General features: G+C 31.4%; 1 protein-coding gene across 2 annotated transcripts; it reads left to right on the top strand.

The window, feature by feature from the left end:
* The first annotated feature begins 19,900 nt into the window (after positions 1 to 19,900).
* Positions 19,901 to 52,383, top strand: LOC134716184 (uncharacterized). Of its 2 annotated transcripts, none has more exons than XM_063579014.1 (5): positions 19,901 to 20,232; positions 34,368 to 34,419; positions 43,258 to 43,528; positions 46,706 to 46,812; positions 49,762 to 52,383. In XM_063579014.1, exons 1-5 carry the CDS (start codon positions 20,213 to 20,215, stop codon positions 50,176 to 50,178), a joined length of 867 nt encoding a protein of 288 aa, XP_063435084.1. In that variant the 5' UTR covers positions 19,901 to 20,212; the 3' UTR covers positions 50,179 to 52,383. The 2 variants fall into 2 exon arrangements, with proteins under 2 accessions (XP_063435084.1, XP_063435083.1); XM_063579013.1 differs by lacking the exon at positions 19,901 to 20,232 and adding an exon at positions 28,577 to 29,218.
* The last annotated feature ends 19,706 nt before the right edge of the window (positions 52,384 to 72,089 follow it).

Here is a 72,089-nt window from a genome sequence, read left to right as displayed (position 1 = left end):
TATCAGACTTACTCTAACCGTTCCACAAAGTGTCGAACTATAATGAGGTACTTTATCCTTGTTTGAATAAAACGTTACTTCCTGGACCATGAGGGACTGCCATGACAAGCTTAAAGTATGACAATTTTGACTTGTTTTTAAAGTAATCCCAATTCACATACGGTGATATTCTTTTGTCAGTCAGATGGGTTAGACATAATCCTTCATACATGTAATTTTAATCTTATCCATATTAAAAGAACAGACAAGAGCTGATTTAAAATGGGGAGTTTGACGTCTGCATAGATCACTTAACTGCATTAAAATTAATGTGACACAAATTGAAAAAACAATTGGTTGGACCCCCGCTGAGTATCATAACTATATTCAGTTAAAAGTTATGTGTTGGTTTTGTTCATCTATGATATCCGTTGTTTGCTTTCTTTTTATATACTTGTTTTCTTTAATCTAATAATGGAATAAGGATTAGGGAAAAGTTACAAAATACTTTCATCCTTGAGAAATACTGATATCGTTAAAATATATCCTAGACTCATCCAAATAATCCAAAATATTTCAACCTTGTTTATCAATATGATTTTATTTATTTGAACTTAACGTTGAAAGTTTTATGTAAATACTGTTTATCCTTTAATTTTATTTCAATTACTTCTACTTACAATGTCTGTTTGGGTTGCCCACGTTATAATTTTCAACTATGATGATAATCAACTTTCACACAAGGTTTAGCGACCTTTAACCCCTCCATTTCTTAGGAAATTCGTGTCTGATTAGGAAAATAATATTTGTTACACATTCAGGTGGGTTAGTTGATATATTCGGAATTAGTTTTGTCAGTTTTTATAGATTTCCTTATGTTTAAACTACCTTGGAGTTCTGTGCTTTTGTAAAGGCTGGACATTTTACAATACTTGTTATCCATTTGTTTGATGTGTTTGTGCTTTTGATTTTGACAATTGATTAGGGACTTTCCATTTTGTAGTTTACTCGGATTTCAGTATTTTTTTTATTTTACTTTGTTAAAATATAAATATTCGACTTCTCATTTTAGTCTCTCTTGTGTCTGCTATAGAGATTACATGTTATGTTGCTCAACAGTGTTTGTATCTCGTCTCCTAATCTTAACTTTTGTTTCGTCAGGGTACTAAGATAGATCAATATATTTATACGATATCTATACAATAATATTATGTTTTAACTTATCTAAATTCGTTGTAGGCAGTTTTCTTTGCAAAACAATAAAAATAAAGTTAAATAGCGATAATACCAAAATCTAAAAGCTACTTAACAAATGAATGATAGTCATTTTTAAATTCAAGTGTATCCAATTGGTTGTAAATTTTGTTTTAAAAAAGAACCCCCTTCTCTTTGGAAAGCTTCTGAATATCGTCTCATGATACTGTAAGATATATGACAGTTGGTATTCATTCGTTTGATGTGTTTTATCATTTGATTTTGCCATTTGATCACCCTAGGGACTTTCCGTTTTTTCATTTTCGTCGTAGTTCAGTATTTTTGGGATATTACTTTTTCCTTTCTGATCAGCAGACACTGTAATATAAATTCTTCTTTTTATCACGTTGAATTAAATTCGATTGGTTTTTATAATCCATCGTACGTCTTCCAGTACTTAATTAAACGAGGTCAATGAAAGATAAACGTTATTCTGCACCCCGTGTGGCAATTCAGAGAAAATAAAATAGGCATAATTACTTTTATTGTAATTGTATACTATAATTTATTTCTATAACACAGAAACTCTTTCAGGGTAGTATCCAGGCAGAACTGTAAAACAGACCTCCACCTTGATTGCAGTTATAATATATTTACCAACATTACAATCAAATATTACCAAGTTTTACTATAACATATGACTCTTTGTAGGTATTTATCTTGGAGAAATCCATTAATCCTTGTTTCATTTAAAAAATGATTCAGATGTATTAAAAAAACTTTGAATGAAAGTAAAACTTACTAGAATAGAAAAGAGGTAAAATTGTAGACTACTATTTTGAGATTTATGTAAGTAAATGATTAAATCAACTTTATGCGTCACTTCGGAATATCATATTTTCATACACATCAAAGATACTATTTTACTATCATGTTAATTATAAAATGAAGTCAGATAAATGCGTGCATATACATTTGTTTGATGGTGTTTTTATCAAACTGCTTTCGTTCTCATTTTCGCAAAATTATTAATTAGAAATGCTACTGATATAGTCAAGCAATCATTTAAAAACTAACATGAAAACAGGTAAAGACTTTAGGGAGTTTGTATTTGCCGACCTGGTGCATTTTCCTATATCTACACACAAAATATATGGTTTCTGATGATTATGCATGCGTTTACTTGTACATGTTATACCAAAAGAACAGAATCTGAGAATGCCTGCAAGGATTGGTAGTTTAGTACCTATATGCCTATACACCAAAATGTAGAGGCTATAAGGAGTCTGCATTGCTCAACTGATAGAAATGATATATGAATAATTCAATACTAGTGTAAAAAGATATATTATCTTCAAAAAAAAGACAGACCTAATTAGTAATGGACTTCTACTAATAGTTCATATATTCATTCCGATGGCTCTGACACTGACAACTAGAGTGACCAGCGCTAACATCTCTGCATGTGCTCAATTCAAGACAAATCAGTTAGTTCATTTAATTATATTTGAATGATCATTTAATTAAGGTTTACAGAAAAAAAAACGTGATTTAAACGATACTTGTATAGAATCAAAGTTATTTAAGTTAGTCTGTTGGTGGCCCCGGTTAAGTTGTCCTAACCTGTAAAACTACAAAAATACAATGCAAACAAATTAACCGATTAAACTTTAATGGTCTAAGGTCTGTCCAATTGATTTAAAGTGATAAAAGTCAACATCTTAAACTGTTAAACTCAAATAAAATTCCTTGTAATAAGGTGCTTCTTCAGATATTTTGTCAGCTACTGAATATTTATGCCCCTTTAACATTTTGAGACACATTGTTGAGAAGTGGAGTTCAGTAACACAGGGAATGTTTAACACATATGATATTTCAGAAGAAAGAAAACAAATATAAAGCTGTCTGAGTACAAAATTTGACATTTTATTGTTTTTTTCTTATAGGAATTACTATTTGTTGTACACTTTGCCTTGTCGTAAAATAGAAATAATAAAGCACTCTTTCGGACCGAACTAAAAAGATTAAAAATCATCCCTTTTTTTTTATTTAGTCAGCATATACCGGTCAGCATATAGCTATAAAAAATAAAAACAACACGCTATAAATTTTATGCCTCTGAAACGCTATTCTGGATGCACCCGAAGTTCATCAGGAGCGCTTAAAAGACAAGGATGTATAAGCACAGAAAACGTTGATAAGCTATAAGACATAAAAACAACCTTAAAAATAGCTTGAGGGATAGTTTCTGTATAATTTCAATTTTATAAACGGGCAATTTCTGAAACAATGTTAGAAATAATTTCAGTACTGAAGTATTAAGCTATTAATAGTTATCAAAGGTACCAGGATTTAGCCTCTTTAACATATCAAAGCAACGAATGAAAAACCACAAAAGATATTAGCAATACGGTTTTCGGAAAATTCCTGGAATGTAAGTTCACATGAACGAATGGGTAATGTTAACTGTTGACCTCTAACCTTCTCATCAGTCACAGTACCTCCACGAAGTTCAACATTTATTTATCAGTCAAATAAAACCCCCGCATCTTTACAACTGATAATTTGTGAACAATTGTTTTAAGGATGAGAAATCCAGGGGGTAGACTTTGTCATTATAGTGTTTGTAAATATCAGCTTCGTGTCGGCCTTCGTGCTGTTTGGTAGAGGACGACACGTAGGCTCACATCTGCAGAGGAAGTTTTAAGTCGTTAAGAAGGCATCGTTTGGTACAAAAAGGTAGTCGCAACTTTTACATTAAAAGTTCAATTTTTAATGAAATAATTGATTTTATTTAAATTTTGTTTATTTAACTTACAGTTATAGTTATACAAGTACATGCTCAATTACTCGAAAACAACGTGACTTATATATATTTGTTAATTTCTATGTCATTTTATCTTTTGTGGAGAGTTTTGTCAATCGCAATCATACCACATCTTCTTTTATATATTTAAATGCTGATTAAGATTTAATTTGGATATGTTGGCCATATTAATTTTAAATGCTAATGCTGATTTTTACGAAACAGGTTGTATCGACAGTGTCATTAACGTTATTTAAATCAGTATTAAATTAGGTGATTTGAGGGGTGGCATCACTATGATATTTAACAAACCGTTCTTCCTTCTTCATAGCCTGTGTATAACTGGCATAGCAACAACACGTATCTATTATAGCTGACTGGCGTCTGTTCATTGTTAAAAGCCGTACCTATAGTTGATACCATCCACGCAATGTGGACTATGAATGACAGTAGTCTAATTTGAAATCATATCCCTTCTTATATTATATTACTTTGAAAAAACAAATAAAATAGGACCAAACCAAACCAAATAATGTTTAATAAGTTCAAATGCACTTACATTTACAATTAACGATTTTGTAGTTTCTGAACTTTGTACAATTAAAAACTTTTGATAATCAATTATCAGTAAAATATTTTATTGACAATTAATTAATGTCATCTGAAATAAGAATAGTCGTCCATGTTTTATTTGGTCGTCTGCTCGAAGGAGACACTTGTATATCTTTTTGTGATAACTTGTATCTGATTTATTTATATAAATTAAAAATAAATTGGATTATCTTTGTTATGTAAAGATATTAAATCAAGACACCTACTGATCCGAGATGTTTATTCAGTATTTACTGGTGTACTTGACTTTCGTTTTGTACACTTTCCAACTTTTCATTTTGGCTCCAAGATTGACTGAGTGAAGATCTATGACTCTTACCTCACGCATGGATGGTACAATATGTCTGGTAGGTATTTGCTACCGGAAAAGTGCTTGTTGAACATAGCAATACAAAAGTTTCAGTATGACATTTGAGCATGAATAGAAGAGCTACGGAGAGAGAGAGAGGAGGAAAACGGAAAGTAGAGAAATTTGAAATGAAACATGCAAGTTTCATTCAGAAAAACTTGAATCGGAAATACCAAACGATGAGTTGTCGCGTGGTACAGCTAACTAGTTGAGTGATGAATGCCATTAAAATGTCAAAAAACAATGCATTGGTATGTTATTTCATTACGTGTTTCATAGCATTTTCCTGATTCAAACAGTGTAGGTCAAAGAACAAATAAACCCCCGTGTTGTAAAGATAAAAGGGATATTTCTCAATATGAAAATGAACGAACAAAACTGTATCAATAACAAAAACTAAATCATGTAAATATAAGAATATATTCTTGTAGAATAGATGTGGTTGTAAGGACTAATACTAGTATACATGTATATAACAGATCACAAGTGTCATTCTCTGATACTTTTTTTAAGTCACACCTGAAAAAAGAATGCTGACATGAAAAGTTTAAACGGCATTCAAATATTGCATTTGCTTACCCTTCCGGATCACTCCCAGTTTGTGGTTGGGTTCGTGTTGTTTGGTCTATAGTTTTCTGTGTTGTGTCTTGTGTACTATTATTTTTCTGTTTGTCTCTGTCTTTTCTTAGCCATGCCGTTGATGGAATATCTTGTTATGATACCTCTATCCACCCGTCAGAGAGTTCGAATGTCGTAAATGTAGTTTCCTATAGGTCACATTACGGACTTCAACGAGGAGCAAAACCAATACCGTACAGAAACAACCTCGACATAGCAAAAATCAGGAAACAATTCAAAAAAGGAAACTCACGTCCTGATTTATAACCAAAAAAATACGATAAACACAAATTCTATTTAAATTCAGTGAATTATATTATTAATAATATGGGATAATGATCAACCAAATTTGATTTTGCCTTGTCCCATGGTATATTGAAAATCCCATGTTTTTCAAAATCAAATTAGAAAATATATGTAATTATTAACAACAGAAAAGCAATGAAATTATTGAATCCCATGTAATTCCGCACATTTTGGTTATAAACACGACACTGTAGCTCTGTCCGGCGGCGGATTTGCAAATGAGTGTTTTGCAAATTGTGTCCAGTGTTTTATTCTTACTTATAATACTATGACCTCTAGGCAGACCGACGTTTGTTGCACATTTAAATATCTTCTCTAAATAGTGTTGGAAATTTAATGAATTTTTATTTCTAACCAACTGAAACACTATGTTTCTACAAATACAAAATACCAAGGGTTTTGAGATTATCGAAGCTGATAAATGACTGCTTCATTGCTTGTTATTAAGAAAATCATTAACTACATTAAAACAATCAGACCAATTTTATTCCAGTTATGAGTACCATATCTGATTGTTCAATGTGCCAGTTTTCTAAGGTGACAGCTACTCGAGTGCGACGATTTAAGTACCGCTAACCTTATCTGATCCAGTCTTCCGAAGTTGTTATCTCACTAGATCAGACCCAATAACAGCAGGCTGAACGTTCACCAACCTATCAAAGCTAATCGTAATATAAGAGAAAATTTCTATAAATCCGTTTTGCTAGTGCTTGTTTGATATCAATATTTGTTCTCTAATCAATAGTAATTTGATTAAATTCCCATCAAACAGCAATGCTGTAATTAATACACCTGACTATAAAATACCCGTTGAAGACCGTACTCTTACATGTTGGCTTCATGACGGTGACAAGGCCAAGACGTTTTACAAAATCATCACAACTACTTATAGTTATCATGACTTCAACAAAGAATTATGTCTTGATTTATATTGACACATAATGACAAATGAATTCAGGTAAGTCTTTTTACTTATCAAATTAAAAGTTTAAAAAAGACTTTCAAGTGAATAATTAAGTACTAATTGATGATAACGTGTGATTTCTGATACTGTTTTATATTGAAAGGCTATTGAAATCTCTAATCTTTGATCTAATTCAATTAAACTAGATCTTGAAAGTTAACTCTACAAAGTTTTTGAAGTTTGAAATATTTTAATAATTAAAATGCAATAAGTTAAGTATTAATTGAAGACCACCACTAAGCTGAATTTACTGCTGGTGTTGATTGCAGGTGAATGTTAACCATTATTTTTTTATATGAAAATAAATATAATCCTTTAAAAATCTAGCAATTGGAAAATTTAGTCTGTTCAAACTCAGTAACTGATATGCAGCTCGTGGCTGATTTGGCTACACTATCAGATGCTAATTAGTACAGTTCACATTTATTCTAGTTTTTCCGATTTATGATTCTTTATGTCTCTTAAAAATTAAAGATGAAACATTATTTGTAATCAGTTTCTTAAATGTTTAATGTATTTCATTTAAACAAGGCTTCGAGAAACGTCTGCATGTTTTACTATATGAAAATAGAGGGCATGTGAAATGATAGCTCATGAGATAATTATGCACCAAAGCCTAAATGACGTAAAGGTAATATCTATAAGTCACCATTTGGACTGCAAAAATTAGCAAAACATACACCGTACAGTCAGCTATAAAAGGCCGTACATAACAAAATGTTAAATCCTTTCAAACGACAGAACAAACTTTCTGATTAATGCTAAAACAATGAACTAAAAACAAATTTGCCTGTAGTCTGTTCGATGGTTGTCGTTAATTCATGTCTGTCATATTTGTTTTTCGTAAACTGTTTTGTTATAGATTTGGTCGTTAGTTTTCTCAATTGAATTGTTTCATATTATTTATGCAGGGGACTTTTATATATCCGTCTATACAGTATGAGTTTTTCACATTATCGACGTCCGTACGGTTGCCTATAATTGCTAACAACCACTTCATTTTAACTTTGGTAGATAGTTGTCCCATTGGCAATAATATATCAAGTCTCTTCATTTTCATATGGCAGACAGCAATCAACGTGTACGATACCCACTGAATTACATGCATGATATTGGCGCTTGAGTCTATGCTTACAGTGCTGTTTTAATCGATCAGAAGCACTAGAGTTTATGTCGAAAGTTTTGTAATATACTGGACATGTACACCTTTGTCTGTACCGGTAGTGTGATGTTATAGAACTAGGGTCTATACTGGCCATGTTGCTATTGATTTCCCAGCTTGAGTTAAAGAGTCCTGAATAATGACCGTTGTGTACGACTAACATTTCACAGAACCAACATCACTGTTTGGTTTATCAAAAGCCTTTTATATATTTATATTGGGTTTCTCGTTAAAAACTTAAAATAAAGACAAGCAGCTTGCATTAAATTTATAATAGTGATTCAGATAAATATGTGATACTTTGATGTTTTATGTTGCCTTTGTTAAAAGGTTTATATTATTAAATGTAGAAATAAATAAATGTCGATCTTCATTGAGCAGTTTTGCAAGAAAAGTCATTTTACTCACATATTTTAGTTTCAACATTAAGGGTTTCATTAAAAAAAGTTTTTTTTTTTTTAAATGGAAGTCAGAGAATTGGCCATTAAAATGGTAATTTAAGACTAGACAACAAATGAATAACTTTGTTTTCGTGCGAAAAAACTTCATTTATCACATGTTTGTCTGCATTTATTTCCTTTTTGTGTTCATAATCTAGGGTTGAGGTTTTTTTTTAAAGTAAAATTCTAAAAGGAGTAGGTAAGGTAAGGGCCTGTTTTGGCCTCAGCTTTCAAGTTCATCTGACGAAATATTTATTTATTTAAATGTTTATTTCAATTGATTCAATTATATTTGTGAAAGATTTTAACTGATTTACTCATTAAAAACGCTCCGATTCAAGCTTAAATATGAAAAATCTAATATGCCAAAAACTGTCACCTATCATATGTTTTTTGGCAAAAATTAAAGTGGCCGCACCCGTGTTCATCCTCGACCTTTATATATGTTACGTTTTATCATAAAACACAACTTACATTTCAATATCAAGAATGAACACGAATGCGGCAACTTCGTTTGAGAAGGAAACCGTCTAAAATTTAACGAAAATGCTGAAATTATGAAGATTTAAGAAACTTAGCATGGCTTAATGATGCAAGTACCCGATAAATGTGCATTGTAATGCCAAAATAAGCCCATATGTATGTAGCAGAGACATTATACCTTCCATAAAATAACTAAAAGTTTACAATTTTGTAAAACTGCTATAAATTTTGGCCAAAAATAGGTCTTACTGAATCTACTTCTTTGTCGTGAATGATTGTCAAAATGTTGATTCGTTTTAAATCAAAACTTTAAAATGTATATGATGTAGAAATTTTAACTCCAAAGAAAATGGAGATTGTGCGTTTCTTAGATTGTTTAGTATTAAAAAAATATCTGAAATAAGCCAGTCGACAATTTGTACTGCTATATATACTAATTTCTAAATTTACAATAAAAACAAAGTAATCTATCAATTGTTTTTAAAAAATTACCAACTCATGAACCTTATATGTCTTTTCTATTTCAATCATACTAGAATACATCTGCTTACTTTTATATCTATAAAAGTCGGTCAGTTTACCGGGTTAATGGGTATGTAGTTTGACATTCTAATAAAGTCTCGGAAGGAAGTGAAATTGCAAATGTTTTAAGTAAGATAATCCCCTAAAACGCATTTATCAGAAGAATAAAATGACTTCGGTGCAAGAAAATTTCAAAGTTATCAGAATTTTTCGACAAAATTAAAAACTTCTCAATTTGGATTCTCGTTTTTTTCAAAACAAACTGTGACCTATATAATTATTTTGTAATTTTTTATCACTTATGCCCAGTAAAATTTCTTGAAAGGACATAGCATGTATCGAAGAATAGAACGGCTACAAGTCGGAGAAAAAAGTTGTTGAAATAAAAAATGCTCTTCTTTTCTATCGAGTTTACTAAATCAAGGTACCATGACACATATCCCAGGCGTATACGCTTTTTTTTTTATTTAAAGTATAGAACAGCGTGTAAAATAATGTAATCTACTTGAACAATCCCCATTCGGTTTTTTTGTGAAAAAGGAAAAAATACGAAAAAAGTTAAATTGCAACGTCGGTCATGCATTCATGTTGCTGTTATGTAGTACAAAATTTGATGTGTTTTAATTTTTTTTGCTTGTAAAGCCTTCAAAACACCTGACACACATATAAGTCAGTACTGGCTCCCTTTTTTATCATTTCATCAAATTGATTTTTTTTTATTGTATAACAATGTATGTCTTTTTAAGATATATATAAACAGTTCTAGATGTATTATTAGTATTACAGAATATGTATTCGTATCTGATTCTTGGAATTCTATCTCCAGTGGTATTTACATCTTATATGCTTGTATCTTTCCCTTGGCACTTGACCTGTTCTCTGCAGGTACAGTGACTAAACAAAAATCATTGACATAAATACTGATAAAAATAGCAAAGTAAGCTCGTATTTTGTAAAACAAATGCAAAATATATTACTAGATAATAAACAAAGTCACTGGGATTCCATTCATAATACGTCAAATATATTTTATTAACATTTTCTTGTACTGTAAATCAAGTTATATTACAAATTTGAAATATTTGACTATCTTCAATGATAAAGGTCTAACAAAAATTAATGAATACAAAGGAGCGGTTATATGTAGTGATATCATTTATATATGTTTACCACCCGAGAATTTATTACTGGAACAATGCGTAGCATGTTAATTCCGACGAAGAAAAATCACCGACTCCGATGATATAACCTTGTGCTCTCTCATGGGCTTAAATACAGAAGGGTAAATGAAAAGAAAAGGGAAAGGGCAAATCCAATGAAAAGCAGATAGTTTAAACATATTCATTTATAATTGATTGGGAAACAAGTTATTGCAACTTATAGTAAGCCCTTTCCACTTTGCGGGTGCGAGTGCTGCCTCGTTGCGGCATTAGCCTGCCAATTTTCGAAAGCTTCAAGGATGTCTTTTACGCACAAGAGATATTGCTCTCGCTTAGCCGGGGTCAGCCATTTATCGTTCCCTTCCGACGGACTATCAACATTTCTCGATACCATACTCGCAAATGGTGTTAATAGAGAGCTAAAAGTTCAGTCCCTGAAATTTCAACCCGGAATTGGAATCGAAGCAGGAAACTTAGTGGTAGTAGTTCGATGCACTAACCACGGCTCTATAAAGTATTACACAACTCAGTATTATAAAGAACTAAGGTACTATAATTATTAAATTAATTAATTTATAGTGCGTTGCAAAGATGAAACAACACTCAGAGACGAATAAAAATAACGTTAAGAAACCCTTCTTCAACTCAAAATAACACTAATAACTCGTCACAAACTATTGGAATACATTTTCTGCAATGGCAATCAGCAAAAATATGATAAAATGCATCAAGCCTTTCAAATCAAATTTTAAGCATTGAATTTCGTACTTATTTCATACGCATATAACTGTAATGAACAGATTATCAAAACAAAATCTTTCTAATAATGGAAAGCCATTTAACATACGTTACTTTACTTTCTTTAAACTTTCAGGAAAGTGTGATATTGATGTATTTTTATTTATTTTTTTGAAAATCGATTTATGGAAATATCAACTGATCAGTTCAGTTTTTCAATTCTTTTCCATGAACCTTTCATTCAGACCCCGTCAGTAACGTTCCGAAGACACTTCCTTGAACACTATCCTTAAATATAGTTGGTAAGCCTTATCGAACAAGTGTTGTGTTTTATTACAAGTATTTAAAACGATTACAGAATTCCATTAACCGCAAAAAAATCATTCCATTATTTGATTTCAAACTAATTCATTTGCTGTAATGGAAACAAAATGTAGATCAAGAAAAATCAAAACCCCAAGTTCTAATTATCAGTTATTGGCCATTTCAACGTTAATCTTTAAGCAATTCAGCTGCTTTTCAGACCATTGGCTTTAATGCTTATGGCAATTGACTGAGGGTAATTTCATTATTAAAATGTTTGTGGACACTTGAGGTGACGAAAATTACCCAAATAACACACGTTGAGCCGACTTTTGTGATAACTTGATCCATAGATTACGGACGTTTGGTACAATTAAGGTCATTTATTAAACACCTTTTATCAGCCTCTTGTGTTATCAGACGTCTCTGATAGCCACTTTCCATTTGACCTTTTGAATATGGCCAAGAAAGGTATTTATCCTATATAACTAACATTAATTGAGTTTTAAAAATCTTAGTAATGTTTTATCTTATCATTAAAATCCCATTATCCTGGATAACATTCTCGACTAAAGTGGTACAAGCTTGTTCGGTGTATGTAAATTCCAGAGACATCTTGAACCATCCAGGAGCTTTCATCGCAGTATCGACCCGGGACACCAGGAGAAAACTTTTTGATCAATTAAAAAATCGAATGTCATTCCAATCGTGTATATGTCACGAATTCTACTTAGCTCTGTCAATTTAAAAACATAAAATGTGCCTGGCACGATTTGGTTTTGACAGAAATGGCCGATTATATGTCAACTTTCTGTCTTTTTTGTCATGTCACTGTTGCTGATTAAGTAACTTAACCAAAAAATCTGGACCGCGCATTATCGTCGTCTTCTAATCCATATTCGTCAATAATTTTGACTTTCGAAATGTGGCTTACGTTTGAGCTATTTAACTTTTTTCATCGATTTTCAGTTTATCCTGCTACGTCATAAGAGGCTTAATATAATTCACATTTCCAATGAGACGTCAAAGAAATAAAGAAAACAAAAAAATCAAGACATACATATGTTATGAGACTGTTCAGGAAACTAACATAATTTAAACAATAATTATCAGATGTAACCATGAACTAAGTTAGTTACATTACATGTATACAGAAGATGTCAACCAAGGATGAAGTTACATTACATGTATAGGGAAGATATTAACCAAGGATGAATGTCCTCAAAATAACGCATTTTCCATTCAAATTCTAACGCTATTTTCCCATATTTGTTTATTCATTTGTTACATCAGGTGATTTCCTAAATCTTGATTCTGCAATCCTGAAAATAAGGCATTTTCCATTCATATTTTAACGTTATTTCCCTATATTTGTTTATTCATTTATTACATCAGGTGATTTCCGAAATCTTGATTCTTCAGTCCTGAAAATAAGGCATTTTCCATTCAAATTCTAACGTTATTTTCCCATATTTGTTTTTTCATTTATTACATCAGGTGATTTCCGAAATCTTGATTCTTCAGTCCTGAAAATAAGGCATTTTCCATTCAAATTCTAACGTTATTTCCCCATATTTGTTTATCAATTTGTTACATCAGGTGATTTCCAAAATCCCTATTCTTCAGTCCTTAAAATAAGGCATTTTCCAATCATATTCTAACGTTATTTCCCTATATTTGTTTATTCATTTGTTACATCAGGTGATTTCCGAGATCTTGATTCCTAAGCCCACGGACGATCCGTCTATATTTGATGTTGTTTGATTGACAGGGTAAATGTTATCATCTTATCAAGTCATTCACGGGTAAGTGTTTACACAGAGTGATATGGCCCGTTGTAATGATACCCTGGTGAACATCACACTGTGGGATTCATGATAAATAATTTGTGTTCGTGCCAAAACGGAAAACTGTCTGAACATCTGTGCTTGTCTACCTGTGGGTCCCTCAATTGCATTTCAGCGCAATGATCATCGAGACCTTACGATAACTTACTAGAAAGTCAATAGTCAAAGGCAAATACTGTTCTTAAATATAAAGGATTGTCAAAAAGGTAGATTCGCAACAAAGTATTTTGTGAAAAAGCATTAAGCAATTTTCAAAACTGAGAAATCAAAGATGTCGGCTATGTTGACACTTATATAATATATGGGTTTATATCCAACATTGTTTTTTACATTGAAGGATATTTAGTTTCCAAAATACATATACATACTTGAGTTGAATTACAGACCCTGTAAGACATATGATATTCTCTAAAAATAACAGACGTTCTGAAGGCTATAGGCTATTTTCTTCAACATAATAAAATAAAAAAACTTTATTCGTTATCAACAAAACAATTGTATGCGTTTATAATTTCCCCCGTTTTGATAGTGATAGTACTATCTTGTTTATCTCTTCTTCTTTAGTCATATGAAAAACATACTAAGACATTGTATATAAAATGGTTTTTACTCAATCGAATTGAGAATGGAACTTGGGAATGTGTCAAATAGACAACAAACGAACCAAACAACTGCCCAAGACCGTCAATGGATTTGCTCTAAAGCAAAAAAAAATCCCTCACAGACTTCAGCTGTCATCTGAGCAAACAATGTAAACTAGTACATCTTCTATCCACATCCACGATATATAAATAATATTTTCTTTTCTTCTCTTCTTTGACTTGGTAGATTGATCAACAATTGAGGTAACATGTAAATGCAATTAGAATAAGCATAACTCTGCAATGGCAATGTTGACGCCTCACAGCAATTTACAGATATTTTTGTAAAATTCTGCAAATAATAATGACACAAAGTTTTCAAAGTTAAAATGAAATGTTTTTTTTAATAATAATAAATAATGACTTATGTAGTTCACCTTATTTATGTGGAGCAGGATCTGCTTACTTTCCGGAGCACCTGAGATCACCCCTAGTTTTTGGTGGGGTTCGTGTTTTCTTTAGTTTTCTATATTGTGTTATGTGTGCTGTTGTTTGTCTGTTTGTCCTTAACATTTTTGGCCATGGCGTTGTCAGTTAAATGTCGATTTGTGAGTTTGACTGTCCCTCTGGTTTCTTTCGTCCCTCTTTTACATGGGAAGTCTCATTGCAAAAGAACTAGATTTGCAATTGTAAGCATATAAGCGGATTGCAGCCTGGTCGGCCAATTGCAACGGTCAAGGCAGCCGTTTTGAAAATTCAAGTCAAACAGCGCATCAACACATGATGTCAACTAGTAGCAATTTGAATTCTTTTTTAAAAAAGTTTTTACTGTTCCATGATGACCACTGCCATTTTGAGAATTCCATAGTCAAACAGCAACTCTTCCCATACCAGTTGTTTTTTTTGTTTAAAGTTGTCAAAACTTTAGAGCTTTTTTTTTACATTTTAGCAGATAATATTGATACGTTGACCATTTTCAAACTTCAGATTTCACTTTAACACTTTTAAAAGCCAGTAAAATTTCGATAAATTTTCATGGGGTTTGCTGTACCATATTTTGTAAGAAAATGCTACTTCGATGATTTACACTTTGTGTACAATAAAAAAAAATCGTAACTTGGAAGTCGGAAACAACCAGATTAGCAATTAGTATATTAAGGAGAACTGCATAGTTTGTTTTTTAAATCTGTTATAATAATTGTTTAACAAATAATACATAAATGTATGTATCTATCTAAAACCCAGATATTGGACATTGTACACAAAGTATGTTAATGTTATATTAATATTTTGATTATTCATGACATATAAATAATAAATGCTAAAAATAGGGACATTTTCGGTACGTTTACTCGTATATGGACGAAGGTCTTTAAGTGCGGCTTTGATCAATTTCAATCTGGGAAAATAAAGTCAGAGGCATTGCTGTAAAAAAATGTTTTCAGTACATGAAGGGATTTTTTAGTGTAAAAATACTTTAAGATGACGACCTTTTTTATTTTTGTTTTGCTTTATAGAAGACTATTATAATTTCCATTTCATTTATAAATTAAAAATGATCGTAATCTATGTATTATTTGTAAATTAATAAGTTACAAAAAAAAAACCAAAACCTTTACTAAAATCTTCCATGGATACAAAGATTTGGTTTTCAACTACCAATTCAACACTGTTTAATGAAAGATCTTTGAACATTTTGTTAATTGGTATGAATATTGATTTTGTTATTAATGAATTAAAATCAATAATAAATATTATTGATATACAGATTTGCAGTTTCACGGTACTACAATCTGTCGATACTTCAGATATTTTGACATTGCACAAAGTCGTGACCTTTTCTCTGACTGTTAACGACGTCGTTACACTGATTCCATAAGGTGTTGGATGGGAACTGATTGATATTCTAAGAAACATGATTTTTTTTTAGTTGTTATTCGGTTTGAAATAGCTGTCAGTAACTGCGAGAACTCTCAGATCCGTATTTGGTGTGTTTATAGTGAGGGGTGTATTAGTACTCTGCCATGTAGGATTTAAAAATGTCCTCCATGAAAAAATATCCACCGGACACATTTTGACAATATTTACTTATTTTAATGTGTCCTGGACACAATTTCCTATGGTTACATGTTCTCAGGTATGAAAAAGTGTTCATGAACATGGACATTATCCACTACCATAATATTGTCCAGGTGGACATTTTTCTCACAGGAAAGAATTAAGTATGATATCCATTGCATTGTTATTACTGGACGCATTTAAACCTTAATTACGAACTTAAATTAGTTGTTACTTTGACATAAAAATTGTCACATTGGAACTCATACCATCCTTATCTTCATATCTATATATTTTAATGCTCCTCAACATTGTACTTTTTTGGATTTACAAATATTTTAATATGAGCGTCACTGATGAGTCTTATGTAGACGAAACACGCGTCTGGCGTACTAAATTATAATCCTGGTACTTTCGATAAATGTTAATATAATTATATACATGTATAATACAAACTCTGATAAGTAACAGATGTTGTTCAGTTTTATTTTCCTTGGAGGACACAATTTTATAACATTCACTACGAACATTTGTTCTGCAGATGGACCATATTTCATAACCTCTGTCCATTTAGGAGACAATATTTCATGGAAATGGACATTATTTATTTTATATTGCCATCTTCGCTGACATAATAAATATAGTAAAGTTCTTCATATTTGATTTTACACTTCCTTCTTACTGTTACTCTTTCATAGTCATTACCATTTGCTGGGAATTTCTAAGAACTTAAATTTCTCTATATTCACGTCCATCCATTATTTATTTGTTTACATTTGTATATTGATCAATTTCTCATCTATCCTTCATATTTTAATTAACATCCAAGTTTAATAAAACTTTGTAATGACCGTTGTATTACTTTCCTTGGAGGACACAATTTAATAGCAACTACTATGAACATTTGTCCTGTGAGTGGACACTATTTCATATCGTTAGCAGTAAAAATCTGTCCCTTTGAGGTACACCATTCCATGGCAATGACATTATTACATACCAAATTTCAATTTCCTTGTGGACACTTTTTCACAGGACACTACTATGTCCTACAGCTGTACCAAGTCAGGAGCATGTAGATCAGTTGTTGTCGTTGGTTTATTAATATGGCAAAACTATCCATTTGAGACTAAATGACGCAAATGAAATCAATTACATAGGCAACCGTACGGCCTTTAACAATGAGAAAACCCCATACCGTATAGTGGGATATAAAATACCCCAACATAAGATACTGTATATGAAACAATTCAGCTGAGAAAGCTAACGGCCAAATTTATAACAAAACACTTTACGAAAATCCTACATGACAGACATGAACCAACGACAACCACTGAACTACAGGTTCTTGACTTGGGATAGGCAAATACAGAATGAGGGGCGGGATTAGCCATTTCTCTGAGCGCTCAATCCTCCCTTAATTTGTCACACCATTAGAACAAAGTATAAAAAATCTAAAAGACTAAACTCATCAGATCGATATAAAGCAGAAATTATCTAACAAAAACACAGACTGAACGTGGAAGGATAGACATGTACATCCCTGTTTGTGGGCGCCATCTCCCTTAATGGCTTTTGGCGAAAAGTGAGGAGACCTGGCAAAAGTGGCCTGATTAAGGTACAAAACAATTGATGAAAAACAAATGTGAAGGACAGCAACCCACGGCATTCGCGGAATTATATGCTTCCGACTTTTTTCTGGGATTATTGTACTGAAGGGGTGCTGTCTTTGGTCTCTTGGTTTTGTTCAGCTTTTTCTGTATTTTCTTTAACGTAGGTTTATTGCAGCCATTTTGCAAAAATTAACATTTTACAATTCTGAGAAAATAACTTTATAAAAGTGGTCAGTATACTTTGAAAAACCTTCTAACTCGATAATGTATACAACATACCGAATATATATATAGAGAGAGAGAGATGTGAACATCCTTATGTTATCTTTTCTTTAATTAAGTGAAAAAAATATACAAAATACTTATCTTTAGAAAAAAAGGAAATATTTCTCAACCAAATCCATAATGAAAAGTACACAAATTAAATATAGGCGTATACTAGTATACATTATTTGAAGTTGCAAAGATCTGAAGTGAAAACATGGGATTTATTTACATAAAATTTAGTTTCCCATGCCTGTCCAAGTGTCATATAAATATAGTTATATACTACTACATACGTTGTTTTTTTTATTTCATATCCAACCAAAACACGTATAAATTGACTGTTTCAGTTCTTTTAAATAAATTGATGAAGTCTATAAAAATTACCCAGGAATCATAAAAAAGTTCAAGTGTAAATGGATTTGCTATCATTTATCATTTAAATATGATCAAACAGATCGAACATGTTTGTGTCACGAAATGGTACCTCTGTGTAACAGGATGCGGTTTCAAGGGAACTTCCAATACATAAATTCCCTGAATATAAATATTTACAGATAACTTAAGAATTCAGAAAGTTAGTGTCTATATTCATACAAAAAACAGGTGGGGTTCACAGATGTAAACGTCATCGAACCAACCGTCACAGTGGATTCGTTTGTTCATCTTGCTGTTTATCTCTTGGTTTGATGTATCTCGAGGTTAAACATTTTAGCCAATAGTTGCATTCCGTTGTTCAACTTTGGTTCAAATGCTGTTTAGTTTTTCGGGATGTTCAGATTCATCACCCGTTTCCCTGATAAAAAAAAAAGCTGTTTGGTCAGTAAATATGATTACTTGTACCATCGAATGTGACTGCATGTAATCCGATTTTACATTCCATGACTGTTGTCCACTAGAAGAGACAAGCTTTAAACCCTTCCGGTGCCACCTGAGTGGATCCAAGTTTTTGTTAGGCTTTGTATGCTCGTAGTTTATATGTTTTATGTCTTGTGTCATATGGTTTTGGCATGCACTAGCTTAATTTGATTAATTTAAACTTAGTGAACATGCGGACATGTTCGCTTCACCTGATCGACTGTCATTAGGAATGGCCAGAACTACACTTTTTGACTGCAATGATGTAGACATGAATGTAACAGGGATAATTTACAGTCTGTCTGCTTTTGTCATGGCTTTGTCAGTTTTTAATTCCTCCTTGGTACCTCCCCACGTATTGTCTGCCAAATTGGTTTATAATTCTTAATCAAAGTGAAAGTTATTTTGGCATGGACGAACCTAGTGTGCACGAGTTGTTACAGTGATTCTTTAAAATTCAAAATGTATGACCCTCCCATTATTTGTTGACATCGGATTTTCAGTCACTAATATAATCAAATATTGAGTAAATCGATTGCAGAACTTAAAATTAGCACAAGTATACTACTTCAAAATTAAAAAAAAAAAAGTTTATCAATGTCAGCTGCATACTAGTATATATAGAAATCTTTGTAAATATTACAAAATCTGTAATGAAGAAAAATTTGTTCAAAGTACAAAATAAATGCTACATCAGAAAACCTGGTGTTAATGTATCTATTTACGCACGTACCCAGTGCCTTTACATACACCTACTAGTTTGGAGGATACTTCAATGCTGATTTCAGAGAAAATCACAATCAGATCCAACAAGTGAGAATTTATTAGAAGGAAAAACCCCTACAAATAAAACGAGATACAAAAGATTCGGTGATATAACTAAAAACACTTGTTTCCGTAGCATTTGTGTTATTTCTTCAATCAAGAGTTTAATAATGTGTTATGTAACCCGGTACAGGTATGAAACAGCATTTAGTGAAAGGTTATTAGCATTTAAAAGAGAGTAAATACTAATCGTCCTTAGTCTATGTTTACAGCCCAACCTATGCAGGTTGAAGGGTTTTGTCAGATAAGGAGAACATACCATTTTACCTTCGAGATTAAGACAAAGTTTCAAAAATGGTAGGAATCTGAATTATTTTGTTTTTCACGTCGCTGAAACTGGACCTACGTACTATTTCATTCAAATCATTTCCGACTTGTGACGTCATTCATACTGTACATGTATATCTGTATATAGTTATATATCATCTCAGTAAACTTTAGAGTGTTTTAAACGGAGGGAAGTAATATATGTCACAATAGAGGCTTATCTGCTAATATGTGGAACACAAAGGACGGGTCATTTCTCAGAGTCCATGTTTATTAAATGCAAAAGGTAAGTTGTTTTATTTATTTCCATTGGAATGAGAAAATAATCAAACCATAATTGCGCAGTTATAGACCTAATCTCAATTCAAAGAGGTCACCAATCTATACATAAGTTACTCTATGTGGGCTATGAATGAAAGGGGGGAGAGTACACGTAGATATCTAAAACTATAGCGCTTCAATTAAGAAATCTATTGATGTACGTGACATTCAAAATACAATTATTTAATTTATAAATGGTGTGTTTAGGTTTGAAAATTTGAACTATTATAATATGTAGTAAACATTGTCCCCGATGATCGAAGGTGATCATATATTATCATTTGAAAATGACCGTTATCGTTACTTTTCGAAAAATGTACTATTTAACTCAGAATATTAAATATGGATATTTTTACCAACTTATTTTTTCTTATAATAGAAATAAATACGGTATGTTTAAGGTATCTGAGTAAATTGCACCAGTATGTTTTTAATGCAAAATAAAATTAATGTTTCAAGACTATTTGCATCAGCTGTATTCTATCATTCAGCTTTAATAAAAAATGTTTCTGTCAAAAATAAGTTTTACTTAATAAACTAAAATTTATAATTACGAAAAATGTACAGAGAAAAGATGATAAATGTTCTTCGACATACAGACATCCATCAATGTAAAAGTATATTTTTTAGTTTTCGTCGTATTGTCTTCTACTTGCATGAAATAAGAATAGGTAAAACTTAACAGCAACCATCCTGTATATTCAGGAAGAGAGTGGCATAATAGCTGTTAAGGTTTGAACTTAAAAAGCATCAGAAGGCTTGTGGAGAATAAAAGATAGAGCTTTCCTTTGGAAAGGTGGCACGGGCTTTGACACGTCTTGTGCAAGGTGGCACTTGACTAACAAGTTCCTTTCATTTAATGTCGAAAACATGTAATTTCAATTGCAGATAATTGAAGTGATAACCATGCCAATGTCGGGAATTAAGACTTATCTCGTCGCGGTATGGACTTTTTTTGTTCAATAAGCAATAAATTTCAGATTTATATCTACAGCAACAATCATGTAATCATTATCTCTTACATTCCAAAACAAACTCAAAAGTTTATAAGAGAGCCAAACTCTTCGTTTGCTAATTGACACCAACTAACTCAATTTGGTTCTGTAACCTTTATGTCAATTGTAGGGATGACTGGTGTTTGCAATATTAATTATGTATCTTCATTGCCTTAAGCGATAATGTACGTAGCACTGAATGATCTTTAACCTTTATTGATACTTTTAAGCTTTTGAAAATCAAGTATAATTTGTTTTACATTTTTTTGTATTCAAATTCACTATAGGTTGTATCAGTTTATGCATTTTATTCGTTTTTCATAAATAAATCTCATATATAGATATAGGAAGATGTGGTGTGAGTGCCAATGAGACAACTCTCCATCCAAATAACAATTTAAAAAGTAAACCATTATAGGTTAAAGTACGGCCTTCAACACGGAGCATTGGCTCACACCGAACAACAAGCTATAAAGGGCCCCAAAATTACTAGTGTAAAACCATTCAAACGGGAAAACCAACGGTCTAATCTATATAAACAAAACGAGAAACGAGAAACACATAACTTATATTAAACTTGCAGCAAAGTTAGAGTTTGAGCTCCGTGATAACGACCTCACTGTGACAATGAAAATAAGAACAGCAATTCAAGTGTTGTTTCTTTGCTTTTCGTGTTTTGCTGTGCATGTACGGATTTGTGTCATGTTAGATACCCTAAATCTTTTCTTTTCTATTAAAATATATAATATTCTTTCCTAATAAAGCTCTATATGAGTAAAAAAAATCAGCGTAATTGTGTCTGTCTCTTTTCAACTAAAATGTATCTATTTATTTGTCCTAGAGTATAGTAAATACAGTAAATTGCGAAATAGCGAACTATATATGGTCTGTCGTATCAACAGAAGCTTACTGACAAAACTCACAATCTTGTTTTGACACTTGTATCCATAAGTACCCACAAACAAATAACAATACTGTGGTTTCCTGTTTATGTGTTTTTCAAGGACTATGGTAATTCTAATTTTGATATAAAATGAAATAAAAAAGATAATTGCTTAAGAAGTTATTTTCAGCATTATATCTTAAAATTCTCAAGGCAGGTGGTAAGATAAATTGCCTTGTTTTTGCTGATGCTGAAATATATCTCGTCTTTTTATTTCTTCAAATGTAAGAGACAGAGCAAACAGTATCATTAATCGAATCTTTTGAATAAAATGAATTACAATTATACAGCGTTACAAGAGTTATTGAATCTACGATAGTTAAATGTAAATTCAATAACCATTAGAGAACATTAACCATTAGAGTCCCGAACAGTTGTTGGTCATTCCTCATCTATTTTGGTTTCAGTTTATATATGCATTTTATTCGTTTTTCATAAATAAATCTCATTACTTATATTAAACTTGCAGCGAAGTTAGAGTTTGAGCTCCGTGATAACGACCTCACTGTGACAATGACAATAAGAACAGCAATGCAAGTGTTGTTCCTTTGCTTTTCGTGTTTTGCTGTGCTTGTACGGATTTGTGTCATGTTAGATACCCCAAATCTTTTCTTTTCTATTAAAATATATAATATTCGTTCCTAATAAAGAGGAACCCACACCCTTGTCTGTTAATGTGCGGTTAAACGTGCTACAATGTGATACAGGTTCTGGTAAGGTTGGTGTTGCTTATTCCTTATTTTCCGTAAAGTATATTTCGGACTGTGATATCTTAATTGTTTCCTCATTTTTGCGGGGAAATGCTGTTTGATATATTAACTCCCCAATCCGTAAAATATCCAATTGAGTTATGAGGAGGCCAAATAGTAGGGAAGCTACGTTGAAGTAAAGAAACAATTTATAAAGCAAATGACAAAAAGGTTGTTATCTTCAACATCTAAATATAAGAGCAATTTTGAAACACAATTTGCGCAAGCTCTATCCTAAAAGTGCTTAGTTACCCAATACAGCAAATATCCTATTTTTCCAAGTTTGTGGATATGGTACTTATTATAAAAGGCATCTTATTAAAACATTAATTGAAACTGAAAAAAATAAGCAAAAATGCTGAATTACACCAGTATGCCTTCTTGAAAGATGTAACAATTTTTATTTTTTTTAATTTTTTTTTTCCGCATTACGAATACAAAATACTTTCAACATTCAATTCTTAAAGAAGTACATTGTATACTTAATGAAAATATTTGTTTAATAATTAGTTAGTAGAACTTTTGTTAAATTGTGGGAACCTAATTTCTTGTATTGATGGCTGTAGGTGGTTTGTTCAAGATGACCAAGGTGATAATTATCTTGTATTTTCAATCAGTTTAGATTTTACTTCGATGTATTCGCTGTTTTACATCAGTGATAGGTAACGAATGATCATTTCTGATAAAGACTTTTCAAAAATAAAATTAAGTAAAAATAGTTAAACAGTTATTACATAATAGTAGATTGTTTAACTTAAATCTGACGATTAGCTCCTGGCATCGGAGACAAGTTGTGGTTATGATTGCGGTACCATGATTGCCACTAGCAGAAACTTTTGAACGAATTATCATAGATAATTTTACATCAGGAGACGAAGACTATTTTTATTGCATAAAATGTATCAAGAAGAGATATTAATCGTGTTGATATTGTACTGTAATTAATATAAATTTTCCTATTTTCCTGTCTTGTTGGCGCGTACGGAATAATTTATATAGTGTTTGCGCAGATAAAATATATTTTAGCTCAAAGACGAAGAGTACAATTGCAAAGTGTAGATACATAATGATTACAATAGTGTAACGGCGGCATAGAAATGCGTATACACCAACTTAATTTGAACTATGGTGGATAGCTGTCTCATTGGCAATCAGACCACTTACTCCTTTTTTTTTTATACAATAACGCGTTTCCATGTTTTAATCGAACTTTGTCATAACAGTAAAATGATTCGGTGTTCTCTCCTTTTTTATGGAGGATAGAGGAGGACCGGTTAATGCTTTGTCTTCCATTTACTTGTGTTTACTCTTTCGCATCACAGTATTTAGCTGTTGCGCTGTCTGATTGTCAAATTCTTAGGAGTGTTTATCGTTAAGATTATAACATACGGAAAGGTGTCGGCGAATAAGGGAGCAGGAAGACGATGAGTAAACTTATATTGGTAATACAGTCTAAGTAGACGTATTTTATAGCCAATTGAGTATAAGTATGTAAAACAAATTCATATTTTTGTTTAAGAAAGATTAAAAGTTTAAAAGCATTTTGCAGGCCTATAAAAGTGTGTGTGTGTGTGTGTGTGTGTGTTGCTCCTGGTTGAATTAAAACCGTTTGTTGACTCTAAAGTTTCTTACATCTACATGTACGTTATGCAGTCTCTTGTGAAAAGTTGCATAGTTGGCAATCCTATTGTATTACATCTTCTTGTTTATTTAGTGTCCTTTAACCGTTTGCATCGCCAAAAGAAGAGAAACTTTGGACAGGGTTGTAATTATACTTGCATTTAAGGTTTTTGAACTTGTGAGTGTTTGAAAGAAATCAAACAAGGTGTCTGATTATGCATTTGCTAAATTCAAAGATGGAAGTATTTGATTGTCAATTTGATACTTCCACGGTTCAACTAAAGAAAGATTTTTTTGTTTCAATTTTTACCTATCGTAAGTTAAGACGAGGATTTCCCCTAAAATTTCTAATTCCATTATGCAGTATAAACAAACAATATTATCAGCCATGCACCTATTCATGTGTAAACTAGCTTCCTCCTAAAAGGAAGGGTCACCTAATTTTGATAAGATAATAAGAAATATGTACAAATATGTACAAATATAGACAGATATCAGTGTCTGAGTGACTAATGACTTAACACTTGTACATTAGTTTATCAGTTGTCTTCATAATTCCAAATATTCAACAAAAACCCCGATTATCATTAATATCGCTACGCTATCTGTTTATTTTGTAGTGATTAGGCATCAGTATTTATTTTTCTTCCGGGACACATTTTACAACGACATCGTGAGTTTCAAAATTAAATCAAAAATAGTTCTAGGACATGAGTAATCCGAAAGTCATCTTAAGCGGCTGAGAAAACCTAGGATGAAGATATGAACCCTAATGATAAGTTCTTGTAATTTGTCTTCATTGACCTCTGAAGCCGTTCTAGACGACTTCGTAGAACCAATAATATTATAGTTTTAACTAACCTGTCATACTCAAACCAATATGAAAAAAATATCCGTTGTGTTAATTATATCATAAAAGACTACTTCTGCGACTGATCGCATTTACAATCATGAACTATTCTCTGCACTTATACGAGATTAAAGGATCCGTATGCTTTATGGTCATCTCTCTGAATTAACCGATTTGTTGCTTGACTCGATTGCGAGAGGTAACGATGGGTTCGATACCTAACCTGATAGAAAACAAGACTTCAAATTAATATTTGCTGCTTCTTCGCAAAACACATGGTATTTAGGAGCAAAAGCAATTACAGGTCAGCTCAAATTTAAAAGATTTTCTTCGGGTAAGGTGATTGCTAATAGACACTATTAAAGAAAATTGGCAAAAAAGTTTCTAATAAAAAATATTTTGCCGATGATATTTTCTGCAAGAGATAACATTTCATAAACATGCCGAACAAACAATACGATAACTGTCCCCTGTGATTATTTATTATTATATAGGACCTCATGCGATAAAACATTGAAAATAATGAAAAAATGAGGCCTGGATCCTTATATAATAAAAGACTGCTTCTTCGACAGGAATATTTCAAACTTAAGTCTTAGAGGCATGATTTTTTTATTAGTTGTTAGTGGCTTTGAACTAGCTGTCAGATAACTGCGAGTACTCTCAGATCTGTGCATTGTGTCTTTTTGTGTCGGGGTGTATAAGTACCCGGCCCCGTCCACTTTTAATTTTTGTCTATCTGATGAGTTAAGCCTTTTTCAACTGATTTTTATAGTTCTTTCTTATGTTGAAATCGATTACAAGTTACATGGACAAAAGAAAAGAAAAGGCGGAAAGTACTGCCTTTGGAATAGTGTTTTCAAGACTTCTTGTGCTGAAAAAATTAACCATCTCCGTTATATATACAAGACATCGGATTTAGCTTCACAATTGAGACCAGACGCGGCTGCGTATTTGTATAAACAGACATATGGTCGCCCCTCTTGCACATTGGTAATACTACCAAATGGGAAAGGTCAAGTGACCATGTCTTTATGTAAGGAAGTCAACTATAAGACAGTTACTTGTGAGGAGTATTGAAGTCGTGTCTTACTGGAACCAACAACTGGCTTACAACTACATGAGCCCGATAATGATGTCTTACTGGAACCAACAACTGGCTTACAACTACATGAGCCCGATAATGATGTCTTACTGGAACCAACAACTGGCTTACAACTACATGAGCCCGATAATGATGTCTTACTGGAACCAACAACTGGCTTACAACTACATGAGCCCGATAATGATGTCTTACTGGAACCAACAACTGGCTTACAACTACATGAGCCCGATAATGAATGCTGAATATCATGGGGTTCGTGTTGTTTATTCTTTAGTTTTCTATGTTGTGTCATGTGAACTATTGTTTGTTTGTTTGTCTTTTTCATTTAAAGCCATGGCGTTGTCAGTTTGTTTTAGACTTATGAGTTTGACTGTCCCTTTGGTATCTTTCGTCCCTCTTTTATGGAAGGTGAGTTAAAGCAAGAGACCTAAATAAGACAGGAGCAAGAAAAATAATATTTCAAACTTCAGCTCCTCACTTCGAGAGTAACTAAGGTGCCTTAAAGGAATAACTAAACATGTATTTTGTTTCACTAGCATGCAGTCACAATCTGATTGTTTGGTATTGCCGATGTATTGACAAACTTTACTATGGTGTTTTAGTCGGCATTATTTAGCAAGCGTTTTCATCATCAAATATATTCTCACAGTCCTTTCAACACTCCGGAATCCTTTGTCATCAACATAAGCCTTCACGTAAACGGTTATCATTCGCGTCTCCGCTGATTTTCATATCTGTTTTTAATGATTTTAATTTGACTAAATCTTTTGACGACTTATACAAATTTTGTTGAACTTGGTCAGTTGTAAGACAGTTTAAAGTGCTTTGCACCTTTGAATTCTTATCAAATATGGCTTCAGTTTGTTCATTTTGGTGGAATATATGCTATACTTTGCCTTCGGATCCTTGAACATTTCAAAAGATAATTATTAAAAAACACGAAAGGGGAGGTAATCGAAATTTACACACCTGACAGACATAATTGGAAAATAATTGCAACAGTGTCAAAGCGAGCAAATATTACAACCTTCGGGGTGGTCTCGGGTTTTAACATATTACCCAGGAGATTTGAGGGATTATCTGCAAAATCGAAAGTATATTACCTCCATATTTTGTTATCTGCGATCATTTTATATATAAAAAATAAATTTTAATATTGATCTTTTGAACGGTTATATTAAATCTGATAAAATTTAAATGTACATGGTCAATTTATTTGAAAAATTAAATATAGTAGGATGCAATATCCGAAATTATGATTTACTATAACTTGTTTTAATAATCTGAAATAAAATCTTTAAACACGCAGACCAAATACAGACACGGTGTGGATTGTTCAATATATCATTTTGTCGGGCATATTAAAAGTATCGACTGCATATTTACATTTGCTTTTGTCGTGTCTTTATCAAGAAAAAAATGATAAAAATTATTGAGAATTAAATACTAGTGAATTTTGTAATAAAGATATGTGAAAGAAATGAATCAAACTTATGTAAATGATTAAAGGTGCAGTGTCGTTTAATAAATGCACTGTGTACAACTAGGTGAAACGGTAATAAAGTCAAAAGTTCAAATTAATGTGCTGATATTTTCTAAAAATAAATGAAAAAATATTCATAAAATATAACTACACGTAAGAAAAAAAAAGTTAAATATAAAAGTTATAATCAGAATTCTTTTAAAATTCGGTAAGCTTTTAGGTGTTTCCCTTGAAAAGTTTTAAGTATAAATGCAAATTTAAATTTAGGGAAAGTAGGTGTATCCTAAATTTATTTTGACATCCGTTTGAAAAAATCGATTTTGAGCGAAGATGCGAACTGCATTTTATTGGTAATTTGCTCTACCTTGAATGATTGCAAATATTCCTTGTTTAAACACTCAAAATAGAAAAAAGATCATAAACAATCTTTAAATTTGTACTATTTAAACCTATTTAAAGTATTTTAAAAAGACTAGTGTGTTGTTTATTCATGTTTTCTATTGTTTCCCATTAGCCAATCAAATGAGAGAGTCACGGTAAAAAGAGCACACATTCGAATCGGTGATGAACTCTAGTTTATCACTATACCAGGTGACTGTTGTGAGACTAGTTTGTGTACGCTTAGCCTCAAATATGAAATATATAAAAGTGAAATCAATTAGCGTCATAATGAGTGTTATATAATGTGCATTATAATTATAAATATTGGAAGAACCATAAAAGCATATCAGTTTGGATTAAATTACAACAAAAAAAGTTTTTTGATTTTTAAAAGTTAAAAAAATCTCGACAAGATGGATATATCTTACTGCACATGTTTTAAAAGTGGTATTAGTTTATATCTAGTTCATTTTGTAATATGTGATACTTGTCTAATGTAATCATTTGTGTGAAATGTAACTTGGGATTAAATGTTTTCTTTGCGCAAATTTTATTTTCAGTTTTAACATGGAAACCTACTTACAAACATAGTTTTTCACTATTTTTCGGATAGAGATTTTTCATATATTTTATAATTCGTAATTTTATCGCACCACTATATAGCAGTGATTACTGTGGAATAATTACCGTATGTTTTCCATGAAAGTAAACCCCTCTAGATGGCCAAGTGACTACTTAAGCATCTTAACATGGCCAAAAGCTTCCGATACCGGGGTCTTGACGCATTATGAGGAAAAGTGCTACAGGATTTAGCTATCGATGCAGGTTTGTAGATCAAAATTCCATTTTTATAAAATTATAAGTTTAATTATTTGTTTATTACTACATGATTAAAAATGTTGTTGAATAAACATATTTCTTATGTAGCATGCACTCCCGCGTTTACGGTATACATAAAGGAACGAAAAATTTGCGGCGAAGTCACTTGTGAAATTGTAGTCTGTTTTTCAGACAAATTGATCTTGTCCCCTTGAACCGGAGACTAAACTTCGTGCACACTGCAATTATTCACTATGATAAATCTATACAACTTGACTTAAGTTCTCTTTTCTGTCTTAAGGTAAACATGCATATCTCTACATGTAAGATAAAATATTTGTTTTAATATTTGTTTTCGGAATAAGTTACGACTGTGCGACAATTTCATCCTGGTAGTAAAATAATCTGTTCGGAAGTTTGCCGGGGAGTAGCAGCAGACGACACCCAGTTCACGTGAACCGTGCTCCCCCAGTACTCCATCTTCCTTAGAGAAGAACTATACAAACACTCGTTAAAAATCTATTTTTGACAATCATTTGGTATTCCATATCGTGTTTTAAATTTTATAGCACATTTAAAAAAATCAAAGGCGAATAGAAAGCTATCTGTGTTTCAGAAATTTGTCTGCCATAAGATTAAAGGTTCTTGTCATATGAAATTGAATATATTTTAAATTCAATAAAAATTCATAAGCTGAACAACTGTGAATACTTTATTTAATAAAACATGCAGGTTTTGTATATTGACCGTGTATGGATAATATTTACATTCTAAATATCATAGATAATATTTATTTGAAGATTAAATTTCACAATCAAATGAACATTTGCAGTGTTAGGATAAATATTGAGGTCAGTTTGTGCTATCAATTCACTAATGATAAACAAAATCAGATTTTAAAGATAGAACCTTATCAAGGCCAAAAATATTGTAATTTACATATATTTCAATTCAAAAGTTTCCTCAATGAAGTTTTTGATCAAAGATAAAGAACATTCAAACAGAGAAAAGGCCGATTTTTGTCAGTTCAACTTGATTTGTACGTGTATTAAAACGTCGCATACCAATACTTCCATGTCTCGAACCCGGGATACCAAAAACGGTCGTTGCAATAAAAAACAGCTCTTCTTCGTGGAGGTGGACAATTTATCACGCAGCAACCATTTGCACATCATCAATTTCAAAATAGTTTGTTCACAGAGTTTATTTCAATTGAATAAAACTACTTAAGGGTTGTACGTATGGGAAAATAAGTTTTTGTGGTTTCTTTATTTAAAAGCTGTATATCACAGACCTGTTGTAACAAGGCCGATTGAAAGATTGTATCATATATAAATTTATCATTTAAAAAGGTTCAAATTTGGTCACCATCTTCTTGCTTCGAATGACTGTTCCTCAAATTAACCATTGTCCAGAGAATGTGAACACCTGGGGAAGCATTTGTAGAGATGATCAAAGGTGTTACTCAAACAACGTTCGGACAATTAGATTATTATTTTCATTGATTTCGACGAAGTTCAATTTTACTTCTTTTTTTGTTGTGCCTGTCAAGTTTTGATCTTGGAACGTATTCACTGATTTTGTATGGCCGAATCTTATCACGATATATTGACGTTGAGAATGACAATCACCTTATATTTCAATAGAAGTCTACCTGTAGAATATAAATATTAAAGGGCTTACTGCACAATTTGAAATGTCAGGTTACACTTGTGTGGTCATCTAAGTAAAATACACATAAAAAGTATTAAAACAAACCTTTTAAGGCCTTAATACATTCATTTGAAGATAGGGCTAGGAAAACGTCTCATTAGAGGAGATTATATAGATCCTTTGAAGTTTGACTAAGATGTGTCACATGGGCCCCGGGGAAAAGGATGGTTTTTGTCCTTAAATTGTTATTTAATGTAAATATCACTTAATAGATGTAATCTATTTTGATGGTTACAAATTAGTGTGGATTTTTATTGCCAGCATGTAAATTATATCTTAATGCATTCCGAGTAGTTTAAAGATCATATGTTTGACAAGATACATGCATTTCGGAACTCCTCATTCCAATACGTCTAGAATCCCAGACATCTTTGAAGCAAGACTTTAATTCTATCGCAGACCAATTATAAGAACGTAAAAGAGCCTTTGTAAGGACACGAGCAAAAATGAGGCGTTTGAAAGTCGCAACTCTGTCCCCATCATGGTGCTATCATTATTAAATGCCAATAAAAATGATGAGAGCTATAGTCTTGTTCAATGCGTTGATTTTAAGTTTTTTCTGCTCGGATGCGTCTTTTCTCCTTTTCAGTGCACATGCCTCGTTGCTTTTGATGTGCCATGAACGTATATTGTCCGGGTTTAGGTATTCTGGTTCCACATACCTGCTATGCTTCTTAAGCAGACAAAATATAAAATTTTACTAAGCGTTGCTCATACTGTTCTCAGTATAATTCATTTTCATGCCTGTAAATTCCCGCCAACATAGCAATATTTCTGGCAAAGAATTGTCGTAAAAAGACCAAAGCTATTTTTAACATATTCACCTTGATAAGGTAGCGAAATTTTACACCTGTTGGTGTGAAGTATGTTTAATTATTATTTTATTGTTGTGGAATCAGTTTGAATGGTCGTATAATGTCACATAATCTGTTGTTAGGAAAACATTTGCAGTAATATTTATTCAGGAAATAAATTTTCAACAACAATATTTAAACTGAAAATCGCCTTACAAAAGGACAAATAATTGAAGTATGTAAAGTAAAAAACGAAATATTTCATTTTCCTCAGGCAATATTTTGAATAAGATTCTAACAGACGACATTCGTAACAATAATTGTACGTTAACATGTATAGTATATTTTACTATGCTTTGTTTCACTTTGACAAGGTCATGAAGGGCCACAAAATGACAATTCAGTTTTAAAGTTGGTTAAACATATGTATTTTTATAGATCTGTTTTTATATTCGACCTACTCTTAAAAGTAATGTTCCTAGTTTGCGGTTACAAACGTTTTTCATAAATTATTAGACCAAGTGTCTTTTAACATGGACAAATCAGACAAAAAATATGTCTACAGAAAGCACAAGGTTGTCCAGGTTTTACAGTACAATCCCTCCGCATCTGGTTAGGCTTAAATCTTCTTTTTAATCCTTCACAATAATAGTGACAAACAAAAATTCAGTTTTACAAGAAAGCAGACAAGCTTAAATCTGTAAAATAAGTGTAATGTATTTTTTATATATTAATATTTGAAAATTGAAATTATTACACCTTACCGTGATTATATTTGTTACTTTTTTGTCAATGCAAGCATCTCAATGCCGGTGACTTATAATAGTACGTTAACTATACATATTTGTGATTCAGAACCGATAAATAAACTTATAATAGACACCAGGCTTAAAATGATGTATGTCAAACACGCGTTTCGTCTACAAAAGACGAATCAGTGTCGCTCGATTCGAAAAAGGCCAAAATAAAGTACAAAGTTGAAGAACACTGAGGGCAGTTACAATGTAGAACATACTGTTGTTATTTCGATTACAGAGATATAAAATATCGTAAGGTCTGATCAAATCGCACTTCATCCATGTGAACGACAAGTTTAATTCTTCTGTCAAAGACCAAGGGATATGCCAAATGAAAAATGTGATAAGTTTTGACACAGTTTATCTTGAGGTTTATATTTTATAATATTAAACCAAAAATTTATAGAACAGTATATATTACGTGGCAATACTGCAATTTTAAAACCAATGGCAATAAATCTTTTAAAAAAATTGTAATGGAAACTTGTAGTACGGAGCACGTGGTCAGAAATGGGATTGTGTACGACAAATATTTTACCATAAATGGGAACAGTCTTTTCATTATCTCTTCAAAACGTTCAGAAGTGTTGTAACAAAAAGATAAAGTATCGCAGAAGTCGTGAAAGTTTTTATCTTGCTTGATAATGTAGGGTTTTACTCTTATTTTTGTTACTCTTCAAAGTACGATCGGTCCCTTGTGTTTTGTTTATACACTTAGTCTTTCATCTATTACATATAAACTCCATTATTTTCCACTAGTTTCCAAAAGCACATTTATCACCGAGATAACGTGATATGCACGAGTTTAGTCTTTGCTAATTATATTTTGACATGTAATAAAGTAAAATTAGTAAGTTTATGCAAGTTTTTGTCACCTTAAAGTGCATCTGGTATTTTATTCCTGTCAAAATATTCAAGAAGATCTGTTTAACAAAAGAACATGGAGATTAAGTTGTTAGATTTTAGTGTGAAACGAAACAATCTGTTTTATTTCATTTTCTCCCATTCTGGGAGGTTTGTCAATGAATCATTTAGAAATACAACTTATTTCGCTTTGTAAGGTGAAGATCAGAGAAATGGGTTTTTGCATGTATTAATGATTCGTCACGTCTTTTTTTTGCCTTTTTTGTTTTTTATGCTAAAATCTTAGAATACTTTTATTGCATTCGACATTCCTGTTTCAGTTAACTATGAATTGTTATCATTACGTGTTTAGAAAGTTTGGCAAACATCTTGCAATGCTGGCGTGAACCAATTAAATGACTGTTCGTTTTATGGTTATTTAATAGAAGTTATGTTTTCATTCATAATTTTGAGTTGGAGTAATTAAGAGCATGCAATGTGCATCTATATTTATGATATGATGCATATTTGAAATGATCCATGATTTTTTTATTCTGAATAATATGCATGCTTCATTTTTTTGTGTAGATTCATTATCGATATATTTCGTAATGATACAACCAGTTTATCATATAAAGAGTACATTGATTTAAATAAATGCTGCAAGTTTAAAACCAATACAAACATGCTGGTTCTATCAAACAACGACTTGTACAGAAAGTTTCAGAAGTATTTACAATTTTAACAATCAAACAGTTCAACACTCGTTTTAATTCAACGTTTACGTTACTACATTTGTGGTTATATATGCAATTGATTATACATCTACTGTTCCGTACGCGACCTTTGCATTTTTGAACTGAACATATCCAGCAAACCGTAGAAATGGTAGATATATTATCCCAGGTTCTGGGTTATCAATCTGAGAAGACAATTAACACATGTCTATTTCAATGTTTTGTAAACAATTACTGTTGTTTATTGATGGGTTTTTTGTTTTATTTATAGGTTGACTACTCTGCTGCTCATTTTACAAGTGTATATTGTTGACGCTTCTAAGGTAAGTAATGATATGTAAGATTGTCCATTTATATTATAACCTGCTAGTCTTGCTGCCTGCTCGAACCCGACACACAGTACAGATTGGACAGGGAACCAGTGCTATATTTACCCGCCATATTAAAGACACATTCACAGCATTCTTTTTATTATTCGAAATCGATTGATATCCTTTAAATCTATGTACTATAACGTCGTTCTTTATATCTCCAGTCTATATGTGGTACTTAAGTTCGTGTTACGATATATACATTCTTATATATAAAGGTTCAATGCGGCTGATGTATAAATACATCAACTAAAATCTTGCCTTTGTTCAAATCATAAAAGAGGAGCCATGATTGTTTTCTAAAGTTTGGAAAATGTAATGATTTTCAGAAAAAAATCTTTCCGAACTCTGGCACTTATAAAATAGTGTATTGTCCAGACAGTATACTTATAATGTACTAATACTTTGCAAGATAACAACACGATTTTTAAAATTACTTTTATCAATATTAAACAGTACTAATGCACTCAAAAGAAAAAAAAAACAGTTTTGGTTAAGAGAATGTTTTAAAGAAAGAAAATGAATATGATACCACAAGAAAGAAATGATTCTTTGTCATTTTTTGTCCAAGTGATTGGTTAAGCATCGAATATAATAAACAGTACTACAGGCAAAGAAGTTTTTAAAATATATATATAAACAGTTGTATATCATCTAATTACTAATATAGCTTCCTAAATAAAACACAACAGTTGACAGCTATACTCAGAAAAGGAGAGTAATAGATTTTTTTATATTCCAGTAAAAAAACGTGAATATATGTTTAAAGTTAATTAATACTAGGTTGTGAAGGGTCAAAATTACTCAAGTTTGTTTTAAATGGTAAAGAAGTTGGATAAAGTGATATTAATAATGTTCATGTTTCCCTCACATAAACCACTTACGGTCAAGTATGAACTGCTTGTTGCCGTACCCATACATCTATGCTGTACCATACATTAAATGATACGAAAAAAGTAAGATACCGTGTTAGCTGTGCATTCGACAGATTTATGGATGTATATTTACTTTGAACCCTTTCATCTTGCAACGACTTGTAATTAATAAGTTTATTTACAATACTGTTGACAACGCGCCAAGGTTGTCCATGGTTTCATTTATTATTTCAATTGCTGAAACGAGGTCTTTGACCTACTGGTCAATAAAGCGACCACATACAGCAACACTATGCCAAAACTTCCATCTTCTGGTCGGTGTGAAATTCTACTTAAAGTCTTTTTGCGCTTTTATGGTAACGGTACATAGAATTGTTTGTTTTTTATCATTATTATTATCATGGCGACCAAATTAAGGTGATGCAACCTTTTTTTTAGGCATGTGAATATTGACTAATTCAGTTACCTCTGCAAAAAATCAATGACCAGTTAGACGTTTGAAAAAAATATTTTGTTATTGCTGAAATTGTCATACACTAGTTCCTAATGCTTAACTTCCAATAAGCCCCTTTTCCACAAGTTATCTTAAAAGTCAGCAAAAATACTGCGTGAACCATTATAATGTATTTAATAAGTTACTACTTTGTTCGTGTTATTAGATAGGTTCATATTATTAATCCCCTAACAACTTTTTTTATCAGTCGGAGGACAGGAGGAAGATATTTTAAAACTTGTGTTATTTTTGTTTTGTTGGTGTGTTAAAAGGAATACTTCAGATAGACTTAAACGATGTGTGTTTGTTTAATCCGCGAATGATTTAAGGTTAGGTATATATAGATAAAAATATGCATAATCATAGTTTTTATTACCATATTTTTCATTTTTTAATCATGTCACCTGCACCACATTTACGTTTTAACATTTAATGACATCTTAAATCACTAATAAGAATTTACATACTTCAAACAAGCATGTAGAGGCCTACATTATTACAAAGTAATATGTACAGGCCATATGCATTTTCAAGTGTAGTATAATTTTTGATGAAGATTTGTATGGTTATGTTATCAACAGGATCAAAGGCGTGGTTTATCTCTGTAACAATCGCTCTTGTCGACTTGTTTAGTTTACCAGTTATGGAACATTCTAACATGACAATTCACAAAGACTGAAATAAATAGGTACAAAGAAAGTAAATTTGTTATGTAATGTAACACTACATCAAAAAACCAGAGTAGTAATTTTTTGTACGTCATGGATCGTGTCTTCTTAAAGGGCATGAATTCAAATCTTTTGCAGACAATTTATCCAAATATGGTCATGTCGTCTGTGATGCATCTTTTACCAATGAAAAACGCCCACGCAGGTCTGAATAAGATAAATGATGCCCGATAGGTGTTAACTGTTTTAAGTGTACGAAAGATAATTAAACAAGACAAATATTCTGATTATTTTTGGCATAAAGATTACATCCTGTATAATGATCTAGCAACTTAAATTGACACCATCAAAACAGTTAATTTATGTTGAAAAGACACCACATGAAAGAAATCAAGAACCAAAACGCAACTGTTTGAATGAAAATGTCAAATTGGGGAATTTATACGTAATATTTTATTGCAATATAATCGCATATACTGATTATCATGTGTACATGGTAAAAGGAAATGCAAATTGAAAAAAAAAATCTATTCGTTGTTTACTTAATTTTTATTTATGTTGGAAAACAAGTATATAGACATGGCATAATAAAGAATTAAGACTTTATTTAGGAAAACAATACTTATCGAAACACGTGGTCGATGCGGAATAGATTAAGGTGCTGATTAAAAGTATTTTGTTTAGAAGATTTTCTTATGTCACAACGAATACAAAACAGTTTTTTTTAGTAAACAAACGCTTCAAACAGACCCTTGCATGAGCTTGACCAGACACTGATCGATCGATGACAAAGTCCTTCTTTTCTTCGAGATCGTGATTATTTTTCACTCTGAATATGCATGTAATATTTGTTACTAGACGTTAACCAAAAAACGTTTTTAAATTTCTTCTTACCATTTTATGAAAGTTATTTTTCGAGTTGAAATTTGAGATGTGTATGTGCGTTTGCTATTTATAACAGAAAACTTGCACAGATGGTCGTGTTGCTTTCAGTTTTGGAATCGTTCTTAGTCACCATGAGGACAAGCACTGGTTGTACATATAATAATTTGAACTTTACATTCGTGTCAGATATGTACCACCCGGACATCGAAATCGTTTTATTAGTGAATAAATTTTAGAAGGTAAACAAAAACGAACAGCATTATGAGAATTAAAAAAGGTATTAAAATCTGACAAGAAAAGAGTGAAAACTCTTAAATGATTTGATTGACAGAAGCTGCAATTTCAAATGAATTGCAAAACAATCTCATAGAGTATTCAAATAAACTGAAAAATTAAAAGCTTCGTTCATTATAATTTCGTTTACAAAGGCAAATATGTAAACATAATATTGTATTCGATTATTTAATGGAAAATACAAACATAATTGTCAAGTAAGTTAAAACAAACAAAACCCAGGTCTTTATAACTTCATGTCAAGTTAGGGTGTCGCGGATTTGTGTGAACCTTAGTAGAAAATGCGATTATGAATTCCGCTATCAGTCAAACAAATTCATGAATAAAGCAACCAGTTTAATAACAAAACTTGAAGTAAAGCTGTTTATATGGTAGTTCGAATTATGCAACTTAATCTACTTAATATCCAGAAGTATTCCGAACGATTTAGCCTACTCGAGAAGACCCTCTCAAGTCGCCATGATTTCTTCTTAAGTTTTTAATGTAAAACAGATCGCATTTTAAATCAATGTAGAAAAGAAAAGTACGAAACATGACAAGTGGACTTTATTTTTAAGGCCATAAAATTAAATTTTACAACCTACTTAAAACGTAATAAGTTGTAAGAATATTACAAGTTTATATTTTTGTAAATCAGCATTTTTACCTGAGATAGCTATCATTTTGAAAACTTCCTTTTATATATGGTTTTTATATCCGAGATAATCTATTTGTCTCATATGACATACTTACAGCTCAAAAGATTACCACAAATAATTTCAATTGTATAAATGTTCTCATAAAGCGTCACTTTTAACTTTTCTGATTCTGACAACTAAAACAGATATTATTCGATCGCAGTATTTACGCATATTTAGATCGACTAATGGGCGCTTAACCTAAAGCAGCAAATATTACATGTATATATATTCTGGACGGTTACACGAATAGCATAGACCGTCAGACAAATTGAGTCTGTTACAGCAAGGTGTCAATGAAAAGGGTGGTTTGTCATCTAACACGGACGCAATGTGCAAACTGGCATTGTGCTATCACTTCGAACGGCCCTGTGCCTAGAGTGGAAAGTTTTGTCTTTGATTGACTCTACCTGAAGTTGAACTCTCAGTACAGTTTGACATTTCCACCATTTAAACTCTCAGAACAAGAAAGAAGATCTTAATTTTTAAAAAAACATTTATATAATCTGAGCATTTTTTGTTCATTCAACTTTCTTGTCTGTTTTGAACGCACAATGGATTGATGGTATATCTTTTCGATTGTTCTATAATTTTGAGTTTTTTCTTTATCCTTGAAGTATAAATTTTTATATGGTATCATATGGATATCAATCATCTTTAAAGCTAATTCTTCAAACTATAAATTAACTTAAAAAATGTACAATGAAATTTGATTTACTTGTCTGATGTGAAATAATAATAATTATAATAAAGTAATCATGATACATGTATAAAAATGATTATGATGCATTTTTGCTTTTGAACAGGACGTCTGCTAAAAATGAAATGAACATTTTCTCAATGAAATATGAAGAAAAAATGTAAATTACGGACATATTTACTTGTATAATTAATCAAAACCGAGAATTAATATGATAAATGAAATATTTTAAACAGTTTCAGGTAAGCGCATGCAGTTTTCAGTTGAGTGAACATGAGAACAAAAAAATATGCCATAAAAATTGAAACCTCTTTATGAAGGAATTTGTTTTACCTGTCGTAAAGTTAAAAGCAGGTGACGAGGAATAAATAGTTTATAAATAGTTTATAGTTGTTACTAACATAATTAAACTTTACAATCTCTTTCTTGAAGATCGAAAGTTGCGCAAGTGAAGATATTTGCGGTATTTTCATCTCAATATAATGTGCTAGGTATTTACTTATGAGATTGTGAATAACAATTTTTTCTCGTCATTATTCATGCACAAAACCCTATACAAATCAAACCTAATCATTTAGATAGGTGTTTGAACAGCTTGGATTTGAGTATCCTGTGTTAAATAGAAGGATATTCAATTGCCAAAGATCATTCGATAGGAAGAAGAGATAATAATTTCAAAATAAATCCCCATGCATGGATTAATATATCTGAATGTCTCATTCAATTGTCAGTACTCTCAGGGTCACATTTGACCTTTAATTCGGTATTGAAATGCAGTTTGGTTCATATAGTATTGTCACAAGAGATCCTTAAAGATCGTACTCCGTAAACCTTGATGGCATTTAGTTTTTTCACCTATCCAATTTTTACTTATAAATTTAATCATACTAGTAAATTTCTTACAAATTGGGCAAAAATAACTGACTTCAAATACTTGAACAATACTTGAACGGTTCATTTAAAAACAACAAATCTTTAATTATACGTCTCGTTGAAGGACGAAAAATAACGTAAAAAAGCAACAGTTGAATACAATTAAACAATTTTCAAAGAATTTGTTGCTAATTACTGAGCTTTTGTGTTGGAGACTCACATTTCACTATGATACAGGATTACTATTACAAGACAATAAATCAAATATCATGTCTACCGTAAACATAATAATTGAAAAAGGGAAAAATTAAGATTTCATCTGAAATTGACTTGAAATCTTAGACATATATACAGATAAATGATATCTTCAATATGAAAAAAAGTTGATAGAGTTATACGAATTAAGAGAGATTTAAACACGATTTGTGTAGGTTTTTATAGGATTTCCCCCTTATTCAATGTTTTTAGAACTTTTCGATTTGCTAAAACATCTACCGTCGACTTTAAGACTGCTATTCATTGGTCTCAATTCGTTAATTAGAAAAGGAAGGCTGTGGGTTATTGGAATGTAAGTTAAAATAAACCCTTGAAACTCCTTAAAATAATCAAAATGAAGGAAAAAATCATTCTAAATACCCAAACCCCAAATAGTAGTATTTCGGTAAGCTAAAAAATACATGTACAACAAATTCGTAAAATCAGCTTATTCTTCGATATTTATTCGCGTCTGGTCCTGTCTAGTCGCGTGCAGAAGAACCATCTTGAAGAAGTTCACCTAGTTCAATCTTTTAACAACCTATATTAACATGTAAATACTACGTCTGCTGCAGAAACAAAAACACGCGATGAATACCGTAAGAAATTTTGAGACTTTGAAGTAAAAACAAGGCCTATCATGCAGCATGTTTATTTAATCAAATATTCCATTCTAAGTAAAAATTGTACCAATGATTAATTTAGAATGTAGATTACATAACAATAGTTAATCATTGTTATTTTCAACTAGGTAGAATTTTAGAATTCTTTCCAGTGATTGGTAGTCTTTTTACTGCACGATCTATCACCGACCGGGGATGTTCGTTTTGATTAATGGCGACAAGCAAGTGCAGAATAGTTTATGCATACCGATTCTGCTTGATTAAATCGACATTTCAGAATGAAAATTTGTTACAATTTTTAAATTCAGAAAGCTTATTTTATATTTGAACGAATGGCACAAATATGCTGAAGCTGTTTTTGCACGTGGCTACCAGAACCTGTCACGTGACTTTTGTAAAGCATTGGAGGCGTTAACCTAACTATAAATTGGCTATTCAATTAAAGTTACGTATACGAAACTAATATGGTCATTCAGTTTAATAAACCGACTAACTAGGAGGCGAAAATCGTTTTCTTACCTTTTATTTTTGGTATGTTAGATAGTATAGATAAATGAATACACTAATATACCATCTTTATTTAAATTACTTTCTTTATGAAAAGACTATAGCATCATAAACAAAGTGCTGTAGCACAAAACACGTAATAAAACTAGTAATCGCGGGAACCATTTACCACAGGTGTCGATGTTCTAAAGTAAAGAAAGCACTGAAAAAATGGAAAACCATGAAGAATGTAAAATATATTGTTCATATTTTCAAATTTATGTCTTTACAAGATACTAATTAGAAAATTTTAAGTTAGTACAAAGTTTAGGAGCAAAGTGTTGAAAACAACATCAATAGATAACTTGTTTAATAAAGATTCAGATTTCACAGCGAAAAGAATTTTATGCGTAACATAGGACATAACAAAGTGATTGTAATATATGTGAAAAAGTTATAAAATAATGTTAAAAGCCCATATATTGTAAGGAGAGATTTTTCATTTCAGATATTTTTTCATAATTTATTATATACCTTATAACGTCACGCCTTCAAAGGCATTTATACCTGTATAGTGGTTTGTTTTTACATTACACAATTAACGCTGCATAAAAGATGTATGTTAGTTTAGATTACAAATATTTCCGTCTCATTTCCAAGCTACCAGATACGAAAAAATAATCGAGAAGACCCTTAGCACTTCACATTTACTTTGACATGAGAGAATACCTTAAGTTCAGAGCAGTTTTGATATGTTATCAAACAGTTTTCAGATAAATACCGAGATAACGTTAGATAATGTTTTGGTTGGCTAAAGCTGGGTTGGACTGTGCGTAAGGAGGACCTCAACTCATTTAAAGCATTACAATAAACTTTGAAATACGTTCAATCCATTATGTCGATAAAAAAAAAACTTGATCTACCTAAGCGAGTCTGATACAAAATCAGAAAAAAATATCATATTTAAGTCAAACGATTTGTTTTTTACATACTTGAATGCCTTATCAAACTTTAAAATTATTACTATTCTGAATAATATTTTCATCTCATTTATAGATCTTGTGTTTATCAACCAAATACGGCTATAAATCTTAAAATTTAAAAGCTAAAGAAACTTTTAAGGATGTAATTTATTATCTTTTACTTGCCTCATACTTCATAAACTATGAAAAAATCTTGTTACACTTCATTATAAATATCTAAGATGAGTTTAAAGAATGTAAATGTTTCAGAAAGTTCTCTGGGCTACAAGGACTCTTTATATTCTAGTTATGCAATAGCCACATGGACGAGTCCTTTAAATACTTCAAAATACTTTAGATTCTTAAACAGGCCCTTTAAAGTGTACCTTCTTGTGAAATCAATGGTGAGAATTTTAACCATCCAAAGCATAACGAGGAATTTAAAAGTGGTTTGATACAAATTGATTGAATACAGAAGTGAATAATCTGACCCTTCAACTAATATAATGAGGGACACAGTGCCCGATCATTTTCAGCAATGATACCACATTATCCACTTCAGAGTAATAATGTTTTGATATCTATGGTAATCTTTTGAACTTAATTTCTATGCCTGTGTACTTTTCACAGTATAAAAAAATCAACATGTTACAACTAAATGATAAGATAAATTCTGAATGGAAGATTTTCTATCGCAATACTGGATTACCTATCCAGTATTAAGCAAAACTTATCGAAATGTTTGTTCGTCAATAATTTTAACTTCGTACTTGATTTGACGTGATGATTTTATTTTATTCTAACGTCACTAATGAGTCTTTTATAGACGAACCTGGTATCTTTGATAAGTTTGTTTTATATCGTATTGCATAACTTTCTCTTTAGAACTGAACATCGATAAATATGGCACGTAAAAGGGAACAGGGGCATGTACAGCTTGATAACAACATTTTTACGATAAATAAAAGACTGACTGATTTCACCTTTTATGTTTTTCAGATTTCTACAAAATTTAAACCCGATCTAGGTTTAAAAGAAAGCACCTTTCCAAAGATAAATACTGATAATCGTTTCGTATTTGCTGAAGTCTTTAAACCAAACTTAGGCATTGATGAAAACCCGATTCCTGACAAAGAGAATCAAGAACCAAGTCGAAGACGGCGATATAGGATCCAATCTCGCTGTAGTGAGATGAACGTTCGAATCAAACCAGGAACAAGGCGTAATTCTATTGATGCATCAGGCAATAAGACGCCACCTGGTCGTTATAGTAAGTGCTTTACCTTACATATATGTATACTGTTTACATTATGTAGATCGCTGCTAGTGTTCTGTTATTGGCATTCATATATACGTGCTTCTGTACCTTCAAACTTTTGTAAAATGCTTCAACAATGTCTAATGACTCTCCTTTATAAGTTTTTCGTGGTTTCTCTTTTTCTGTCTTCAATACTCATCGACTCAGACTGGATTTTACGTACCTGTGATTAAAAAGGCAACTATGATCTAGCAAAGTATCAGCATAAAAAATACCTGATTATTTTGGGTCTAAGTGTCCTTCTTTATTCTGTTTTTACTTTAATATTTTAGATAGTAGTTCATTCTTATTATTAGGTAGTTTGTATTTCTGTCATATTGTAATGTAGTTTGTAGATCTGTCATATTGTTATGTAGTTTGTAAATAACATACCTTGTAATATTACTTTTAATGTCATGTATCCATCAAACATAAGCGTACCGTTTTCTAAATCTTATTTGAGTTTATCTTTATTGTGAATGTCCTTGAATCAAATTCTTTGAAATCCAGACAAACATTGTCAACTGTATAACTAAAAGAGATTGACTAGCAAAAAGCCAAACAGGATTATGGTCAACTTACAAAGTCAGGAATCCGACTGTTTTTTTTTAATTTGTTTGATGTATTTGTGCTTTTGATTTTGCTATTTGAAATTTTGATTTTTCCTTCGATTGCGTTATTTTTACTTAATTCCATGAGTACAGTGGACCATCATTGCTGTAGACCTAACCGGATGCCATTCGAATGATGCTGATTAAATATCTGATATTTTGCGTGTAAATGATTATTTCTATATCAGTTTATCATGACCAAACCTATATCGCCATCTTACCAACATAATAGATTACACAGATGAATGAAATGATAATTAACCTCAGTTGTCATTCCCTAACCATAGTAGGTATAAGACATGCACTGTCTATTACTTTCAGTTTGGTTATTTAAAGGCGTGATTTGTCTAAGTTTATATAGATTAAATTCTTGCAAGTCACACTGGAATTAAGTGCTGCTCCTATGAAATGAATCATGCAAATTAGTTGGATGAAGTGCCAAGGGAATTATTCTCCTTTCAAAGCTTCTGAACCAACTCGCTATTATTAAACGCGTGATAGTTAATAAATTGTTTCTAGTAAAGTAAGCTTTAACCCTTTCAACAATCGCTGATCTCAGACAAGTTCTGATTTTTGACCATTTTGGTTATTGCATAACAATTGTCCAAACGCATCTAGTATGTTCTGTCCATTACCAACATATTGATGGGGGTCATTGTACAAAATCAAGATCATAAACTTTATCATGTGATGTTTGTTTTTCGAAAATGGAAGGCTGGACATGTAAATCCCGACAAAAGATCACTGTGTGCTTATATGATAGCATGCCAAAAAAGGATATCTGTGAAAAAAAATGTCAACATGTTTGAAATTAATTCACAGTTACGTTCATTCAAGTTTGAAGAGAAAAATATTTTCCTTACAGAATTACTGCATGTGCTCGTTTAGAAAGTTATCACAAAAGATCCTATTTATTCAGTTTGGAGATTATAATAAGGATAAACACTAACCATGGATTCTACATGTTCAATTCCTGTGGTCAAGCCGAGGAGCAAGCTCATAAACAATGATTAGTTTTCTTTAAATTCAAATTAAGTCATGTCCATCTGAAAATGACAGATGTTAGGGTATAAAATCATGCACAACATGCATTGAAATAAATCAAAATAAGACATCTAGTTAATTTACGCTAGGTTTCGTTTAATTCGGTACCTGGCAGTGTCCATTTCTGGACAATGGATTTAATTCCGAAGGATTGTTTAACAGGCCTTTTTACTGTCAGAGCAGATGCTCTCAACCCTTTAATTGTATGTTGATTTAAGGACGACTTGTGGACCGCCTTCAAGTTACAAGTCGTTTTGAAAATGAAAAAAAAGAGGTAAATGAAATTGTCTCCTACTGTTTCTTTCATTGAACGACAAGATGAGCGTCAAGTTGACTGTAAGATAAAAATGAGGAATTCCCAAGGCGAGTGATTCGATTAAAATATTATACTATAATCATTTTCTTGTATGTTCATATTCTACACACGTAGAAGTATGAATCTTTGCTAGAATGAAATTTATGGAGATTTAAATCCATGTTAATTTTTGCAGTGGTTGACTGTCACTCTATCCGTCAAACTGCATTCTTTTCATTCTAGCGTTAAAATTATTTTAATGTCCCACTGATATTAAGGCGACATCTTTTCATATTCAAACACTATATATATATTACTTTCTTTCTATATCATTTATATTATTGCATGCATTGAGTGTATTATATAACGTACTAGGGAATGATTGCTTAATAATAAATACCTTAAACTTTCTTCTTTTCATTAAATTACTTGTAGCTTAAAATGTGTCATGTCACTAATGTTTAGAGTTTCAGTTTCAAATGACGACACACATTTTTTTGCGCTTGTTCTCGTTTCATTTAAAAGTACTTCGCAATTATTATAAATCTAAACTGTTAGTTTACCAGTTAAGTAACAAAATATTGCATTCTAAATTCAGGCTGACGTCACGCGATTTCAACGAGATTAGGGTCAACAAGATGTGCTCAGCTTGACTAAATCTTATTTCTTAAGATCTCAGAGTAAATAATTAAAATATAAGAAGATAAAGGGATTGTAAATGATCATAATCTTTGACACAGTACCACACTTAGTGGAATTTTTACTTATATTTAAGCTTCATATATTTGAAACAATTTTTCTTTTCATTCTTCTTTAAGAAACAATGTTTTTCGATATGCGTCTTTTGTTAATTTCGCGGGCTATTACGTAAAACAGCCGTACTAACAATTTAAAAATATTCGTTAAACAATGAATGTTTCCATTAAATTTTCCAATCTACAGAAACCGCCATTTATATAAATAGAAGAGTTGAAAATAATTGTTTCAAATAATGTCAGTAAAGGACCCCTTCCCCCCCAAAAATATAATATATTTAAGACCAGTTATTGTAGAAATATTTCTCATCTTTCGATTTCTATAACGGTCTTTGGCATATTGTTTTTGTTGTAGTTTTATAATCTGCAAATTTAAAATGCTCAATCTGTGTTGAATTTTTTTCCATAGTTCCAACTTCAATTTCTTTTATTTTTATTTTTACAGCATCAATAATCATGGAATCTATAGGTCGTAACGGACTAGTTAGATTGCAAGGTGAAGACAGTCTTATGTACTTATGTTTCAACAATAAAGGAAGATTAAGAGCACGGGTAAGCATAAGTAAAATATTAATGATAACCCACATATTGTTCTTGCTAACTGTGTGATGACCAATTTTAATCTGAAACGGTCATTTCAATCTGAACAGCTCTTAAAAGACCTAAGTTTTTTATTTCATTTTTAGTCTTTCAGCAATTTTCAGACTTATCCACTGCAGTTAATTCAGAACTGTTCAGACGATTCGCTTGTAGTCAATATTTGTTCAGTCAAGATTCAAACTGTTCAGTAACTGTAATGTACCTGTTCATATCATACTGAATCGACTGCAAGCAAATTAATTTTTACAATACTCAAAATTTACTGAAAGACTGAACATAGCTGAATGATTTATTGAGCAGACTGTTCAGATAATGATCAGACAAAAATGATAGTTTTAGACTATAACTAGTTTACTAGTAATATGTGTTATTTTCATTTTGAAAATTCGGTTTGATGACAATCATAGACATTCTATACTAATCTACAACTTGTAGCCTCGAACAATTATGAATTATGAATTATGAATACTGTATATACTAGTCGACCGTTTGTTGACCTATAAATGTCTTTATTTTGTGTCATTCTTTTGTTTACCAATATATGTCTTATTTTGTGTCATTTGTGTGTTGATCAAAAGATGCCTTATTTGTGTCATTTATATGCTGATCTATTAAAGTCTCATTTTGTGTTAAGAATATGTTGATCTTTAAATTATAAATGTCTTATTCTGTTAACATTCGTATGATGCCCAATTTATGTCTTAATTTGTATAATTCGTGATTTGAGTTATATACGGATGTCGAACAATTGCATATAGTTTTTTTTTTTTGTTTTTTTTTTATTTATTTATCTTGAACTAGTCTATAAATGCAGTTTCTTATAGAATTTAATCATCAACACTTTCGACTAAATCTTTGAACTTTTCATAACTACACTGTTATTCTACATTGTGCATTTAACGTAAGCATTGATTTATATACCAATTTTAAACAAATGTGAAAATAACATATTGATTCTTTAGCTCAATCTTGATAGGTTAAAACCACAGGGGGTACAAAAATCTTGTCTCTTTGTCACATGTAAGTGAAATGAGGATTTAATCAAGAAACTCTTTTTGACCTTGTAAAATCAACCTGTTTAATAACAAGCGAAATTCAAATCCTATTTCTTTACAAATTACGTAGGGTTGACATAGAAAGAACAGTGTAATGTGTTCTCGGGATTACCTAACTTTTAAATCGAAATGACAGGGAACAACTACAATCACCCGAACCATCAGGGTCTTGGGTATTAATATTAAAATCGACAACCATACTTTAGCATTTGCGGTTTTATAATAAATGACAAATTTGCATGGTAAAATACACATGTATACATTCTACGATCGATGGCATGCTGAACTCGTTAGTATTTCATAAATATTATTCAATACAGCTTTGAATGTATTAAATAAAAAGAGATTATTCTTGTGATTTCATAACACGTCTTTTTATTTAAATTACTTGAGAAACACCTGATTTTTCTATCCAAGCAATCTAACTGAATACATTTTAATCCAAATATGAATTTAAATTGGGTTCATCCAAAATATTTAACATTGTAGAATGAAAATTTTCTATTTTGAAAGGAACATCATATCTAAAGTAATGAAGTGGAAGGTGCATAATTTTAACTTGAGCGAACCCTACTTATTTCATAACAGACATATTGAATAAACCTTATTTAATTTTCATTCGTAAAGCAGAATTCTCGTTCCTAAGTAAATATAGTTATCAAGCTACAGTTAAGTATAAGAACTAGTATGCGAAATTGATAAACTTTGCACTAAGTAAATCACGACACAAATTATATCATTGACGAAAAGTACATTTAAATTTAAAATAAGAACCCTTGTCTTTTTTCTGTTAAACACATGTGAGTAAATACAAAACAAATTGCTATATGCAGGTGCTCATAAAACCATTAGAACAAGACAAATAATACAAAATACTTATCAGGGTTGTAACTTGAGAATTTATTGAACACTACACTATAAATCATATTTTTCAATTTCATGAGGGTCCTGAGAAAACGACAACCATAACTAAAAATGGACAAATGAAGTTCAGCACATACTGACAGTCGTCTTTAATAAAAGTGGTCGTCTATTTGTAACGTATAGTTTATTGTTCAATGTCAGTCACTCGTTTTTAGATTGACGTCAAACTGTAATAGCACACTTTATGTTTATATAGACCCTCAGCAAAGGTTTTTCTTAATTTGGTTTGAGGTTAAAAACTGTCGAAGGCTATAGGAATGCCTGATATAGATAGTAATTTAAACAATTGTACAATTAATATGCAGGTGCTCGTCATGTAATTAGTGAAAATATGATCCTTTGTTGTGGAAAGTAACTGTCAATCTTTTAAATATTTGAAATCAAAGGCAAAGTACAACACACCTGAAATTACTCGAAGATTTGTTTTAAAATTAAGACCTACATTCCTATGTCTATTTATTTCAAAATTAACTATGAACAAAGACAAAACCACAATCGTATGATTATTTTATAATAATAAACAAAAGATCCATACTCTCAACTAAATGTATATTAATTGATTAACATCTGATTACGATAAAAATGTCTGTACCAAGTCAGAAATATGACAGTTGTTTTCCGTTTGGTTAATGTGTTTGAACTTTTTGATTTTGCCATTTAATAAAGTACATATCGTTCTGAATTATCCTTGCAGTTCGGAGGTTAGTTATTTTAAATTTTAGAGTCTTCCAAATTGGTCATATTTTACGGGGTTGTTATTTAATAGATGCATTTAACTATTCATTGAAGAGGTAGGTCTATTCATTGAAGTATTACATTATATACAAGTATAATACTTTAGTGCCTATGCAATGTTAAACTGGTCTGTACTTTTTAGGTACATAAATGAATTCGTTAATATAATATAATTTTTATTTTTCAGCATCATCCACTTGATAGTTGTAATCTAGTTTACAACATTACACATGACAGCTATTATCAGTTCCGTTTAGCGGATGAAGAACATAACTGGTTCATAGGTTTCAAGAAGAAAAAGTTGAGAAATTCTGTTCGAGGTAAAGCGTTACCAGGCTATAAAAAGAAGCCAAACTCACGTTTAGAAAGGTGCTATGACTTCACATTAATAGCGATAGATCAACATATTACAACGCCGTCACCGTATAGTCCAGTTAATTTTAATGAATATAGTGATAATTGGAACCCACAAAAAACATTTCATAAATTAAGACATATGAAAAGATATGAAGGAATGATCACAAATCGACACAGAAAAATGAACAGACGGCGGCAGAAAAAGAAAAGAAAAAAATCAAAGAAGCGAAAACTACCTGGTAGATGAATATAGAAAACTTAGCATTGTTTTCAATTATTTAACATATGCATTCCGAATGAGAACGAGCTGTGATGGGAAAGAGGCTGTGATTTGTGTAGCACGTGACAGAAGATAATTCTGATAAATCATTCGAATGCAACTCTACGGGCTTTCATTTATTTGTAAAATGAGCAGTGACAGAGGGACTGTTACGGAGGTTGATTTATTCATAACGGATGGAAACTTCCTATTCGTGTAATCTTACATTGAATGTTAACCTTTTTCGTTTACGACACGAGATTATAGCTTTATGCATGAACACATAAGAAAATGTATAGTGTTGTACAAACTAGGATGACTACCTCCTAAGTATATATAGACCATTAAGGCATTGTAAAATATAAGAAATCCTTGAGCAAAAACCAATAAATTTCCAGAGACCTAAAATGTGCATTTATTACCAGTGAAACATTGGTCGGAAACACGGGTAAAATTACGCATTACGTATGCAATCACACTATAGAGAGACCATAGCATTGCTATAACAGATCTCCGAAACAATGACTATTGTGTCTTTTGTCTGATAGATAGAACTAAGTTTCGGTATGAAGGTTGTCATGATTTCGATATATTTTACTTTCATAATATTTTCATATGGAAATATGAAAGTGCAAGTTTTTTAGTTTGAATTGATGTAATGACGTAAAATAGACATCTAAATCCACTGTTTCGGAGATCATGTCATCTATTGTTTTTACACACCTTCTTGTGATATTTTTTAAGTAATTTTTTGTTAAACGAACATATATAGTGTAATAAATGTTGTCATAAATAGCTAATCTGCATAGCAGTTATGTTCTATCCTAATTTTGTCTTATGTCTGTATATTACGTCATTATATTATTATTACATTACACATTCCAATTCAGGTATTTTCATCTATATCATACAATAAAGACATGATAAAATTGTAACTGTCTTCTTCTGCAATAAATTGTAATTATTTTAAAATTCTGATATTTTTGTAGGAGTATGTGCGATAGAACACTAATTGCCCCCCAAAAATCAGAGAAAAAAATATGTTTATTTTGCTTGTTCAATGTATGTTCAAGTTTATATTACAGTATATTTAATTTAATTTAGTTACATGTGAGGCTAACAGCTGAAAAATGCATCTCTGGAATATACAATTTAAACAAACTAAATCTTTGCACAACAGATATCTTCTGGTTTCATCGTTTAGTTTGCATTCTTGTATTCTTGTACATGTGAATTCCCCACCCATGTAAGCAAAATACATCACGTTATCAATAAAGTTATACTATTGATGTAGTGTTACAGTATATTTATTTATTTTATTTATTGTCAATATAGTGAACCAAATAAGGAACTTATCGCATATACTCCTTAGTAGTAATATGAAAAAGGTAAACAAATACGAGCTATGAGTTCTGTAATTTTATATCTAGTCATGAACATGGCATTTTGTTACATTAAATGCATGCCTTCTTTATAGCATGAAATAACTTTTTTTTCCATTTCTTTGATAAAGAAATTTCCGTGCCTTTTCACGAATCAACAACATTTTCTTGCTAGATTAAATAATTAATAAATGTTCAGTGTGCAGTACAAATGAATTACTCCTTTTAAAACCTGTTGAGGGTTTTCCAGATATTTCACGAAGTTAAACAATGCAAACAAAAAATATAATTCTCAATTGAATATGTGACCGCTCCACATAAAGTTAACCCACCATGTGTTCAACAAAATTTAATAATATTTAAAAAAAAATGAGGCTTTTAGGTATTTTCCATTTCTATTGAAAGCATCAAAAATTTTGTTGACTTGCATGAACAAAACATATTGTACAATAATTTTTCTTCTAATTGAAATCATACTGTAATCAAATTATTACAAGAGACAGTAAGATTTGAAATCAAAACCAAATTTTGATAGAGAACTCTGGGCATGTGAATAATGCGTTTTTTTCCTTTCCGAATTTGGTTTGACCTTTACTGGAAAAACTTGGCCAGTAAAGATATTATGATGGTGCCTATATATGCTTTATTGTTATTGTTTTGTATGTAAATATTGACTGTAGTATATTGTTATATATGCCAAAGATATATTTATTAAATATTGCAATTTTTTGTTATAAATGTCCCATCAAATTTGTATTGATGCACTTAGTGCAGTAGATACAAACGCAGAAATAAAAAATTATAAATATAACATTGTTGCTGTTTATGCCGAAAGTGGTACGTTTATACAAGCTATACATAGACAAAAAAATTAGTTCTATTAGTCAAGGCCTTAACACTAGTCAATAACGAGGACATCATGTAAGGTGCTTACCGTGTTTACATTGTATCATGTCTCTCATGTAAGAATAAATCATCTGCTTTGCTTGAATAACCTCATAGAGCACATGCAGACAATATCTAGGCCAAAAGCTAAATATAAACGTTCTTTTCTGGGTTAAAACCCGTCTCGAAATATGAATTTATAAATTACAAACTAAAAAGTAAAATCACAAAAATACTGAACGTAGAGGAAAATCAATTCGGAAAGTCTATAATCACATGGCAAAATCAAATAACAAAACGCATCAAAAACGAATGGACAAGAACTGTCATATTCCTGACTTGGTACAGGCAATTTTTTAAATGTAGAAAATGGTGGATTAAAGGATTAAAACAATAAAAAAAAAGGCACCAGATTACTTAGAAATTAGACATATAAAGGTTAATACAAGGTTGAATGTTTTCTAATATTAGGGTGTGTTTGCCGTTCTGAATATTCGGTGGTAGTGTTTAAATAATTTTTAATGCCTTTTTAGGAATCGTCACCAAACTATGTTTTAAAGGAACACAATTGATTAGGTGGAATAACGTTTGTTTTCCTAAACGGCCACATTGGTCTCTTGGGAGCATGATCTCTACGTCGTGTTGGTCGTTGTTTCTTGTAGCCGTCGGATTAAGCAAACAACATTATGACATTTTATTTCATTCCTCTCCTCAAAGAATGTGGTAAATACAGGTTAGAGCAGAGACAGAAACTCTCGGGATCAGAGTTATATAAAGATAAGGAGACATACTTTAGTGCGAACTGCTACCTTGACGAGAACATAATAATCCGACTCGTTAACCAAATCAGGAATATGGCATGTGTTATCAAATAGTTCGTTTCTATGTGTATGTGCGTTTGTTGTTGTTACATTTCGGTTTTTCTCTTATTTTCCTCATATAGTTGGTGTGTTTCTTCGGTTTTGGTTTGTAACACTGATTTTGGTTGTTTTCTCAATCGATTCATGATCTGTGAACACCGATATACTACTTTTGCCTTTATTTATGTTTTTCTTGTACATATTATTTAAATATTAACTGTCAGGTATTTGGTACTGAAACAAAAAACAGCGATACAATATTAAGTTGATACCGAATGATTTGAAACTACTTATTTTTTTAGTATCAATCCATCGCTTTTTCTAAAAAATGTATTGTTTTTTGCAACAACAAAAATATGCATTAAAATGAATACTTATCATGTATTACGCGACATGCGAATAGGAATCTTTATTCTATTCCCGATCACATGATATGGTATCTTACCAAAGTCTTTATTTCATTAGTTCCCTTCTACAGACTAAACAGAATCTTCCAACGGAAAACAAAAAGCACGTGTAAAACATTATAAATGTGCTTCGTTGGATGGACAATATCAGATTAATTTTCATCATTGGCGCCAAAAGTCAAATAAACATTTATATGTAGCTCGAAAAAGAAGTGCATGCCCTGAAGAGCATGAACCCATTTTGCACTAACTAATACTGCGATACAATTAACTTGAAATTCATTTTAAGTTGATATCCATGTGCATTTTATGCATGAAACACAACGGTTTCACATTACTATTAATTTACTTGGCCAACTAAATGCACGAGTATTTTAAATATGACAGATGACAAAAACAAGGTCAAATAAGTTGTTCATAAAACAGGACAGGTTATTTGAACAATTTGGTTATTCATTCCATTTCTACTATAACTATACACAATGTCAAAGCAAAAAACCATATATGGAACTTCATACAACATGTTATAATTTCAATGAAAACTGACAGACTGATACATATTTTTATACAGCCGTTTTACAGCATAACACGTTCTTATTGTGGCAACATATAATGAGAAGGAATAAAAAGCGGCAATACTGTACTAAACGCCTGATTATCGTTTCAGTAAATATCTGAATATTAAGGCAGGCTATTTGATGTACTTGTTTATTTTATTAATCTTTAGTCGTCATAAATTTTTTAATACCTTTGTCACAAAATCAGATCTGATGAAAAATGTGTTTGGCTTTTTCGGTTCCTTCCGTGACTTTGTGTTAATGTATTTGGTGGCCTAAAGTTGGCACATTCTTTCTGTATGGTATGTTGTTGTCACAACAGGGAACAGGCTCTTCACTATTCAGCTGCAAATTTGGAAATTATTTTAAATCAAGGAATGTATCTCCTTCATGCAAAGCTCTGATTCCTTCCTTGACTTGAAAACTGTGGATTTCTTGTTATGCGTTGGATAACAATTTTCCTTGATTTCGTGTGTTCATGTGAAAACTGGTACCCATGAAAATGAATGAATTCACAGTTTACTTCTTGTCCCTTTTTGCTTTAAAGCTCTTCATTTATTTAATAAGCTTTGGATTTTCAAATAGAGCCACTTCAATCGTCACTTAAACGACAGTGATTGTCAAAATGCGCATTTGGTTCCTAAAATTTGTACCGTTTATGTTCATAGTACATTATATTCAGCAAATATAAACTGACGTTATTTTGTTCATTTGGATTTTTCCCTCAAAGGTTACATAGTTAAAATAATGTACATGAATAATAGTTGATGATATTAATTATGTTTTCTGTTATTAATATTAATATGTATTATCTTTCTCATACAAAACTACATAATGTTATGTTTATCATTTGTCACTCTATAAATGATTATAAATATAACATACATTGTATGTTTCGGTCTACTGATCAATGTGTATTTTATATAATACAAGAAAACTAACGGACTAGTTTTCAAATTATTCGTATTTTATTTTTTGATATGCATGAATTAAACACATACTGTTTTTGCTTCCATTTATCATATGAAATATAAGATCGGAAGCAGATACGTTTCAGTATTCAGGTAAATAACTATTAATTTGGATGCTCAGTTGGAGCAAATATTTATAAATAGTGTCTTTTTCTTAAAAGTCGTTCCTTCAATGCATTGAAAGTTTTGAACAATGAGGGATATTTAAGGATATTCAAGCAAACTTTACATCACATTAAAACTGCACATGCCCGATAATTTTCAAAGTCACATTTGTAAAATAATTTGCATATGTATGTAATTTTTGGTTGCAGTAAAAGTTCATACCAATGCAATTGAACGTATGCCTTTTTTTATTATAATAACAGCTCAGTAAGGGTGCAGTTTAAATAATATAAATATAATATAATGATCTACATCAGGAATAAATTACGAAAGCTTTATTTAGCAAAACCTTTCCACATTTTGGGTACTCATTGCTCTTTAATATCGTACTTCTCTTGCCTGTTATCTTTTATAAATCGAGTGTCATCTATAAGTCTTCGGCAGACGAAACGACCATCACCCTTAGGAAATTGGAAGCCTGGAATCTTTGACGACTTTATTTACTCATACTGGATCAATGTCATTGGTGGTGGAGGTTTTCTCCTCTCGAGTATTGCCAACCCAGTAGTCAGTAGTTCTGTGTAGACAATTACTGTCGTTGATAGGCTCATAGTTGTTATTATTTACAAAACTATGATAAAAGTTATTAGAAAAATTGATGACATTTTACACCAGAAATGAATTACAATATCTGTTTTTTGCAAAATCTTCCGACATGTTTGGTACCCTATGTGTTTCAATTTCGTATTTTGTTGTTTTGCCTCTCAACTTTCTTTTAATCGAGCATCACTGGTGAGTTTTTCGTTTGCGAAACTCTTATAAGTCTGGTATATTTGAGTTTTATTAACAACCACTGATATTTTTTTCATGTAAACTCCTCCTTTCTTGTTTTCTTTCCCAGGGTTTTACCAGCCAGGAAGTCAGCTCTTTTGTGTTGACATGATTTACAATTGATATGGGCATATTTAAACAGTTAATTACAAATCTTTGAATGGTTCGAAATACTACGGCAGTTTTACCTCAGATATAAGCTCATGTTAGTTGTTTTTTGGCAAATAAATGCAACAGTAATATACCGTTGTTCAAAGTTCATCAAATTGATTGAGAGAAAACAAATCCGGGTTACAAACTTATCGATGAAAACACATAAACTATAAAAGGAAAAACAACTAAACAACAAAAACACTGAAGTGCAACACAAAACAAATACAACAATGCAAAACCTTTCGACATTATATATACTCGTTACTCTTAAACCTCGGATGTATTTTGCCTTTTATCTTCATTATCGAGCGTCGTTGTTAATCTTTTGTAGACGATTCTGGTGTAAACAATAATAATCGTAGTATATTTGGTGAGTTTTATACAACTTATGGTGAGTTGATTCCACTAGTGTTTAAAGTTTCCTACCATAAAGTATAAAGCAGTTAGCAATTAAGTGTTGACATTGGTATGATCATGTTTATAAATTAACTTCTTACATAATCTTGTATTGTACGAAATAATCAAAATAAGAATAATTATAAACCTGGTATTTTGAAGAGTTGTTTTTGCAATCACTTGTTTGATGTCACTATTGGTGTAGGATTCCTCCCAACAAGTAGTACCTACCAAGTAGTCAACACTTTTGTGTTAACAAGTATTATCTTAGAAATGGTCATATTTATAAATTCACCTTTTAGCAAAACTTTGAAATGTTCACTTATTAAACATTTCATACCCTAGATTTGAATTACTTTAGCTGAATTTTGCAAAACTTTTTGTACAGGAAACGTCTTTTTGACGTACAAAATTACAAGCCTAGTATCTTTCATGAATTATTTTACGACTATTGAGTCGATTTCACTGTTGTTAGAGGTTTTTCCCTCCCCAAGGTTGATCTAGCATAGAAGTCACCATTGCTGGTATATTTGATGAGATTTGTTTCTCTTCCTTTTGGTAAGTTATTAACGAAGGAAATATACGTTATTATCATTTGAAACCTTGCACAAGAAGAAGAAAAACAATAGGAATGTTCTATAATTTAACTGTTCGTGAAGATTTCTTCTAAAACAAGACATCAAATAGCCCATGTATGTAAAATTAACAAAACCGTCATCGTAATGGTATCGTGTATTTGTACTGTAGATGGAAAGGGAAAAAATGTTGGGAATGACAAAAATATAAACGTAGAGGTTATTGTTGGACATTCATTTCTCTCTTTAGGGGACATTTAACAACGTGGCTGAATAATTAAAGTCGGACACAGTCAGTATAACACACAACTTAAACGTTATTTATGATTTCATGGATGCTACAGAAAGAATGATTTTTTTAAATAATACCTCGAAGTTAGGGTTTAACCTTTGTGCTGTCATTCAAACTATGTCCAACTCGTACCAATATTTTTATTTATTAGACAATAATATTTCATAGACCACAAACTCATGGGATTAAATTGTTTGGTCAGCTTTAAAAACCACATGACATACCATAATGTTTGCAATAAAAGGTCAAGTTCAACACAAACACAAACACTAAAGGTAATCTATATCTTAGAAATAAGGTGAAAGTGTACATGATAAATTGTTGTTAATATTTTTCCCATTTGATAACATATTTGAAATTTAACACCCCCATCAATGTCTTTATATTTTATATATGCAAAATACCACCCATAATTTGTTTACTAAATAATAAGTATATTCAAAACATTTCCAATATAGAAAAAAGTAAGATAACATCAAATAACGAAAGAAGATAAAATTTTAATAATGGCCATCATATAAATGCTTTGTTCGAAGCAATGAGGTCACAAATCGCATTTATACATCATTGTAAGGGCAATTTCATTATATAGCTTGTTCGGTTGTTGAACCAAGTTACCATCCATCTAATATAAACACGTCACCACTATCAAACAAACATCTCAGACAACCATAACAAATTGAAATTTTATGGAAAAGCTCATTGAAATTTTATGTCACAATTTTAAGTCAGAATATATTTGTCCAAACTAATAGTTCATCATTTTTTTTGGTTTAGAAATTACATTTAACTAATTTACTTCTGCATTACGTGTACTTAATTTCACTTCCTTTATTCCTTTCCTAATTTTTAAAAACTCGTATAGCTAATCTGAGTCCTTTCTATGTTTTAAACATCCTGATTAGACGAAGCACATTCCATCTTATCATGATCATGATGATCTGATACATTGTACTCAAATTTCTAGGTTTAATTATAAACGTGGTTGTCGTTGAAAACCTTAGGTGTTGAACTCTTGAGTAGATTTTCTGAGAATCATCACTTAAGAAAGCCCTTACACAATTCTCATTATCAAACATTTCTCTATAATTAGAATGGATTTGGAAACAGGATTTGCTTTTATTCAATTAAATTTAAATGCATGTTTACTTTGATGTCATATATTTAATAAAAAAAATACAATGTATATTGGTGTATCATCTGCCTTTTCAAATATTTGGTTTATATTTATGGTATTTTATTTCAATATAGAAAAATGAAATTCCAAAGGCCTTTATTATATAATGTTGTTTTGTAAATTGAAAACAAATATGCAAGAGTACATGTAAATAATTAAACAACGTATATGATTGTATTTTTCGTGCAAGGCATACTTAAGGTACACTGCATTAAGAGAAGATTCGTGCAAAAACTATTGAAAAGACTTCCTTCAAATGAATGGGGATAGTAATTCATTGAAGACACAGTGTCGTCATTTTTAAAATATTGTTAATTATAATAGTACAATAAACCAATTTTTATGTATTCAGATCTCAAAAAACCAAATGATTAACTGTTAAACATTTCGTTAGACATTCATACAAAAAACATAAACTCATGTAACATTATTAGTCCATCAACGCTCTGCTGTCCGAATAAATAGTTGTGCATGTATTATCATTGTTTTGTATTGTTTAACGCAGTGAATTAATTTAAGAGTAGTAAATGTTTTGGTTGAGAGAACTTTAAAAGTCAGCAACAAATTATAGACCTCCAATTTTTGAGAGGTAATGCAAACCCTGCAAATTCTTTCGGTAGTTACGTATTCAATCATTTATAACCCTTGCGTTGTCATAAGGTGACATCTTCAACAGGAAATGCACTTTCTGTACATTAACATCTCAAGTTGCGTGAAGGCGTGCAAATATTTCGCCCGTTAAATGTATGTTTGTTTAGTTGTCAAGTTCTTAAGTATTTTAATAATGTAGCTGGAGAGTTTTTGTATACAATCAAATGTGTAGCTCACATTTAATTTCCATGATATGAAAATGTTAACATGGAATTATTTTGCCTGTCATTCGTTTTACCGAAGAAACAAATTTTTTAGGTCAAAATCGAGTGCACCTAACCATTAAATCTCGAAAAGGCAAATGTGTTTTTTCTTTAATAACGACGAGTCATCTGTTCACCTAAAATTCCTGAGACACTCATAGAATCTAAATGGTGATAAATATTCCTAAGTAATAAAGAACATGCTTAAAATATTTAAAATCTGAAAAAAGTAGATTACTAGTAACACAAATTCTAAAATCAAAACTGAAAGTCCCTTATCAAATGGCAAAATCAAAAGCTCAAACACATCAAATGAATAAAACCCCCAAGGATGACTGGGGAATTGAACTTTTTGTCCCTAATTTCGAGTTAAACCTAACTAGGAAGTGAATAATATGACCCGGTTTATAGCCATGACAGAATTGCCCTCTTAAATATCATGACTTCTCTTTGAAACCAAAAACATGAAATTGAACTTAAAAGACAGTGAAAGTTACCTGCCCTGCCAAATGATAAAATTATTCGGGGTAAATAAAGTTGTTCTCATTCGATTTAACCACCGATGTCTTTGAAGTACTGATTATCATAACACTGTATCATTTTTATAAATGTGAACTGTCTTTTCTTCTTAAACGTTTAAGATTTAGTGTGAACACTTCAATTTGATTTGAATGTTCTTGGCAGTTGTACCAAACTAACATTAAATACAATCCTATTCTAACAATAATACCATTTAAAGCTTATTTTATGCATGACATTAACATTATTTTGCATCAAAAGAAATTAAAAACCTTATATATAACATATTTACATTATTCATTGAAAAGTGCTGAATATCTTTTTATTGTGTAATAACTTTGACAATTTTTATCGTACATTATGAGACTATAAATCCGCTTGTGTATTGCACTGTTGCTTTCATTTACTGTTTGAGTATACATATTGCCATGACTTCCATGTTGAAATTCTGGAAAACAAAACTCATCCTTTGTTTTGGTGGTGTCCATCCATGTAACATAATCTTTAGTTGTAGTTTTGTAGTCGTGCTGAATGATCTTTTCGTAAGTACATAGATATTTCTCTAGAAGAAATCAATACGAAAATATAAGAATGCAAATTTGAGTAAAAAAATGATAACAAGCTAACAAACCAGCTTCGTTAGTACGGCGATAAGATAGGTGTCGTATGCAGGATTATATCTACCAATAAAAACATTGAATCACATTGCCCATGCTTTCTGCACATTAGATAAAGGCAACAGTAATATACCGCTGTTCAAAACTCCATGGATAAAAAGCAAAATCGGGGTAACAAACTTAAACTGAGGGAAACGCATTATAAGAGGAGAACAACGACACAACATTAAAATGTAACACACACAGAAACGGAATAGGCATTAGACAAAATCGTATGATAATAACAAATATAATGTCAAAACCAAATACAAGAAATGGGGATAGATAAGTACCGTGACACGTCTTATAGTAATGTGAGTTTACACTCAAAAATAAGAGAAAACAAACGACATAACGGAAACACAACGTTAAAAGTGTGCCTTGCATTGCAACAACTCTCTTCTGTAGCTTATGTGTAAAAAGGGACAATGTTTATTCCTTTTTAACATTTGTTTTTGTCGCATTCCAAATTTGCCGCTCTTCAAATCAGGTTGAAACCTTGCAGAACCCATCTATTATACTGTTTTATATCCTCTTATCCTTAATATGCATGAAATATCAGCGAGTCGCCACTTGACGTTAAGCTAATAAAAATGAATTCTTCTATTCATTTTAATATATGTGCCCCAACAATTTCGGTATACATGACGTATAAGAAGAATTGTTTGCTGAAAGTCTTCAAAGGAAAAAGACTTGTCTGTTTAAGTGCAAGTTTCATGTTTGTGTTACCATTTTAATTATTTTTTTTAGATTAAATTGGATCAATTAAAATTCGCCTTGTCACTTCTCTCATTATTATAACTCGCGTCACGATAATTTTCAACAATATGTTAAATACTTTCATTATATTTTTATATTTTTATGTAAAAATAATTTAAATGTATATCAATCAATCAATGCTGTTTTCTTCAAATAATAATCAAATTTAAAATATCGTTTACATGTATAATTAATAATACTTAAGTTTGGAATTTCCGGTTATCAGTATTTAACTGTTTTAGAAAAAGTTACGTAAAAAAAAAGTTTTATCGAAACGTCACAAAATGCAACATGAAACGAACCAGATAAGAAATGGTTTACGTGTTACAAAATTCTATTGATGTATATCGTAAGATTTACAAAATTCTATTAACGATATTGTTAGATTAACTAAACTGTTTAAAAAATCAAAGAAACGATAAACAATTGTATTTGGTATTATTTACATTTTCCTGCACATCAAATAAAATTCATATTTAAATTTATTCATTATCATGTCAGCTTTAACTTATGCACAATATATAGGTTTGATTTTATCAAACGACTTGTCTTTCATAATTATTACCGAAAAGTAACTGTAAAGTGCCCGTATCAACATAAAAACACTTTGATAAAGTATATTTTCATTCACACATGTCTTGAATTCGATAATGTTACAAATTGGTTTCTGTGATTAAACGATTGATATGATCAGATATAATTTTTGCACTTTACAATTATAATTTTGCATATCATACATAGACAGGGGTTGTTGTGAGTACAAAAGTGTTAAAGAGAAAAGGGTCGTTTAAAGTACGTATTTGTTACAAAGACTGAAGTTGTTGAGACAACGAAAGTGTTACATAGAAAAGGGCTGTAAGGAGTGTGCAAGTTCTTCGTAATCATGTGTTGGCGATAGTACAAAAATATTATAACGAAAGGGCTGTTTCAAGTTCGCATTTGTTTCATAGACAGGAGTTATTGTGAGTACAAAAGTGTTAAAGAGAAAGGGTCGTTAAGAGTACGTATTTCTTGCATAGATTGAAGTTTTTTTTAGACAACGAAAGTGTTACATAGAAAAGGGCTTTAATGAGTGTGCAATTCTCATAAACAAGTGTTGTTTTGGGTACAAAGGTGTTTCAAAGAAAAGGGTTGTTTAGATAAATAACTTCATCATAGATACCAGGATTAAATTTTGTATTTATGCCAGACGCTACACAAGACTCGTCAGTGACGCTCGAATCAAAAAATGTTTAAATGTCCAAATAAAGTACGAAGTTGGAGAGCATTGAGATCCAAAAGTCATAAAAATGTTTGCCAAATAAAGCTAAGGTAATTTATTCCTGAAGTAGAAAAGCCTAATTATTTCTCAAATTCAAAAGTTTTGTAAACAGTTAATTTATAAATATGACCATATCAATGATAATTTATGTCGGCAAAGAAGTGCTGACTACTGGGCTGGCGATACCCTCGGGGAATTAAAAATCCACCAGCAGTGGCATCGACCCAGTGGTTGTAAATAAACTCATCATAGATACAAGGATAAAATCTTGTAATTACACTAGACGCACGTTTTTTTCTACAAAAGGCTCATCAGTGAGTTCGAATCCAAAATACTAAAAAAGGCCAAATAAAGTACGAAGTTGTAAATCATTGGGGACCAAAATTTGTAAAAGTTTTGCCAAATACAGCTAAGGTTATCTATTCCTGAGGTACAAAAGCCTGGAAGCGCATAAGCTGCATAGACAGGGTTTTGTGAGAGTACGAAAGTTTTACGTAGAAAGAGATGGTAGGGAATGTGCATGTGCTGAATAGACAGTTGTTATTGTGGGTACGAAAGTGTTACTAAGAAAAGTGCTTTTGTGTGTAGTAATTTGATGTATAAAGAGGATTTGTTGTGATTACACAAGTGTTACCTAGATGGGTGTTACAAAGAAAGTTGTTGTTTTGGGTACGTATTTTTTGCATACAATGGGGATGTTTTGAGAACACAAGTCATAGAAAGTTGTTGTTCGGAGCACGCATGTTCTGCATAGATTGGTGTTGTTTATAGTACAAATGGTTTACATAGAAAGAGTGTGTAGGGAATTGCCATGTTCTGTAAAAACAGTTGTTGTTATGAGTTCAAAGGATATTCTGTCTGTGTTAAAGACCTGTTGGCGGCCTTTTGCTGTCTTCTGCTCTTTGGTCGGTTCGTTGTCTTTTTAACACATTCCCAGTTTTCATTTTAAATTTTTATGTTACATAGAAAGGGGTTGTTTAAAGTACGCATGTGTTGTAAAGAAATGGGTTGTTGCGAGAACAGAAGTTTTACAAAGGAAGTTGTTGTTTGAAGCTCGTATTTGTTACATAGAAAGGGTTAAAATTATATGAGCGATCCAAAGAAAGTTGTTTTGGTTACGTATTTATTGTACACAGAGGGTGTGTTGTGAGTACACAAGTGTTACATAGAAAGTTGTTTTGAGTACACAAGTATTACATAGAAAGTTGTTTTGAGTACACAAGTGTTACATAGAAAGTTGTTTTGAGTACGTATGTGTTGCATAGGCAGTGGTTGTTTATAGTACATAAATGTTCGAAAGAAGGGCGTTGTTTTGGGTACGTATTTGTCTCATAGACTGAGGAGTTGTTTTGAGTACACAAATGTTAGATAGTAATTTGTTTGGAGTACGCATTTGTTGCAAAGTCAGGGTTGTTGAAGGAACGTAAGCGTTAGATAGAAGGGTGTTGTTTGGGGTGAGTATTAGTTGCATAAACAAGTTTATCCAGAGTACGCTTATTTTACATTAGTAAAAGTTGTAGAGTGTTTTACACTGATATGAGTTTTTAAGGATACGCGAATGTGTTACATAGAGGGATTATTGGAAGTACTCACGTACTAAGCCAATGAACCAAGAAAAGCAAATTGTTTTGGGGAATTTTTGGATGGTGGTATGTCCATTTATGATAAGTGGCCACATAAATGTATATACTAATTTATGATAACTATCGTTATATTAGGAAAATATGTATTATGAAAATGGAAGGTAATAACAGGAGCAAATATATCTACTTGTAGTTATTGCTTTTAAAGCTATTATTATAAGGATAGTATCAGCAGTTGTATCAGAGTGTGGTCATTCAAATTATAATATTAGTGGTAATCACTGAAGCAGGAGAGAAATAAAATTAATAAATATATGGAGTAATAGTGCGAATTGGCTATTTATTTTTCAGTATGAAAATATAGCATTTTATCAAAATTTGGATTGGATAATGGTTCGGTGAATGAATATAATTTATATTTTTCACCGTACCATAAGAAAAATCAGGATATTTTCAGACCCATTTGGCTAACCAATTAAATATGTTTATACATCTCATAAAAACTGTTAATGCTCGACTATTATTGTGTGTCCAATATGAATTTCGATCACAGCCAAATACTAATCCGTACAATTAGACAATGCACATTTAGCATGGATTTTACTGTCAACAACGAAATCTCAAAACAATATTTGTTTACCGCGGTATACGATTTGATTCAATCTACATTTTATTAAACACTACACTTCAGTTCAAATTCATATCATCCCGGGTTCAAACGTTCAGTTGACTTCACTTGAAACGTCATTATCTCAAAATTCTCCAGTTGCAAAATGCTTAAATGAAAACTGAGACCGTCATGTACAATTTGGGTTTCGGATTGGTAATTTGCCGTCATATGTTAACCATTATTCAAACAATTGTTCAAGTGAATATAAAATTGATTAAAAGAAAACAATATACGATTGGAACTGATCATTCCAAATGTCCGAATTTTTTTCAAAACAAGAGAAAGAAATGATGTAGGCTCGTCGTAGTTCTAAACTATGGGTTTCATACATGATACGAGGTCAAGAAATCAAATATGCAAAATCTCTCTCAAAACGCGTTTACGTGAATGAATATAATGCAGGGGCGCTTCATGGAAATATTGGACAGTTCATTGCTTAACAGGAATAGTCAATCCTCTTCCGGTGCATCATGACAACATTGTCTATTGTATACTAGTTTCCGATCGGAAGAAGATTCAAAACAGACAAACAACAGATTGATAAAGATGAACCTTTGAAGGATTGAATATTATCTAAAATGACGCAATCTTTACATAGTAGCGTTTTTGTATGCACGTGGTAATGATTTGAACGGTTTGATTGGGATAAACTTCAAAGTACCACAACAGATAAAATATTGTTTGATGCATCCCTTTATGCCTTTATATCATGAACTAAAGATAAGCTGCCGTCCATACATGTACTCCTTGTCTAGAAAATGTCTTAAAAGTGTACAATAGTACTTGCTTATGTAAAATATGCTTTACAAAGACATTACATATCATAATTATAATAATTATAGTTTAAACATTACCACTACATTCATGAACAATTTTCAACTAATTCAGATGATGCAAAAGAAATTAAGTCGCTGTAATAAATAGTTAAATAAGTGGTTAAACATTCATACGAACGCAGTATATATAGAAGTATAGTGCTATATTTACCAGAACGTAAGAGAAAAACGTACCAGCACTTATCATCGTTATAAAGAAAGAATTCGTGCGTAATACTACACACTGACATCAATACAGATAAAGATTTCTCAAGTCAAATTCATTGAAATACGTCGTACCGCGGAGGGTCCTCCTATTTTGTAAAATTTCACGTTAATGGACGAAAATGAATAATTTATCAATACCTAATAATCGAAAATTAGACAAGATTTTACGTTAAAATAGAGCTACTATAATGGGACTCACATGAAGTTTGACATCGAGGGTAAAACATTATGTATCCTTCGTTGACTCCACGTAAAGCTAGTCTATTGTGCAGCCAGATAATTTGGCGGAAATTTTTAATCGTGTAAATCGCCCTTGTATGCTGAAAACACAGAAGATTTTATTTGTGATTGTGATCAATGTGAAAATTTAACCTCTATTAAGTGTGTTAAAACTATTTATGGTAATTTATCAATATTTTAAAGTGATCTAGTTCAAAAAGTACCCTATATCATGTGACGAAAAAGAGTTTCTCGTATTAAAATGAATGTTAATACATAATAGTTTTGAAACATCGTAAATGTGATCTAATGCCTTTATCATATTAAAGACACAACGCTTGAATTTAACATACAATACCGTCAGGGCAAAGTTTGGACAATTTGGTCTCATTTTACATATATTAGGCATATCCTTAAGGAAATTTATTTAACTGTCATGTGAAAGCGCCATAAATAAAAATAGAGGAGAACCATTACGTCAAAGAAAAGAAAGGTTTCCGGAATCTATTAACATAGAAATTTAGATATGGCTTAAACGTTTTAAAAATCATTTCTATTGATGGGATAAAAATTGTTGGTTGTGTTTAACCGCACTCTCTGTAGATCGAAAAAAGATGGGCTACAATTTGAATGAAAATGAATATAAAATGCATTTGAAATTTAAGTTGCATATAATTTCAAATAAGGTCAAACATAGAATGAGATAAGTCTGAGGTAAAATACGTGCAAAATGATCAATTTAGATAATTATCAAATCCTGAAATGAATGGATGAATCAAAAAATGCTTCATGGGAAAAAGGAAGTTTACATGTTTCAGAAGGTTGTGGTGAACTTTTACCTTTACCTGAGAATTATCCATTCAACTCTTATGCATAAAAACATGCTGTTTTTGCGTCTTCGTAGATAAATGCAAATTATTGTGATAAAACTGTTGTGGATTTTTTTCAAAAATAAAAAGTAGTAAATCATTACTTAAATATCACACTATATGTAAATGAATATTGTAGCCTAAATGTGTTGAATTCATAACTTAAAGAGACACAATCATTTTACTTTTTCGTCCAGCTTTTTCTGTGATATACTTTCAGTTAACAAAAACAAATCTAGTGTCTGTTTAGCATGCTATGAGTCTGTCTTTTAATAATTACATTCATGCAAGCTTCTTTTTTTTAATTGTTACATTCTGGTAGGGGTCTGACTTTCAATTATTAATCTTTTGTAGGGGATCTACCTTTCAATACTTAAATTCTGGTACGGGTCAGCTTTTAAATCCTACTTCTGGAATGGTCTGCATTTCAATTGTAACATTCTGGAAGGGATCTGCCTCTCAACACTTTAATTCTTGTATGGGTCTGCTTTTCAATTCATTCATTTTAGATGGGATCTATCTTTCAATTCTTAGATTCTGGTATTGGTCTGTCTACTAATACTTATATTATGGTAGAGTTCGGTCTTTCAAAATATACATGCAAGAAGGGGTTCAGTACTTACGTTCTAGTATTGGTCTGCTTTTTAATTCATACATCTTGTATGGGTCTGACTTTCAATTGTTAACTTCTGGAAGGGGTCTACCTTTCAATATTCATATTGTGGTAGGTAGGCGTATGCCTTTCAATACTTAAAGTTTTGTAGCGGTCTACCTTTCAATATTTATATTGTGATAGGTAGGAATATGCCTTTCAATAGTTTTTTAGTGTTCTACTTTTCAATGTTTACATTCTTGTAGGGGTCTGCATTTCAATACTTATATTCTGTTACGGGTCTGAATACTTCCATTCTGGTAGAGGTCTATCTTTCAATACTTACATTGGTCTGTTTTTCAATTCGTACGTCTGGTATGGGTGTGACTTTCAATTGTTACCTTCTGGAAGGGGTATACCTTTCAATACATATATTAGGGTAGGGATCTGTCTTCCAATTCTGAATTTCTGGTAGTGGTCTACCTTTCAAGTTTTATATTCTTGTAGGGGCCTGCATTTTAATTCTTACATTTTGTTACGGGTCTGCTTTTTAATACTTCCATTCTGGTAGATGTCTGCTTTTCAGTAATTACATTCTGGTAGGGGTCTTTCTTTCAATACCTACATTCTAGTATTGGTCTGCTTTTCAATTTATACATCTTGTATGGGTACGACTTTCAGTTGTTAATTTTTGGAAGGGGTCTACCTTTAAATACTTAAATTCTGGTAGGAATCTGCTTTTTTATTTCTTACATTCTGTTATGGGTCTGCCTTTCAATACTAGTACTTCAATTCTGCTAAAGATCTGCTTTACACTAATTACATTCTGGCAGAGGTTTGTCTTTCAATAGATTGACTTTCCCTCTGGTATATTTCGTACCTCTTTTACAGTTTGGTAGGGGTACTTCTTCAAATAAATATGAGGTATCGAACATGCAACGAACTTTCCATTGTTTTTATAATACTCTTTTCCATACAGTGTAAATTCTGCATTCGTTTTAGATTTGAAAGGTTTATGTTTAAGGTTAAATGTTGACAAGTTTGTTTTTTTTTATATAAAATTACAGATAATAAAGATCCTGACAAAACGTTGTATCTTTTGAAAAGATGAAATCCCACGACACCATTGTTGTTTGTTTGTTTGTTAAAGGTATTTCAATCAAACGTTCAGGTTGACGATTTCTGTATGAAATATTACATATAAATATTTAGTACGATTATTAGTGCTCCTTCTTTGTATGAAATATTAGACGGTGCTAACGAGGTATTAAAGGTGTATATACCTACTACTTCATTTCATTTTACATTCATCTTAGTAATTTTTCATTTCTTCTGTCTAGGTTTACTTAGGTAAGCTTAAATGGCGACGACTAGTAGTTACAATACTTGCTTGGGGACAGAAACGGTCAAATCTGCACCGTCAAATGTCAGTCCCACAGCCTTGAGATAAGGATAAAACAAGTCTGTCACTTTGTAATTGTTTTATTTATGGATGTAAAGCAAATAGCATATTGGCGTCGATTTCATCAGAGAAAGCTCGGGTTTACTTACAATGAAGTATGAATATACGATACAATTCCTTTAATATGTTGGTCAGCAATGTAATTTAAGCTTGCTTATTTTCAAAAATATATCATTTTTTTATATTCAGTATACTCCCCTTTGATGAGGAAATCAGAATTGAAGCTATACTTTGGATGTCCAAGGTATTGTTGGTTCAGTTCATCAGTCCTTGAATATGTTTACTTTGATTCGAGTACTGTATCATCTAAATACATGTACATTTCAACTTTTTAAACACTAAGACTAAACGTAACATTCAAAACCTTAAAATATTATTTAAATAATCGTGAAAGGCACCTTCGGATTATTGCGAAATAGATGAAATGAGATGTTCGTCAATAAAACAGCACAGAACCAAACGACAGAATAAACTAGATACGATCTTCAGCAACTATTCAATTCACGATTAAATTAATTTTAGTATGTTTTAAACAATATTCATATAATTATACTAATTTATCTTAATTCGTATTCTTTGTAACAAGACGTTTACATTGACAGAGTGACGGAAAGCTAAAATGCTGCATCAGCATTTAGAAGAACCCTCTATCTAGGTCAGTACGCTGCGAATAATGAATACTTAAACGGAAGTTGATAATTATCTTATGAACCTGTGTTTGCGCAGGTTCTGAATCGTCCAACAGGGATGCGATATTTTCTGGGTTATTTGAAGTTGCAACATTGGGTACAATTATACTGACGCGAACGATATATATTGTATATATCTCTTGTATCCTTTCATACTAGTGTAAAACTATTTGTCTTCCTGGTGCAAATATGTATTTCATTTAATGTAATTGATGGATAAAAAAAGCCGCCGATTAACGACAAGAAGCCGCAAGGATATACTGTTACCGTATGTAACTAGCACATACTTGACTGGACTAGCTACGCAGAAACACGCGATATAAAAAGTACTATATAAAGACCTTAAATAAAATTACAAGCCTTTGGCTAACATTAAAAGAACAAAGATGAAATAATGCATTTTACCATCACGCTTATTAAAGGGAGCAAGTGTGTCTAATCACGAAATGTGTATATCAAAGGAAAACTGTTTAAAAAGAACTAATGAATAATTAACAACGATGCACTAAAAGCGTACGACCCGTTAATAATTAAATTACTTGGTATTTGTACAATGTCCCCAGTCTTGTAACATTGTGATACCAAGACGCCAAATCCTGTCAACTCGTCATTTGCTGTTCAAGACCAGTCGATTGAATGTTTTAGAAAAGAGTTAATATTGGGTTAAATGATGAAATAAAGAAATGACCAATATATGTAACCAAAACAGAATGGTGCTCTAATACTGCCCATCTCAAATTTGAGATTAGTCATCTGTAACATGCGTTTTGTGTGCAGTGATGTCCAGATAAAATCATGTACGAAAGTCATCAGGGTATAATATTTACTCCACAAATCATATAGGCATATGCTCTATGGATATCGGGAAGGAAGGTACAATAACAATTATCAAAATTCATATTTTGTGTTAAAAGCAGTTTTTATATTTGCTATAAAATCAAATGTAAACTCCGTATACGTTTAAGGTGGAATTTAAAACGTAACTATGGTATCACTACCATCAGAAGCAACAAGAATTTTAAGATTGATTTCAGAGATCCTTGCATTATCAGCACATGTAATTTATTTAACGTCACCACTCACACTGGACGTGCATGGTTATTTCATATCCCAAAATTCCATTAAAGCAAATTGATGCCTGTTAGCGATTTAGATGGAGCAGCTGTTTAACGCAAACATCACATGTATAATTTACTTTATTGAACTAAACAGAAATTTTCGGAAAGCAAGTTCAGCATGTGGGCTTTCTTAAGTTGTAAGAGCTCCCAGTATCGTTAACCGATTGGTCAGATGGTGATGTGTGCAAGTTTTCACGTCTTACGTCACTTCCGTGAATGCACCCGCCAATGAATCTTGAAATGTAAGTAATTTCGACAGTGTAATTAAATGCATATAAACAAGTACCAGTCAGCGTGTAACTTCATTTAAGTAATAACAATTCATAGTTGAATTCTGACAGCATCTAAAATCTTAATTGTAACATCAGAAACAGTTCTAAACGATAGAATTCAATTTAGACAATGTAAATAAAAAATAATCAATTTCAAATAATAGATACATTGTATTGCACCTTCATGTCAATTTCACAAATTAGCTTACATGTGTGCACTAGTCTCCGACCATGTTCCTCGAAATTAGATTAGGGTTATACGTCATCGTACGGTTACTTACGAAATTGGCTTAAAACGTGGAATTTGGGGCGAATGAGGAAAATAATATCAATGTCGCAAATCAAGTAGTTTAAGAATTTGTTATGGCTTAATTGGCATACACAGGTTTGTTTTTTTGTTTATTGAAAAGGATATGTTTATTTCAAATTTGCATTATATCCATTTATATGAGAGTATACATCCACAAAGTGTATCTTAAAGAGGAGTAAAGACTGAAGGTTAGTTATCTTTTGCGTAAGATAAACCGTTTTAAAATGAATGGGAAAGCAAATATAAGATGACATTTTAATTTATCAACTGAATGAGCTTAGAATTTAAGATGCATTTTTTGTCTTATTTGATATCATTTCGCACGATGTCATCCGCAATACCTTCTATTGCATGAAGTTAATTCACTATTTTGTTATATTTATTGCCTTCCTAACATCCTAATAAATAGCCACATGATACCGTGGACATAAA

Source organism: Mytilus trossulus, chromosome 4 (genome assembly GCF_036588685.1).
Source record: "Mytilus trossulus isolate FHL-02 chromosome 4, PNRI_Mtr1.1.1.hap1, whole genome shotgun sequence".
Lineage (NCBI taxonomy): Eukaryota > Metazoa > Mollusca > Bivalvia > Mytilida > Mytilidae > Mytilus > Mytilus trossulus.
This window is presented reverse-complemented; position numbering and strand designations above follow the sequence as displayed.

Excerpts from the sequence above, each read along its gene's own strand:
- LOC134716184 (XM_063579013.1), top strand. The coding sequence starts at position 29,181 with ATGAGGAAAAGTGCTACAGGATTTAGCTATCGATGCAG. Across the intron at positions 43,529-46,705 it reads GACGCCACCTGGTCGTTATA|CATCAATAATCATGGAATCT; the intron begins GTAAGTGCTTTA and ends TTATTTTTACAG. Across the intron at positions 46,813-49,761 it reads AAGGAAGATTAAGAGCACGG|CATCATCCACTTGATAGTTG; the intron begins GTAAGCATAAGT and ends TTTATTTTTCAG.